Raw genomic sequence first — 65,925 nt, 5'->3', positions numbered from 1 at the left:
ATGTGGATCGTGGTGTGGATGATGCAAATCTACTGTCAAAAAAAAGCTGCAATGGCTCTTTCAAGGATGTCCGAGCCCAAAATTCCACCAATGTTGCTGAGTTTTGTTCTTGAAACAGGATAGCCGGCATGCAACACGCCTTGATCTCTGCGTACATTAGTCATGGATTTGCTTGTGTTAATTGCATCATCAGTTTCGCTCTTAAGAGATGTCTTATCCTGTGAGTTTTCTCATTCTTCTGAATTCCAAGTCTGTTGAAGAAATTCGGAATTAATTTCAAGAGATTTGAATCATGTAATAACTGATATTGTTCTGTAGACTTAATGTAGATTACATATTGCTTCGAGGTCCCTTGTTACTCTGGGCATTGAGTATATAGCGATGGTTGCATCCTGCTCCTATGTTGGCATGCTGTTTTTTCCAGTCATGCTGGTTCACAGTGGTCTACCGGAGATCGGGTGGGGCGGTGGGAGAACTACATGGCAGATGAGATCCATCAAGTATTCAACTTTCAATTTTCGTGGGACATGGCATGCAGGTATCCAGGTACTGGCCCTCAGAAATCAGGACTGATTTGCTTTGGTTCGATGTGGATCCGACTTGAAGGTTGGTGGGCAAACAGAAATCCAGCTGCGACTCGCGGATTGGAATAGTGAATAAAGCCGATAGAAACATTTCCAATGACATTAACAAACCTGGTGGGCATTAAGATTTACAGGAGTGCAAAAATTGCTTCGCGAGAAACTATGATTTTTATCAGGTTCCGACTTTGACCAGGCTAGTGATTAGTCTGGCTAATCATTCTGGAAAGATAGAGACCTGACCGCCAGCAGGATAGTTTCCCCTTGTTGGCAGAATCTGTTTTACAGGTGAATGTTCTAGGTAATTTAGCACGGCTTAGGATGGGTGTTTAGTTTAACATTAGAGGCTTTAGCATAATAGCAAATTCACAGTCTAGCAGCTTGCTGTCTCTGGTTGTGATTTTTGAATTCCCCGACAGTTCAAACTAAAACATCTGACTGGTATAAGTAGAGCACTGGATAACGTAAAACTAATCGTTTGCTCTCCTTGAAGTTCAAGCATTTCAAATTAGCTACTTGAATAAATCCCTTATGATGCGTAGCTGCATTCGAACTGGACGGCATCTGTATTGCTCAGTTTTGCTGCGTGATACTGTACCCAATAAAGAAAAAAAAAAAAGCTACAAGACTTTGTGGCTGGCATGGCAAGGAATGATTGTAGCATATCGGTTGGGTTTAAGATATGTTCGTACCAGGTCGAATTGGACAGTATGGAGAGTACCATATTGGTTCGCTATCGGAATCTAGTATGGATGGTGTATCGACGTTCGGTATGCCAAAATTTTTTTTCATTCAATATGTCAAAAAATTTGTATTATATTATACCGATATAGTGCTAGTATGACATCAGTATAAGATTTGTGCTAGTGTGACACCCTTACAAGATTCAGGGCATCCAGACGATGAACTCTAGTTAGTCCTTATCGTTTCTCACGCCAAAAAAGACTTGGGCCTCCTCGCTTACCATGCGGCAAACCGCTGTGAGAACCTCCCAAGTCAAATCTTCCACTAATATTCGAATATCTTTGACCTTTACGTCGTCTCGCTTTCGCAGAAGGTCTGTAAGTAAACAATCCACGCCTTCCTTTTGTCCTTTTTAGGGAACAATGACACCACTGATTTAGGAAGTTGGTGGCACGGAAGGTCTACCTCCGTATCCAAAGATTTGTTTTCAGACAAGATTTTTACCAGCACACAAAATCCCACGTCTAGAAGGGAGAAAGGAGAAGGAAATGCCCTCAGTGATCTTTTAGACCTTTTATATTTTTCTGCCATCCCAACCACCGAGTCCAAATTATGCAGCTCGACTTTGCCCGTATGACCCTTAGTCTTGTGTGCTTTATTTTGGGTGGATTCTCCCTGGGTTCCCTCTCTTTTCTCCATAACTTTACCTCAGTTGAAAAGCTCGGATACTTCTGTCTGGATGACAACTGCTGATGAAGTGAAAAACATCGGCTAGGTTTTTCAGGAGGAAGTGAAACAACTGCTGATGAAGCCAATACTAAAATGTTTCGCATGGCACGTAGGCACGTATCATTTGTATGCAAAAGCAGGTGCAATACGTGGCAATCTTGTATTCCTATCTGCAAAAATGTTTTGATTTCAATTCCAATGTACAATCTGATAGTTCAAGTCAATTTTATGATTCCATGTCGCAGCAACCAAGATCCAATCGCATCTTTTTGGAGATTAATTGTGGTCGCAAAGATTATCCCATACTATTTATAGAAGTCTACAAAACAACCTTTCCTTTATGGCACCCTCTCAAATCCTTGGCTCTGGGCATGCTTGCCCTTGTTTTTATTTCTTAATTTTTATCCAAACAAATATTCTAGTAAAAACCAAAAATAATAACAATAATAATATATATATATTCTAATATTATTGCTACCACAATTTTAATTGTTATCATATTGTTGCTGTCATCATCGCCGCCTCCGCCTCCATCACTACTACTATCAACATCATTCTAGCGCAATACTGCCGCTGCTTCATTGATACCTCTGCCACCATCATCATCATCATCTCCGCCACTGCCTTTTCCTACCTTAGTCCAGCCATCGACCCCATCACTACATTGACCATCTTTTCACAATCATTGTTTCACAAGAAGAAAAGTTTGGAACGCAATTACCATTGTTATTTTCTGTGACTTGGATTCGTTGCAAAAGAAATCACCTACTCCCGAACACTTGGTGGGCAGGAGAATATCGTGGTTACTTAAATTGGGCGGAGTCCAAAGCGTGGAGAGAAGCCCTCGTCAGGGAGTGCTAATTAATGATGACCTGCGCATTCTAGCGTTGAAAGGCTCACCGAACCCTTCCCCCCGCTTCAAAGTGCCGATTTATTAACGTGGCGTTATGGTGCAATCACTACTTCCATGCACATTCTAGGGCCGGGAATTAAAGAAGGACCAGTAGCTCCTCCAGGCTCCAGCCCCAGAGAAAGACTTTCTCACCTCTCTGCTTTTCCTTTGTTCATGTGCTTGCCACAAGCAGGAGTCTAGTTACAAGTTATTTTAAAGCAAAAACAAATAAAACATAAAATATTTTTTTAAAAAAACCAAAAATATATAATGAAAGTGTGGTTGGTTTGCGATCGAAATTAGAATTGGAATCGAATAATTATAGGTGAAATCAGATTCGGAATCGAAATAGAATTTGAGTACCGGAAAATAGATAAAATTAAATTTTAGAGAATTGGAATATTTTTATTTCTTTTTAGAATCAGAATCAAAATTAAAATTGAACTTTATTCGACCAAACGACTGTCACACCCAACTCCCTCCAACCAAATATATTCTAAATTATAACAAATTAGGTATGTTTTAATTTTAGTAATTATGTTATTATATAAAATACTATAATGCAAAAAGAATTACTTGTTTGGCATTGAAGGAGGAACTTGATTGCTGAATTTTCAATTATTGATTAGATGGATCATGGATCACCAGAAACTAATGAACTTGTGTATACCTGCGTTCATGGCCGTAGGTTCTCCATTGAGTCTTAGAAACTTTTAAAATAATAGGGCTGCATGCTTGGACTCTAGGAAGCTAGGTCGGTCATATTTTAGATGGGTTCTTGGTACATCTAACTAAAAGATACCAGTGACCTACCAGGAATTATCTATTTTGCTGCTGAACTAAAATTTCAAAGCGTGCATTATTTCATGTTTGTCTATTCTTTTAACAGCATGCTTTGAAATTGTTAAACGTGTAAATTAATTTTAAAAACATGAGAGAAATCAATAGGAGGCCATTATAATCTAATTTAGCTCTATTTTGACCCCTTTTTTAAAAAAATTGGCACTTCTATGACTTCCCTTGGTTGTTGCCTTCCATGTTGTCATAAATATGACATAAAGTTGCAGGTCATATCCATAGCAAAGTTTTTCACTCAGTCTAGGTGAGATGCATGATAGACTTTTAGATCATGTTCAAACTAGTAAGATGGCTCGCTAGCGCCCTTCAAAAATGGCTGCATTTATGACTACCTAAATCTCATATATATATATATCATCTCTTGCATGCCATATCTCAATAAATAGATTTTATAGAATATACACGTATAAGTAGACGAAGGCGGTCGGTCACACTTGCAACATGTACCACAGGTTAAATGCAGAGTTTAGAGGCATAGGAGATCTTTGTCTGCATACATGCAAGCAGCTCTAGGTTTTGGATAATAAATCAAGAGTTTCATTTCATCTTCATTTGTGATACTATTTTTATGAAATTTCTAGAGAGAATTTCTCCCATGAAAGAAACTAAGAGAAAAATATTATCATGCTAAATACAAAAAGTCATTACCAAGATCTATAATTTTGATATTAAATTGTATTGGTACCATGCTAATATAATATCAATATATCTTATAGAGGATCAGGTCGATACCAATATGGTATATAGAGCGATATGCATCGAAACAGTGAACTTTAGCCAGGAATAATTTTTAGTCCCTGATGACCAGTTTTATACTAACCGGCCCAGCGTTATGCCGACATTTAACCGGATATATTCTTGAGACCAAAATATTTTGGGAGGGTGGGAAACTAATTTCCGGTGTAAGAAATTGTTGGAGGAGCAAAAATAAGCCTGCGAGAAAGCTGGAGCCTAGCTGTTGAGGGAGGGCCTTGGAGGGAGGGGATCCATGGGCCCCCGTGGATCATGAAATCGGAGAGAATATTCCACTGGGAGATCCTCTTCTCACCGCCCGACGCTCCCGCGCCGCTATTTATATCCTCCTCGATCCCTACCTGGGCTTCCCATCGCCCCACCCTCGCCTCCTCTACCTCCACCCAATCGTCCCCTCGGCCGCTGCGCTCTCGTTCGATCGGCAGAGAAGAGGTATGGACCGAGATATCTTCCTGTTTCTCGCTCTGCGTTATGTTTTGATCTTCTTTGTTTGGGTTTTCTTTCTCGTCGTAAATCCAGACTCGTGATCGATTGAACGCCTGCGATCCGTTTGTGGTTTTGTTTTTGCTTGTTTCGTTATCTTCTGGAGAGCAATGAGAAATCTTTTGGATGGAGATCGAGGATTTCGATGCTTCTTGGATTGCAAAATAAGAATTGGTTTGTTCCTTCTTTGACGTTTGAATGCGCGCATCATCTTTCTCTTTCGGTATTATTTATTTAAATCTCTTTGTCGGTAATTGTTATTTGTATTGCTGAATGCATCGGTTATTGTTATATTTTTCCGCTGATTTTTTTTTTTTTGGTCTCTTTTTCCATGGATATAATAGACAAGTTTCTAGGGTTGGATTCTTGGTTCTTGATATCGTTCCTGAAATCGTGGAGTTCGGCTTTCTCAAATTATATGCCCTATTTTTCCTTTTCCTCTTCTAATTCTAATGCCGTTTCTTGCTGATTTATTAAATAAAAACAGATGTGCCTCTGTTACCGTATTTGTTGAATTTATGATCGATTTGTTTGTGGTGGGTTTTTCGTATTCGTATCTCTTTACGGAATCTCTGTCTAACGTTTCCTGTTCTTTTTTGTTTTAACGAACTCTTCATCCTCTGGAAAACGATAAGACTTTGAATCCAATATTGGATTTTTATGGCTTCATATCAGCCAAAAGATAGGCGTCTCTAGTGGCGGCAATGCCGGAACGATCTTTATCTCAAACTGCTCCTCTCTCTCTATCTTTCTATAAATAAAAGAGATTGAGATATAAATAAAAAGATCTCCTTTGTGTTTTAGGGTTCTTCTTCTAATCTAAAACAAGTCTAAAGAAGGGAGAGGAGAGGAGAGGAGGGAGGAAGAAGGGAAGCCGCCCGTCATGGCAGGGGAGCAGCTCCAGGTGCTGAACGCTTTGGATGTGGCCAAGACGCAATGGTACCACTTCACGGCCATCGTGATCGCCGGCATGGGCTTCTTCACCGACGCCTACGACCTCTTCTGCATCTCCCTCGTCACCAAGCTCCTCGGCCGCATCTACTACCACGTCGACGGCTCCCCGACCCCCGGATCCCTCCCCCCCAACGTCTCCGCTGCTGTCAACGGCGTCGCCTTCTGCGGCACCCTCTCAGGCCAGCTCTTCTTCGGCTGGCTCGGCGACAAGATGGGCCGGAAGCGCGTCTACGGCATGACCCTCATGCTCATGGTCCTCTGCTCGGTCGCGTCCGGCCTCTCCTTCGGCCACACTCCTAGGTCTGTCATGGCCACCCTCTGCTTCTTCCGCTTCTGGCTCGGCTTCGGCATCGGCGGCGACTACCCCCTCTCCGCCACCATCATGTCCGAGTACGCCAGCAAGAAGACCCGTGGTGCCTTCATCGCGGCCGTCTTCGCCATGCAGGGCATCGGCATCCTCGCCGGTGGCATGATCGCCATCACCGTCTCAGCCGCCTTCAAGAACTACTTCCCTGCCCCCACCTACGCCGTCGACCCCGTAGCCTCGACCGTCCCCGAGGCCGATTTCGTCTGGCGCATAATTCTCATGTTTGGCGCCATCCCGGCGGCGCTCACCTACTACTGGCGGATGAAGATGCCCGAGACTGCCCGCTACACTGCTCTCGTCGCCAAGAACGCCAAGCAGGCAGCTGCCGACATGTCCAAAGTCCTCCAGGTCGAGCTCGAGGAGGACCAGGCCAAGGTGGAGCAGATGACCGGCAAACAGGCGAACGCCTTTGGCCTCTTCTCGAAGAAATTCCTGGCTCGCCACGGCCTCCACCTCCTCGGCACCACCACCACCTGGTTCCTCCTCGACATCGCCTTCTACAGCCAGAACCTCTTCCAGAAAGACATCTTCAGCGCCATCGGATGGATCCCCAAGGCCGCCACCATGAACGCTCTCGAAGAAGTGTTCAGGATCGCCAGGGCCCAGACTCTGATCGCACTCTGCGGCACCGTCCCGGGGTACTGGTTCACCGTGGCCCTCATCGACATCATCGGCCGGTTCACGATCCAGGCGATCGGGTTCTTCATGATGACGGTGTTCATGCTCGGCCTCGCCATCCCCTACGACCACTGGACCACGCCGGGCAACCACATCGGCTTCATCGTCATGTATGCGTTCACCTTCTTCTTCGCCAACTTTGGTCCCAACAGCACCACCTTCATCGTGCCTGCAGAAATTTTTCCGGCCAGGCTGAGGTCGACGTGCCATGGGATCTCAGCAGCGTCGGGGAAGCTTGGTGCGATCGTCGGCTCGTTTGGGTTTCTGTACTTGGCCCAGAACAAGGACCCGGCCAAAACCGACCATGGGTACCATCCCGGCATTGGTGTCAGGAACTCCCTCTTCTTGCTCGCCGCCTGCAACCTCTTGGGGTTCTTCTTTACCTTCCTGGTGCCCGAGTCGAAGGGCAAGTCTCTGGAGGAGATGTCTCGGGAGAACGAGGACGAGGGCCCAACAGCAGAATCTGATGTCCCTGTCGGTTACTATAGGACTGCCCCTGAGGTCTAGTTGGCTGCTGCCGCTGCTGCTGCATTCTGTTTGTTTTCCTTCTTCTGCTTCCTTGTGCTATGGAATTTTAGCTCTCATGGATCCTATCAAGATAGATCCTAATCTAGTTTCAGGGCGTCAAAAACTTTGTTGCGGACTGTCTTTCTTGGTCATCGGAGAGCTTGTAGAACTGACGAATGTTTAAGAGCATCATCACAAGTATTGTGTGGGATGTTTGTTAAAAGGCACCTGTAATCTCTTTTGTTGCTCCAGCAAACAACCTGGCCTAATACTAAAGTTCTTCTTTTTAGTATTAACCTGTTAGTGGTTGGTTACTAGATAAACTGTGGTGCATGAGGAGTTCTTTTGTTGCAATTGTTGTCTAATTATCCGTTTTGCTGTGGAAGTTGGATCCATATACTGCAAGAAAGGTGTTCTACATGCTTCTGGCCCCTGCTTCTGAGAACTCGAGTGTGGTGTAGGTGAAAAATTGCACCAGGAGCTAGCACTCATATTTATTTCACTTGTTTGCATCTTTTCGCCTGTCTATTTTGCTGTGGAAGTTGGACACTTGCATATTGCAACCAAGGAATTCAACATATTAATGTCCTGCTACCGGCCCCTGCTTTTGAGAAATCTTTGTATGGGTGAAACATGGTACCAGGAACTACTATTAAACTTGTTTGTATCTTGTTACCTCTTTCAAGGTCGCAGAAATAACGGTCATGGAACTTTTTACAGTACAATCAAATGTTCGCTCATTTCAGCAATAAACTAATGAACCATTGATGATTTATGAATACTTGTTGATTCTACTAGGTTTGTTTTTTATCAGATAATTGAATCCTGATGCTCTGTGTGAAGGTGCTGCTTAAATTAGTGGAAGTATTAAAGAGATGGAAAAACAACATTGGAACGAAGATACCACACTCTGGCTTATATTCTCTGCTTGCCTCTTGTGGGTGTCTTTCAACTGTTTGTGTACCAAATAGAGCAAGAACAATCAGTCTACCAAAAAAAATTTTCATGGGGCAAGAAGTCGATTTTCTCTCATAATGAACTCCTTTTTATCTGATCCTACATTCAGACTTCAGAGATTTACTCATTTCTGATAAGGTCTGGGTAGATGGACCAAGGCTGTATCAAGCCACCAGCTCCAGGTCTGAGCTGAACTAAACCTAGCCCTTAAAAAAATTCACCAGAACCCTACCATGAAATAGGTTGCCCCAGGCCCATCTTAGCCGAGGCCTGGTGTTAAAGTGAAGCCAGAATAACGCCATATCCCCATCTGAGTGAACCTCTTGCAAAAGCCATCATGAATGGACTGCACCAGGCCCATTTAGAGAGAGTGGGATCAATTGAACCCACCGGGTGTGGATAGACAGACGAACGCATTGTTGTCGCTCTTGCGACAGTCATGATTTCTAAAGTTATGATACAAGGTATTAAGGATCCAGTCGGGCTATTAATTCGAACCCATTTTTTCTTTGGTTTTTTCACAAGAAACATGACACTCTGGGCTAGGGTATACAACCCATTACAGCACAATCCAACAATATGCTTGATATCACCACAAGCTGTCATTCTCTAACTCAAACCATGTCTCCAGTATCTAGCTATTTTCACCCACAAAGCACCTTTAAGTGCACCACATTTATTAATTTGTTGCCATCCTTTCTTTTCTTTTTAAAAAATATTATCCATTGGCATCAACATAAAATAAATATACAACAACTCAAAAAAGATATCTATCCCATCCATCCACAACAAAAATTTTATATGACTAGCAACACATATATATGTCATGCAATCTGCAGTTAGCCCCAACATTTCATTATAGAAGCTTTGAAAAGCTACCCACACCCCTAACAACAAAGGATTTGGTCAAATGATGTTGGAACTCAGGCGGACCAGGAAACCACCTAACAACCATTGAAGGAAATTCACCAAACCAACGTAAGACGAGTCTTCAATATATGTTAGTTTAAGAGCAAAAATACAGTAACTGCCGATTAGACTGATACAACATTGTGGCAACAGCACATTAATCAAAAGTCGTTTATAAACCACCAAAACTTTGGGTCCACTTACAAGATGCACCAAAGATAGTAGCATTACATATCGTACAACGGACATTTCCTTAACCTACAATACAATGAACTGGCCTTCGTATGTGCTCACCTCATCTACCACCACAGACATTGTGGACGCAGCGCTCTCGGCATCATCTCGATCCGACATTAGCAACAGAGTCAACCCAGCAAAGAAGACCCATCAACCACGAAGTCATGAAGCATCTGACTTCCAAAGTGCCTCATCTGCTGCTGTTGTTGCCCATCTCTGCCTGAGGCCCAACGTGAGCGAAACCGCTCCAAGCCCTCCAATGTCCCATCGCACTCTGGTAGTTCCAAAGCTAATCAAGTTCCCATCCATGCTCGTCGGAATTCCACACTCGTCCATCCTCGATCTCTTCTCACAGTGCCAGGGCTCCATACTCTGGTACCCTCATCGTTCAACACAGGCTCCATAGGAGGAACAACAATCCAATGGCTTGTTGCACTGCGCTTTCTGGCCTGGTCCGTTAGAAGGCCGCCCTACTTCATCCATGGGTGGCTTAGTAGTAGCACTGTTTCTGTTGTTGCCGGAGTTGAGGTCCATTCCCGTTCATCCCTTTGGTTTCAAGCATGTGGATCTCTTCCACCATAGGCTTCCATAGTCGCACCCGGGCATTAATGAACCAGTTGGAGACCTGCATGAAGGTGAAGCACCGGCGCAAGCAACATATTAGGCACTGAAAAATAAAAATCATTTGAAACACCATAAAAAAGAATCCTTCCATATCCTCCACCATGCAGCAGCGGTAGGGGATGCTGCATGGTTACTACGTATGCACGATGGTGCAAAACCGATAACTTAAAAATAATAAGCAAATTATATTATGCAAATTATATCAGTTGGATTAATAAATTTAAAGCTGCCAATCCTGCCAGGTGGACCAATCACCATTGCGGCCATGAGAAAGCCAAACGGCGAAGGCCTCAGAAATCCAGGCTCTATCAGATCACGAGTCACAGAGCTGGACAGTCTGCCAAGGTCTTCCCCCCTTGTAAAGTAGCAGTGCGTGTGGCATGAGTTCACATCGAAACAGTGTTCTACTATTTCGTGGGGAAATGGTGTGAGCACTGGGAACCAGAGCCCTGCTCTCACGCATGCAAGTCTCATCGTGTGTCAGCTTTATCACATGGAGTTAAATGAGTCAATTTTTGACGTGCGCCAAAGCAGACTGTCAGAGTCCACAAAGAGTCAAAATTTGACTCCTACAAGCTGACTCTTCACGATGCGATGTGAATTACACCAGCTTAACAACAGGTATGGGTCGGACTGACAGCAGTTCCCAGTTACAAACTAGGTCTTTTTTTTGACCCATTAAAGCTGCAGGCCAATCATTCTGGAAATCATGGAAAGAATGGCGTCCTCTACAAATTAGGTCATGGTCAAAAAGTGGCACATTTACTGCCATGAATAGAGGATAGGTCCTACAAGCTGTGCCAGGGTGACCCGCAATACCCAGGTCGATTCAAAAACCTAGTTCAGCATAGGGTGGATCAAAACCAAATACTATGCAGCTATGGCCAAATACTGTGGGTCAATGGTGGTTGGCCCACACAGTGGGGAGCAGCTAAGTTAGAATTCCATCAATACTGACAGAAAATAAGTATCTTAATTATTGGTCCCAAATGACCACTTGGGCCCTGCTGTACACAATCAGAGAGTCAGCTGCATGATAGAGGAAAACAGACATTTGACTCAGCCTGACTTCGATCCAAACTTCGAAAGTTCCAGGCCAAATTTACAAGATCCAACCTGTTTCCCATTGGATTAAAACTTAGATCTGCACTGAGAATAGACCACCCCTCCCAACTCAGGCCCATTCCAAGATTTGGTTGCAGGTGACATCATTGGAGGGATCCATTCATCTTTCCCCTCCTAATGGCATAATATCACACACAAGAGAATGAAAGATGGGGTCTGAGAAAGTTACCTGGTTCCGTGACAGGCCAGTTTGGGTCGCTAACATGTGCTTGTCCGTATCAGTCGGATACCTGGAGACACCAAACATGCATGAGTAGTCCCTTTCCCACCCAAAACACCATGCATGCATTGATTGACAGTAATAATATATGTACCAACAGAAGGCAGCAGTAGAAAAAAAAATTAAAGATTTACACAACTATGAGATACAAACATATGGAGTCAAAAAGTGCGGCTTGACTCACGGATGAAGGAAATGGTCGAACAACCAGGCCCTCAAAACAGCCACAGCACGCTCAGGTAGGCCTCTCTGAGGTCTCCACACCGGCTGGTTCCGATCCATAAAGCCTAAGCTGTTCTCACCTGCCTTTTGTTTCCGGAGGCTCTGGTCGACGTATTTTAGCTTCGGGGACATCGTTGCTTCACCTCTACTGGAACTCGGTGATTTGATGAACTCCTCTCCCAGCACTTTGCTGATGTGCCGGAGCTGATCAGATATAGCATTTTTTATGCACCTGAAGTGCTTCGAGACAGCCCTGAGGGCTAACGAAGTGTAGGGCGTAGCAGAGCTGAGGCCTGCTACAGATTCGAACGCGGAGACCACCATTTGCATTTGCTGGTGGTACTGCTTGTACCTTCTGCATACCTTCACAAATAAGTGAGCTTAGGCCGGTTAGAATTCTAAATAAATTGCATCAACTGATTGCGATACATAGGGCAGCTGAAGATAACAATAATGGTGGACATGAGAAAGAGAGGGAGGGAGAGAGATCAGCAACTCCACTAAATACGCAGGAACACTCGAAAATATAAATAACTGAAACACCATATTGGTTTACACCGGCGACATGAGATATGGATCTCATACTATCAAATAAAAACAACTAAAAATTCCAATCAACAACTATAGAGCTGTCATGAACTGAATGGCAACCATACATGACACAGTTTACCAGTAGAGCAAGATATTTTTAAACACATTTAGTCCTCTTGCATAAACTGCAACGGCCTGCTAGCTGATCAATCAAGAGTTCCTTTATTAGGAAGATTCAATCAAACTCCAATGCCTGATAGGCATCTTTAGATGGAAAGTTCGCTGGTTCTTCAAAGTATTGCATGCAATGTGTTCATGATACAATTAAAACCATATAATCACAAATATTATCACCTTAAAAAAAATCATAACTATGATAAGAAAGTCTATATTGATTAGCAATAGAAGCATTTGGGAGGCTTTATCACTGAAGAGTGATTAATATAAACAAACATGAATGCATAGAAATCTAACAATAACCAATAATCATTATGATTCATCATATATTAATTTTTTTAAACAAAACAGTAAAAGGCTACCTCACATTTAATCTCTACCATAAGTCATCAATGCTTTTCGCTCATTCATGACTCTTAGAGAGCAAATTTTCATTCACAGCTTGAATCAATATTCAGAACCTCCATCCAGCATAAATTCTCCTTCGAAGGACTTCCAAATACCTAATCTTCCTAATCTTCCACGACAAGTGTGTCTAGTCTACATTGCAGATGACCATATTCTGCCAATTAGTTCTACATCAATTTCACCTTCATTATGCAATTCATAAGCTTACATCACTAGGGTTTGCCTTTTTTTTCCTTTTTCAATTTTCAGTGTAAACAACAGCCACCCTCTATTACAATTCTCATGTCTATTTCTGTCTTTCCCTCTTCTCCATGCAACCAAATCATCATTCTGGTCACATTTAATCTCTACCATAAGTCATCAATGCTTTTCGCTCATTCATGACTCTTAGAGAGCAAATTTTCATTCACAGCTTGAATCAATATTCAGAACCTCCATCCAGCATAAATTCTCCTTCGAAGGACTTCCAAATACCTAATCTTCCTAATCTTCCACGACAAGTGTGTCTAGTCTACATTGCAGATGACCATATTCTGCCAATTAGTTCTACATCAATTTCACCTTCATTAATGCAATTCATAAGCTTACATCACTAGGGTTTGCCTTTTTTTTTCCTTTTTCAATTTTCAGTGTAAACAACAGCCACCCTCTATTACAATTCTCATGTCTATTTCTGTCTTTCCCTCTTCTCCATGCAACCAAATCATCATTCTGGACTCGGCCATGCCCACCTTAAAAACAAACAAAATTTCCAAGCATGCTCTACCAGAAACTTGTACTAACCATTCCATTTAAAATGCACAATGAATTTCTTAAGGCATGTAGTTAGAATAAATAAATAAACTAGGGAAAATTAACTAGAAGAAATACATATTATCATGAGAAGGGGAGAGTTGCTATACAGACGCATACTCTTCTATCCTTATCAGATTCATCGGTGCCTGAAAACAGACGGAAATCAATGTTTGAAATTCTCACCCTCTAATAAAAAGATATCACACAATAAAGAGTGTTACATATTACAAGCCTTTGGATCACAGGGTAAATCATCCTGATGATGCCAATCAACCTGACGCCATGGAAATTTAGCAACAACAAACAATATTGGTGAATAAAACTTACCATCTCAAATAACTGCATTTTATTTAAGAGAGCTTTACTACAAGACATCTTAAGAGATTTGAATTGGTAATTTAATTTTTCACTTCTACAAAAGAACCAGAATCAGTCATGAGATTGAAAACATTTATGAGACCAGTACATCAAGTAAAATGTTTCAAGAGCGCCCATAAAGAGTTATGCAAATCTGGTTTGACTACAATAGGAACAATCTACTTTATTGAATGATAGCCCTCCATAACAAGCTTTTTTTTAATGTGTTCAATTTTCACCACCCACCCACCCCCTTCTTCTTTTTTTTGCCCAAAAAAGCAGACACTATCATCCCTGGTAAATCTTCCATGAGTCATTCCATAACAAATATTAGATGATTGTGGATTCAATGTAATACATAATAAAACAAAATCTTAAATGTGATACATAGATAGCCAAACAAGCATGGCTTCATATTTTTCATTTTTGTTACCAGCTATACAAAGGAAAATACTCATTTAACCTGGAGTAAAAATCATTTACCAAACTCATTTAACACTTATTATAGCATATTCTTGCTGAAATATTTCTCACACCATAGGGGTAAAAAATTTGAACTCATAAAATATTAAACAAATTATCATTTCAATTACTAAACCATACAACAGAATATACCCAGCATTCACATGTTATTACATAGTATAGAATTCAAATCAGTGTTTCATTTTTGTGTGGTTTGACTGGTCTCAAGTGCAATTTCACCATATCAGAAGAATTTGTGCTTAGTTCATCAACTTGCATCAGATATGCTAGGTTATTTACTTATTTCTCTGGTTACTTCAAAGAGCAAGCATAAATGACAGAAACAGTAATCTGCCTTTATGCGGTCCCACAATTTACCACGTGAAATATTCTGTTAAATTTCATGAAAAGCCAATTTGAAAATCTATAATTCTTAGTCTATTATGATGCATTTTATATGGAGACACAAAATGGACGAACATAAAAACAAATTCCATCTGAAGATGGCATCTATGCTTGCTAGAAATGTCCTAAAATAGAGAATTTCCTTCACAAATTTTGCTTCAGAAGAGTGCCTTAGCCTGCAAATTCACTTCTCTTGAGTTAAACTCTTAAACTAATCAGTCCTAGTCCTAGAAAATCATTTCAGTCAGCAGTTTTGATCACTAAAGAACGTCAACTACTCTTTTAACCTTCTCTGGAAGCATGGACAATTTAACTGACACTGTCATAATCCTAAAAATGAAACGTCATGTTTCCAGTGATGTTTCCAATGAACAGGAAAGTCAGTGTGACTGTATGGTACCATAAATGCAGCTTTGACTTTGAACACTTCTTTTGATTTTCTAATATTGCCAAAGGTTATCCATACGGCCCAAAAAAAAAAGCCTAAAGATATTATTTAATAATCACGAAGATGCATTGACAGAATCCGATTTATTGTTTACAATACAGGAAAACTAGCATCTCATTTACTACAGTTGTAGTGCAAAATAAATTGTAAGCTCTCCAATTTTGTCAACTTTGGAAAACTTAGCTTCTGGTGATGATTTCCTTAGTTTCTACATTTAAAACTTGATTATTTTGCAGTTGCTACTCTGATTCAACATGAAGCATCGTAATTAATGATGAATTCACGCTTCTATCAATGCTCTTCGCTCAATCCTTTCAGTATGAATCATGTTCACTATGCTTAAGATAGGCTCCATGGATAAGAAGATATAAATCTACATGTGCCATTCTGCTCCATCTATAAGAACATCGTCTGTCTCAAAGAAGGCATGCTTATATATTTCCAAGCAACAATAACATGATGTGTCCTCTCGCCAAAAGGTCTTCATGACCAAGAAATTCCAGTCTAAAGTGATAATATTTTTTAAGAAAAGCCAATATCAAGGACAACATTACGTGTCACCACCTAACAAAATGCATGTGTGCATGCGTTAAGGTTGCATCACAATTTCTAGTTAGAGATATATTGAGTAATAATTGAAACACCAAAGCCATTTTCTTGACACAAAAAGTGGGCTGCATCAGTGACAAATTTGAAAAGGTTCACATATTATTATGGCGGATAAACATTGCAGCTTTGTTCTCTTTGAAAATGGAAATGCCACAAGTGTAGTGCTGAGCAATAACAGCCAACTGACCCGGAGTTGCACTACCATCCTTTTAATAATGGTATTACAGGAAGGTAAGGGCAACTTCATTTTCAAATCTGATGGAGCTCATGGATGAGAATGAGAAGGCAAAAATTTCTATTTGCTCGAATGCTTCTGAGTGCATATTTCTACTAACTTGAACACTGAAGATTGGAGCTAGTTGGGAAATTAATCCAAATAACTTTGAAACAGTTCTCTAAAAATTGTTTCAGAATTTGACTGAAGGGTTAAGGAGACTCGCATGTTTTCCAAAAAAAACTTTTGAAAAGCCTAATTCTAAAAATGAAGGTGGCGGTGCATAAGCAGATTGTATGCAGCATGAGAGAAGTTAATGATTATAAATCAAGGAGTTTGAGAGCTTGCAACAGACTAAAAGTTTTTAAGATAACAAGGAACACATATAAGATAGCAGCAAGAAAAACTAGAGGACTATGACCAGTAGATAGCACTAAAAACCAAATTAGCAAATTGCTGCTCTCTATTCATCAAACTGACAAATTAAAGCCAATAATGAATTAAGTGGGTTGTCAAGAACCTTATTGTCTGGGTGCACAAGACGTAACATATGAAAATCTTATTTTCCAGATGAAGGTAACTCGCATGCCCTTCTGAAAGTAAACCTTTATTTTCTAAAATTTTCATAACCCAACTTAGAAAAAAATTAGGGCATATGCATGCTTTAACACCTGTAGAAATCCAAACCCGTAGATTGTCAACATACATCCTACAGAAAATGCCCCAGCTCTCCATTAAAGTGGCCATGGTTTTAAATAAAATAAAAAGGGCATGTTGAAGAATTAAGAAAATTGCAGGAATCAAATAATTTAACAGCACATCATAGAATACAAATGGCCACTAGTAATGCATCTTACATTTATGGTTGTACTTGAAATCACCAAGTCCATATATCACTCACTAAAATTTAACATGATTTTCTATTCTTAATTTCTTTTCGTCTTCGTAAAATCAGGAGAGCCTGCCAACCAATTTAACACTGTATTCATCAAACATCATCAGACATTTCAAACTTCTGGGAAAGAATTGACTCAAAATTACAGGTCGTCTATTAGTTTACAAGAGATGGAAGAGAAGGAAAAAAAGTGCGTGTATCAATTAGTTTTGAAAAAGTTTTTGATCCCTAGTATTGCTACAAGATTGCTTGTGTCCTCTCCACAAAGACAACTTGCGTGTCAACTCAACCTTAAAGATCAAGTAAAAGATTGAAAGTGTAGTAGTGGTGGTCATCAAAGTGTGAACCAAAAAGGTTCAGATCAATCAACTATATGATGCTTTGTCAACTAAGGTATCCCAAAGATGACCATTTCAATTGAGCAACAGCAATCTGCCCACTCATATCCTTCTTCAAAAGAGAGAGACGAATAGATATAAGGAAAAAAAATCATCTGCCACAGCAGATCAATGGAATCGGAACGACCACTACAGAAAATGCTATGTGCAGTGCTACAAGGAATCGAATGATATCAAGGAGCATAAAAGTCACTGATTTGACATGCAAAAAAGTTGAGCTTACTTCTAAAAGACAATTCGACCAAGAAATTGACAAGCAGCAGCATGTAGCAGATATAAAAGACAATTTGACTAAGAAATTAACAGGAAGTAGCATGTAGCAGATAATAGCAATCGATACACATAATGCAAGCAATAATATCTGACATAAAACTAACCTCTTCGAGCATGTACAAGAGCTTCGCTTTCTTCTGCTGCATCTCGGGGCGATGAATTTGAGACGCCTCGCCGCTCACACCAGCTTCCGTCGAGGAACTATGAAAGGTGGACGACGACGCCGCCGAACACCCTCCCCTTGCGCTGTTCTCTTTCTCGCCGGCCACCACATCATCACAATTGGCACCCGCAGCCCCACAACACCTGCCACCCACATGACACTGCTTCACAGCGCTACAAAATTCATCCAGCAGCTGCTGAGCCGGCTTCAAGAACTTGGAGCTCTTCAGAATGGTCGCGTATCCCGTGAAAGGCCCGAGCGGCCCCGCGGCCCTACGAGCATCCGCCACCGGCGAGCTGACGGTACCTTGAAGCGAGTCCCCATAACCTCTATCACCGATCGAGAACCTGGGGTACGGGCAGGATTCCCCGGCTCCGCTCGCCCTCGAGCTCGGCAGTCCAAAACTCTCTTGCAGCTGAGCCACATGGAGCTCCGACGCCGGGTTCGACGAGAGGGTCAACGATAGACCTTGCGCCCCACCCTCACTCCCAACGGTAGCAAATCCCTCTTCAACTTTGCCCCGTGCAAACCCTCCTTGCCCATTCCACTGCGGAGGCTGGCGGCTCACCCACACCGTGTTCGGCTGCTCGCCGTAGCTCGGCAGAAGCAGCAATTCGTTTCCACTCTCGACCCACGAGCACGGCTGACCGGGCTCGCGAACGGAGGGCAGTTCCAGGCCATGGTCGCCCACGGAAGTGACCACCTCTTGGAGAGTGGAATGGTGAAATTGAGAAGAGGGAAAGTGCAAGTCCCCGCACTGCTGTTCGTGGTTCTCTTGGCTTGAAAGCTCCGTGGATGCCTCCTGGTAAAACCCGGAGAAGCCGGGCTTGAAGTGGCAAGCACCGGGCGAAGCCAAACTGCCTGTCATCGGAGCCGGGCTCGTAACAATCCACTCGGAGCTCGTCTGCTGCGCTCGCCAGACGCACGGGCCCCGGGGATCACCGGCACGGGCGAGATTGCCCGACGCTTCATGAAAGCTGGACGGCGACGGGTTGGTAATCGAGGTTTCGGCGCCGGCCAGCGGTAAATTTTGTATGTGGGCCGACGATGAGAACAAGGCCGGGTCGTAGACGTCCCGGACCTGGACGAGATCGGGGATCGGGTCGATGTGCTGGACCCGGAGCTTGTCCCGGCGGCTCTGCTGAGCGACGTGGGGTTCCGGTTCGGTCCTGAAGCTGTTCATCCCCAGAAGCGAATTTTGCGAGCCCTGCATCCTCCTCCGAGATTCTCTTCTCTCTACCACCACCACCAGCAGCAGCAGCAGCAGGTTTTCTGGTGCCTCGCGATAATTTTAGTTGATGGAGACATCATTTTCTTTCATTTCTTTCTCCTGTAAAAACCAGGATCGGATTGCTCAGCGAACATACAACGCGCATATGCAAACAAGCAGCAAACAAAGCAGTATAGCAAAGGAGCAAGAGGAGTTGCCAGGATTTTGAAGCAAGGAGAGAAGATGAATCACCGGAGAGAAAGAGAGAGAAAGAGAGAGAAGCGAAGAGCAAAGGCGTGAAAGCTATATCCCTTACTGAGACCTACCTCACGACACCGCTTAAAATGTACAAAATAACTCCCTTCTGGGGCCTTCACAGTCTCCATCCATTCCTCCCTGTCTATATTCTTCTATAATTAGCGAAAAAGTAAACTTGTCCCGTATTTCTCTTATTTATGTATATCATACCTGATGCATGCAAAAATATTTAGGAGGAAAGGTTTTCTTCCGATGGTTTCTTTTTATCTTTTTGGCTTTTGCTTCGGTAGAGGAAGGGGAATGCTACGAAATGGGTAAACAACACGAACCAGAGAACAAAGCGCGGAGAATAAACCGCTTTTTTGAAAGACGAAAAGGTATCCCAAAAGGAAAAATAAAGGAGCCCCAAAGTTTACGACCCACCGCACAAAAATATTCTCTCTCTTCCTCCCCAGCCCCAAATACTATTCACAAAACCGTTACTTAATGCCGTTAAGTCTCCGTTCAAAGACGCGGTAGGTTATTATTATTATTATTATCATTATTACTATTATTTCTCTCGAGAATCACAATATTGGACGAATCGACGGGCAAAGATTGCGATCTACGAAATCCGATCTCCGCATTTCGAGAAACTTAACGAAATAAATAAATAAATAAATAAATAAATCGGCGATCTTTTCCCCCTTACCTACTGAGCACATTCGTCGGGACGAGGGGTCCTCCGAATCGCCGCGGCAGCCGATTCCTCGGCCAGGTTTCGTCGGAGAGTTACGGCGTCCGTCGCCTCCGGCGTTATCTTAACGGCGCAAGAGGACGATCGCCCCACTAGGAACGGAGAGACAGCTCAAAGACGACCTGAGAAAACTTTCGCCCTCTTTTTTTTGGTACAGAAAAAATCTCGCACTCTTTCTCCGTCCTCGCTTATGAAGGCCGGGAGCAAAGCGGAAGCGCTTCCGAAAGGGACACGTCAGGATGGGTTAATTACGGCTCGTGCCACTGGCTGTTTACGGGAAGAAGGAAACGGAAGTCATCCCTCGGAGCTTGCTCAATTAACGGAACTGCCACCGTTCGGTGCCTTGGTGGCAGTTTGGACTGACGTGGCGTTCTTCGATTGGATGGTTCGAAGCGGTCCTCGGTGGGAGAGGGAGGGAGAGGAGGCCGTACTCTCCTTGGGAGAAGGTGACGTCAGACCTGGCGCCGGGATTACCGGGGCGGTCACCAGACCCCAGGCGGGGGGCGGACCTTGCTGTTTCCTCCGGCTACCGCCAGATCTTTTGCTTGGGGCGGGAATGGTTTTACCGATTACCGATAACCCCTCAGATGTCAGACCTGTTTGCACGTACGGCCCCGCTCGGATTTATCTCCCATCTTTTTTTTTTTTATTTTTATTTTTTATTAATATAATATTTATTAAAATCGGTAAAAATAAATAACTTAAATGACATGTCCGAAAGACCCAACTTCAGCGACGTAAGCAAATATTAATTTTTATTAAAAATAGTATTTTATTTAAATAAAAATATTTTGAGAAAATTAAGAAAAACCCAACGACGAGAGAGAGAATAAGTGGAATTTTATATGTACTTTGAAATAAAGAGTACATATATTCGCCCTTTAGAATGGGGCTTCATGTGATTCGGTTATAGGCGTACCCATTAAATTACAATAGATTAAAATTAAATTACAACATGATCTTGATCTACAAGTTGCTAGGTTTTTCTAAAGGTATTTCCAACCAGGTTTCAATGACATCAATTCCGTTACGTAGCATGAAGACTGGGCAAACAATTAACGGTCGTCAGTTTAGGCTGCAGGCCCGGTCTCTATTAGTACTTAAGAAATTAGGATCACCTGCAGATAAATTCAGAAATCTCCAGAAAGTAGGACGCTGGAATAGCTCGGAAATCGTGAAAAATTGGGGAATTAGAGTTAAATTGGGATGCTGTGGGATTGGGGGAAAGAAGGGGGAGAGATAATTGCATTAAATTGAGAGAGAGAGAGAGAGAGAGAGAGAGAGGGGGGGGTGCAATGATTAGGGTCTGGGCCTCGGAATGTGAGCCGTGTGATTTAAAGTTAAAGGGGGGAGATCCTGCTGCTACAGCAGAGTCTGTGATCTGACATCCAACTATGTCCGTGCATTGAATGAACCCATCACCATCACAAGTCGATTGGACGGTCGAGATTGGAGGCCTCCCTTTTAATGCGAGGTCGCTTGTCGCGACCCTTTTTGGTGCGGGGGTTCAACTTTGTCGCCGTCCAATCTTGATTTGACGGCTGTGATCTTATGCGTGCTGTCCGCTTGACCATCGGCGGTGGGGCACGGTCAGGTGGTCTTCTTGGGGTCGTATAGCGTTAAACGGTCCAGCGAATGGGGACGGGGTACGGTGGAGCAGCATTTAGTTCAGATTACTCGCATCCATTCTGCTCGCTCTCTCTCTCTCTCTCAATCCTGCTGCCGTGGGAGTCAGTTAAGATGGAAGGTTTTTTTTTTATTCTTCTTTTGCTGGGAATACCTGAACTCAGATCTGACCAAGTCTGTCTTGGTGTTTTGTTTTACTCGCTTGGAAAAGAATTGTGCTTGGCGAGCTCAGTGGAATCCGCAAAAGTGATTCAATCTCAGGTTTATAACTTCAACAGTGTCTAAACTCGGAATGTGGTCAGAAATTTTAGTCTACAACGAACAGAACAGTTAATCGGATCGTCGTTTTACTGTCTATCCTTTTAGAAAAAAATTTTAAACTCGGCCTGTATCAGTTCCTCCACTACTGTACCATCTTCTTTTTTTTTTTAACTCTAATAATAATGCTAATGCGAGATTAGCGCAAGCAGCCGATGAAATATATATATATATATATATTCTATATGCATTAAGATTTACCGTATAATTAGTTGATTTCCAAATTATGGCATCTAAAGCATCCCATCTTTTAAATAAGAATAGCAATAATGTGCGGATTATCTTTGCATTTTTGATTTGTTAATAGAAAAAATAGATTTAGATTGGCAGAATTTTGATCTATCGTATATCTGATCCAGGTCTTACAACTCGAGGATATTTTATAAAGTTAGAATCTAGCAGTAAATCGATGCTCCAAGGGCTTTATCACTGCAATTGAAGAGATTAACATTGGCCTGAGTACATTGCTGGTACGTTGTACATGTACTTATAAAACAAGATGTTGTGATACAGTCAAGTGTACCAATTTAATGAACGCATGCATGGTTAAAAAATTCTAGATCCGGCCATATCTTTAGGTTCCTACCCCCTTAATCCCCACCATATTTGATTCTCCTACCTGGTTATTATATTCACATTATCTAATCTATTCAGAGGACGAGTTCGGATGATGGGAATTTCGCCATTTAATTATTATAGAAAACTGAAGCTTTTTTAACTCCATCATGGTGGCCATTCATGCAGCTATTTTTAAAAGCAAAAAACAAACTCAGAACGGAAATGCCTTCAACTTTTGAAGTAGAATAGTAAAAGATTACTTCTCTAATGGAAAACTGATGACGTGGCCACGTGAACTGACCACTAATCTTCTAGCTTCGAGCCAACCTTCTGGGGTTCTCCTTTTGTTTACTTACTTCAATTGGGACTTATTAAAGAATTAAGACCTAATCCAACTCTATTGGTCCTCTTGATTCCTTTCCAAACAGAGCCTAGAAATGTATAAATGTCCTTCGGTGTATGGTTCTTGATATGCTTCGGAACTTACTATGGTAGATATGGCAAATCGACTAATAGAAGCTTGCCATAAAATCATAAGCCAATCAATAAAAGTCCGCTATATGGTTTTCCTTCAACTAGCGGCAACTAGTCATAATCGAGAACAATTTCTATAACCATGTGACGAGTGGGTGAGATGCACGGATGAAATGCTCGAGCATAATCTTCGGGCAAGGCACGATTTGTTATCAAAAACTTCTCGATGATAGGTACAAGTCCACGCCTATATCAACCACTCCCGAAGGATTCTCCAGGCAAATCTTTCTGAATTTTTTTGAGTGATATTTTGTTCCTCTCATACTGCTACTATCATAATATTTATGCTATTCTTTGAGAATTAAATCTGATTTAGCCATCAGAGAATCCCATCGTACACTCTCGATCAAGTGGACTTTCTCTGTCGGTAGTCGTTTAAGTCGGAACGTGGCATTAGAGCCACCATTTGAGCACAGTCTTCTTTATCCTTTTGCTTCGGAGACAGACCGCGACCTTCAATTTGAACTCTCGACCAGTCTAACAAACAGACCGACCTCTCCAATGACCTCGTCAATTTGACATTTAGGTCATGTCAGATCTCAACAGCAACAATTCTCATCATAGCCTCAAAAGATCGTCTATGGTTAAGGCCTATAATGTAGACTCCATATGGTTAGTCGCATAAGATACCAGGCAAAAGGTTCCGCTTTGCAAAATAATATTAGACAAGAATGCCCTATATATCCTAAAACCCTTGTTTTTCTTAATAAGAGACCAAGTGCATGACATTGCGTTGTATTTCTGTGATAAAACACAACAGCCATAGTCAGCGGATCTAGGCTCCTATTCAACTTAGATCAAGTACTACTTGTGGAAGGGTTTGTGCTTCCCAAGGGCCTTTGACTGCAACGTCAGGCATATTTTACTTTCTTGGATGCGTTTGATCTTTGACGACGGCCGTTCCAACTTCCAATATTCAAAAGCCTGTTTTAGGCATTGTGAACTGACGATGGCATTGGATCTTTTGTTTCTCCTTCTTTGTTCTCTTCCTCTGTGAATTCTTCGGTCTCCTCGTTGGACATATTTTTTTCCTCTCTAATGAGAGCTATAAATGCTCATTTAGATCTTGTTGTATATATTTACATACATACATACATATATAAAGAGAGAGAGAGAGATGGGGTTGCAATCGTGACCATGGTTCTATTAACGAAGGATTGTGGTTATAGAACTGGACCTTGTTTTCTAGACTCGAACAGGGGAAATTTGTGACTGTCAGACTATTTTACTTAAACAATGAATCATGCATGCATAAATTACTTCATCAAACGGCCAAATTAATGTCAACATTTAAGCTTGTTCGATGGACATGGACACCATCAATAAGGCTCATATAAACTAGTTTTGATCCTCCAACTTCTACTCTATTAGACTCGAAGAGTAGTGCTTGCAAATACCTGAATGATACCATATCAAAAGCTGCAAAAGCAACATATCAAATAGGGTCTACTTGCTAAAAGTTGAAGTCATATAAATGGTATACTTTTTAGATTTTTGATACATACAAGATAAATAATTTGTGTAACTTGCTCATATATACATACATGCATGCGGTGGAAGGGGCAGGGTATATCTCAAAACAAAATTTAAAACCATCCATCAAAAGTTCCAAGAACTGGTTTTTTGATTTTTTTTTTTTTTTTTTACTGCATTCGATGTTGCTTGATGCTTGACTTGTCTGCTTTGCAATAACACATACTAGTGCTTAATTTTGTGACTCCAAAATGAAAAAAAAAAAAAAAAGATTACCTTGCCTTTTGTTTTTGCACCAAAGCTAATAATAATCACTGTTCTTGGGCTAAATTCCCGTTCATCTTCCATGCATTGGTAGCCAGATTGCCATTACATCATCTATCGTGGAGGTAACGAGATTAAGAAGCAGACGTCCTGCCTTCCTATTTGCACATATATTATAATCGTGACAGCGCTGCAAGCTAGCTTGTATGCTTCTTGTGTAACTACCAGAGTTCGAAATATGAAAGGCAAGCGACACAACAATAATACTAGAATATGGGTCAAATTCTCGGTTCAAAGACCTAATCTGTGTCCCTCCCAATAACACATCACTCAAATAAGTCATCGAACATGCTTACCCCTGCTCGTACAAAAATTATACCCTACACGACATGCATCATACAGCCGTGCATCATGCCAATAATCTTGGCTCGTTTCTATGGGTTTCAATCATCATATGATTATCTCAGTGATTAGCCCATAAAAAAGAGCCGAGGTAATTGGTATGGTACACAGCTACATTAGTGCATATGTTGCAAGATATAATTTCTCCTACTAATGGTTCCTTATTACTTTCTTTTGGTTTTTCAAATGGCAGAGAAGGCCTGCGTGGGGGCTCCTTAATGGTTCCTGTTGGAGGGAATAAGATTTTTTTCCCAAATGACATAAATGCCCCTAAGAAGCCGTACAATTTCCGACCCCGGACGGCCGAAGTCGGCGTCCGACTTCGGAACGCCCGACCTCAAGACGACCGACCTCGAGACCTCCGACCTAAGAAAAACCCCGATGTTCGAGGTCTATTCTTGTCAGCCACCTACTACGGCCGTGCGCCTCTGAGGTCTGGCCGAGGACCATACCTTGACGCCTCTCTGGCATTTATTGCGCATGGTCGCTGTAACTCTCCGGCTTACTCCACAATAAATGCGGATCTCCGGCTCACTCCACAATAAATGCGGATCTCCGGCTCACTCCACAATAAATGCGGATCTCCGGCTTACTCCACAATAAATGCGCATGGCTCCTGTCATCTACGGACTCTCAGCTCTCCACGGCAAATCAGCCCAGCAGAGTCTAGTCAACTATGATAAGTCTCCGATCTCGGCCATACCTCCGACACCAATGCAATAATTCGCCTGATAGCGTGCTAGTTCGGGCTGTACGACGCCCTCACCGCCGACATCAGTGCAATGATCCGCCTGACCGTGCGCCGACCCGAACGACATGCCGAGCCGTACTACGGCTTCGCCTTGTTACATCGCAGGTAAACCGACCCCCGCCTATAAAAGGGAGCCTTGGCCTCTCAGGAGGGGGTTGGAAGATGGATGCACTCTACTGACACTGTTTATCTCCTTTCTACACTATTTGCCCCCTCCCTGACTTGAGCGTCGGAGGGCCGGCGCCGGAAAACCCGGCCACCGGCTCGTGTGCAGGCACCCAGACGGAGGACGCCGCCAGCTGACGGATCGTCGCCTCGCCGCGTGGACCAGCCGTCCGTTCTCTCCGACCGCCCCAGACGGAGGACGCCGCCCGCCGACGGACCGCCGCCCCGCCGTGAGAACTCGCCGCTCCCTCTCCTCGACCGAAGATTGCCCCCGGGTCCAATTTCCAGCAACAGTTCCGTATATATCCTTTACATATAGGGAAGGTTAGTCTACATTATATACCAATTTCAGGGCATATCCTATGTATACCTTGAAGACAAGTAGTTTTTTTGCAAAATTTATCCTTGAAGCGAAGTTTTCATCTTAATTAATTATTTTTTTCTTTTAAATAATACCTTGTCATCAAATTGGGATATTCTTTAGACCCATTATGTATCTGTTGTTCTTTAACTCAGTAGGCAATGCTCATGCGAAATTAGTATGAGCTGACGGTGTACTCAAAAAAATAATATTTTTGGATAGTTTTTTTTTTTTTTTTTGTTGCTGAATACCGAAAATAGAATTGTATCTTTGTAAAACGACCCATAGTCGATCGCCATCTTTGATCACGTAAAATTAAGTTTCAAAACCCGCAAGATATTTGTAACCCAGCCTTGAATAGTCCCCCCCTCCATCATTGGCACCAAAATTCCTTTTAACAAGTGGATAGGAGCGGTCCGTTCTTGATGTACTGCATGCAATAAGTTATATAGAGAGATTTTAGTAGGTGGGTAGGGTTACTGTAGTGACGTGAGGATGGAGAAGTTGGGCTGACGTCCAAGGGATCAGGTGCGGAAGGAGGAGGCCATCATGTCCTTTCTGCCGCCCTCCTCCCCTTTTCTGGGTGGCTTAATTAACCCATCAACTAAGTCTGCCTTCAGGGATATGGCCGAGGGCTGGAATTCGAGAACTGGAAATGGGAGAATATCTTTCTAGGATATCACGTCCCTATCTCGTCATCATCACCACTTACTCTTCCTTCCCAACTTTAAAATGCCCTAATGACACGCCCTCAATCCGAACAGCAACCTAATCAAGCCGACCAATAAAATTTTATCACATGGCTTCTACTAATATAATACCATAAAGTCATTTTTAAATATATATCCCACATGGTTAAGCGGGTTATTGCTATTCGAGCAGTTAACACATACATCCGTCTTTCAACTCCAAGGCGACCTATTTCACGTACGTAGCGTGCCATTCCATATAGTATCAGAGCGAGATTGGTCAAGCAATTTGCGGTTTAGATCCAATATATTTGAAGCATAATTTTTGGAGCAGCAACTTAATTATTGGTGGAGCATAGCTTTACTGCTGATTTTACAAGTGTGTAGATAACGATCAATACTTTGGTAAGCAGCGATTATAAATCGCAACCTGATATTTGCTCGAATAAACTTTCTAGTATTCAATTATTAGTTTGACAAGTTATTATATATTATTGTTACTGCAGCAATAATGGTAAAGGCTGTTGTGGTGTTTTGCAGCATTGACAAGTCCAATGTTGTTGGCACGGACTTTAAAATAAGGGATAGTATTGAGATTCATTGCCAAGTCCTAATCATATTAGGATTCCTATTTAGTTAGTCATTAATTTTAATAACTTTAGGATTCTATTCTACTTAGTTATTCCTTCTATAATAGTTATCTTTGTCCTTTAGTAGTTATCAAATCTTATCTTTTAGTGAGTATTGGTTTTTTGAATTTAAATAGTAATCGAACATCCTACCTATATGGTACTCTATTTAAAAGGGCCTTTGATGTCTTCTTTAGTATGGCGTGAGAAAAAAAAAAGAAGAAAAAAAGTAAGAGCTGCTCTTCAAAGTGAGGAGTGAGAGAAAGCCCTTTTGTGTGGCTCAATTTTTTAATTAAATATTTAGTATTTTTTTTGTTTTTTGTTTGGTGTTTGTTCTAAATCTTGGGCCGGTACGATCGATCTACTCTACATAACATGCCGTTCTACAAACATGGCTATGCATGCCTTTTATCATAAAGGTTATTTCCACAATTGCACATGTGCACACATACATAGTTTTATTTCCACAATTGCACATGTGCACACATACATAGTTTTTTCAGGAAGAGAAGAGGTGGTACCGAGCTTAAACTTGCAAGCACTCTTTGTTCAAGCCAAGTAAGCAGACTTAAGCTAGCTTGAGCCTAATCTAACACAGTCATGTCTCATGACGGAATGTCCAACCCCAGCTCCAGGCCTCCAGCTAGAGTATCTTGAAGTTTTAGCTGGCCTCGGAAAGCCTTGGCCTTAAAACAGACAAAAAGAGGGGAAAAGAAAAGTTCAGCTTGAGCCTTGCACCACTTATTAATCATATATTGGACTTATCAGTCATGAGGGTGGAAACCAATTGGGCAACCTTGGTGGGTGCTGATGGATCGGCCTCGTGCGATAGCGTGTACAGGCCAATTCGACCTTACTCTAGATTGGACAAGCTCGACTAAAATTCCAAGCTCTTCTAATGATTTCTCCTATAAACACAACTTAACCTTTATTATGTTCATGGATTTATCAGAGACCTGTGACTTCATAATTCTATTACTCAAATTTAAATGACAGGCAAAGGAAATTGATGCCATCTCGACCAAATAGTGGAGAAAGAAGCTGTCCGCTGTGTATACGTCTATCGATGCATGCACATTTGTCTACATGTGTGTATATGGATAGAAAGATTTAATTAAGAAAAAGATGCATGTAAACCATCCCAATGGAAACCCCAAATGGAGCCTGGTCTTTCAAGTGTAGTCTAGTGCAACTCAGGCCAAGTATTGATATCCTGGCTCAGGTCAGGACTCGAGTGGTTCCAATCCGGATTCGGGCCGCGTCTTGGTTCTGGGCTGGGTCCGATTGCGGCGGGCCTCACCCTGCGGCCTGCCAGGCTGGGGTTTGTGGGGGAAAATTTATAGCATGCTAACGATTAGGTGTTGTTGAGGGAAAATTTTATGGGATGCTAATGATTGATGGCTGATCACACGTAACTCATCAATTAATAGGAGAGGAAGGAGAGGAATCCTTCACTTATTACATGAGGACTTAGTAAATCTTATAGAACTTGCTTCACTGTTATTTTCGATGGTAAGACTTCGATCGGAACGCATCAATCATCATCATCATAAAGTTGGAGGATGATTATTTGGCTACCATATTTATGTTATACAAGCAGCTATTGTGAACAAATAAAATGGCTCCCTAGTTTCACCATATCATTCTATGGGCTTCAACTAAGTTGGTGTCAAAGGATAAGGTTACTTAATGGGGAGCCCCATAACAGGTTCAGCTTTATGAGGCTTTCTGAATTGCTGTTGTAGTTGCAAAACTTATTTTTTCAGCATAGCTGGGAGAATGTGCAGCGCTCGAGTCTAAAATAGTCAGAACAAACAAAATGCTTGTTCCTGAATTCCTTGCAAGAAGGAAAGCATCGGTCTTCACAATATTTTAGTTGATGTGCCATATGTCTCGTCATGCTGTTCAAAATTCTCTGGGGACAAGTGCTGTGGGAGAAGTCAAGCTATGGAAGGCATCTTGGCCCACAGGAGTACGCGGACAGGAGGCAAACTTCCATAAACGACCAACTTTTCAGTGGATTCCACGCAGCTAGATGACTCTGGCTATTTCCCAGTATTTGCTCCTTCTTTGTCCTTGGCGGCTTATGAAATATGTCTTTTTCCTTATACTGATTTATGTTTCGTTTTTGGAAGCCATACCCCAGAGCTCCAATGGCGAAGTTTTGATATGCCCTTCTCCAATTCGAAGGTAGAATAAAGTCATAAAAAATAATGGAGAGAAGGGGAAGAGAAAACTAGGAAAGGCAATAAACCAAAACTCCACGTCCCAGCCCTCCCTCTTTTTAATCAAAATCAAAATCAAAATAAATCCCGAATGAAGGAGATTTGTTTCACATTCATCCCAAATTCCTCGCAAATCCCTCCTATTTCTCTTTTCTACCATCCTTTATTAGAGAACAATATTTTTTTTATTATTCTTATTATTGCTGAAAATTATTTATTATATTATATATTTTTTCTCTTATTTTGTCTAATGTTATATGAAGCACTAAGATTATTTTTATATTTTTTATTTGATTTGAATGAAAAAATATTTTTTTATAATTTTACCCACCCCAATCCATTCCAACCTGCACCGATTCATCTGAACCTACCTTGAGCAAGTATAAGACGAATAATAGTCATGTGGTTCTTAATTGTGAGACGAGCATGGATAATAGTCTACCTAACCCGTACATGCTGTATTATGACCTCTATCAAGTAAATAAAAAAAAAAGTCTCTAAATGCTACCTATTGCGGCTGGGAATCGGTCTGACCAAGATGTCAAGTTGGTTGAGCAGTTGGAGTGCTCGGATGGTGGGGTTCAAACCGTAAATATAGGTTGAAGGTCGCAATATGCTTCTAAGGTGGCGAGGTGGTGGTCGCTATGGGCGATGGCTCCAATACTAGTCGCCTCTGAGATGGTGCTAGAAAGAGGAGACCATATTTGGACCTTCGCTCTGATGTCAGATCCGACCTGAAATAGTAAAGACGAAGAAGTCCTCTCGCTGAAAAGGGTCTGATGCCTAAGTCAAACGAACTCTCAGAGAGCAGCAGAGGTGTTGTGAGAGTGGCAGAGCGATGATAAAAGTACGTAAGAATGCTCAAGAGCACTTACTTGGAGAGTCTCTAAGAATGGTTTCTATAGGCGAGGGTCGGTACCTATTGCCAAAAAATTCGGACGTGTGGATCAGCCATTTTTAGTAGCCCATTGCATGTCCCAAAAGTCACGCACAGGCAAAATGACAGCGCATCTTGCTCATGTAGTTATGAAAATTCTTCACGACCGTGGATGAGATGCCGCCAACTAGGGAGAGAATTTGAAATTCGAACTCTCTATGCGCCTCTAGGTCGGCCACGTGGTAGGTTTTGATTGATTATCGAAGGTTTCGTGGTGAGCTTTGATTGGTTGGTTACGGTTAGTTCAGAGGCGTATCACTTGCCCTCATTTTCAATGTCTAGCTAACTTGTCGGCTCAAGTGATGGAAGTAAACTTGTTGATAAGGCCAACTAGCCAAGGTAGGCCATGAAGCTGAGCCATGAAATCAAGCCACAAAGCTGAGCCGCTGCAACCATCCCTTCAATTTTGCTGCAGAAATCTTTTGAATACTGCAATTATGAAGGACGTGCCAGCATCCACGCTTTTCCAAGCAGTATCATTCATGGCAAAAATATCAGCATAATAGTTAGATGTTTAGGCTGATGGCGATTTGAGTGATCGTTAGGAGGCGAATGTTCGAGTGATACATGGCGAAGATTGGCTAGAGTAGGTGAATCAATATGCTAATTCGAGCTATTTGAGGCTCTATATAAGGCAGGAGATTGGTGCATCTCCCTGATTTTGATCTCCTATGCTCTAGAGCTTAGAGAGAGAGAGAGAGAGGCAATGATCAAGCCTTTATGGCTATTTTCTTCCCAATGCTTCTATCGAAGTTTCACCACCTCACCTGAGTACACCCGACCTACAAGCTTGTATTTGAAAAGATCCAAGTCCTCAACCTTAGACGGGTAAGGAGGAGGAGAGGGGGGGGGGGGGGGGGGGGGGGGGGTGTGGAGCATCTAGCTGGCTGATCTATCTAGTGCTGATTTACAGTAGGCCAAAGAGCCGACCTTCCCAATTCTTAGCACAAAAGGCCGACCTCAGCGGCTTTTAAAACAAAGAAGGATGCAATAGCTGAGGTTTGGGCATTTGATAGTACTCTTGACCCATGACTTTAAATGATGAGTGAAATAAAATGAGCCGAAACCTACCTATAGTTGGCTAGCTTACTTCATTTTAGTTTATTAAATTTGATTATGATAACTGTTTTATACTTGATTAAACGGGTCATATATGTAATTGTTATAATAGTAATTATTTTAAATTATGTTATAAAATTTAAAAAATATAATTGAAAAAATTATGAAATTTATTTTATATGTATGAATTCTCAGCATGGCTGTGATTTGGCCCTGTCAATAGAAATTATTCATTGGTCTTGTCGACTTATAATATGAGAAACTGGTTTTGACGCCGAACCATCGGTGATTAGAATAGTGGTACTTGGCACTTTGTGCATGTTATATCTGACCCATGTCACAAGTTACATGGCCATAGCTTGATGTTAGGTTTCTAATATCAGTTTATGAAAATAATAATAGATTTCAAAAGAGATATATATATTATTCGAAAATTGATCTATTCTCAATTAGTATGATGCTCTTTAACTAATTATTTTTTTGGCATGCTTAGACCCTACTTTGGGATATTATGTTGCTTACTGGGCTAGTATAGCTCATTATTTCTTCTTTTTCTATTTTTTAAATTTTGAATCATAATTGTTCGGGACTTGGAGAAGTGCGCTAGATCTTATGAAGATATTCTCAATTATTGGAGTTCTAGTCTAGACTATTTTAGACTAATTTAGTTAGAACATGTTATTTGATTTGAATATTTCGACTTATGTCACTTTGGAGTAACTATGATGATTTATTTTAGATCACGATTAAATTAATTTACAAAGAATCGAAAAATTATTATTATTTTAAGATTATGATATATTTTGTGGACTTGCATGCTTACATAGTCCGCTTTGCAGATATACAGCATCTGTTATACTCTAAATTCAGAGTCTGATACATCACCATTCTTCATGCCTTCAGATCATCAAAATATGGCCCAGCAAAATTTTGCATCGACGCTACCACCAACGGCTCTTAGACACATAAAATAAGGTACAGAATGATGATCAAAGGAAATTCCGTTTCAGAGCACCTGAAACATGAACATGACCAACTACGAAGCCTGATAGAAGCTCCACTCAGTCAATACCCCGTTCTCCTTTTTTTTTTTTTTGGATACATCAAAAAAAAAATTTGACGCAGTGGCCCCAAAGATCCACAACCACGCCCTGCTCGAGTATAACCTAATTCTTTTATCAGTGTGATATTTCACCTGAACACGCGATCTCAGTCTCCATTCTGTCTTCCAGGGTATAATCAACTCCTTTGAATACGGTTACGGAAACGCCAACAGAAAAAATAAACAAGAAAAAAGAAACCGGGGGAACTCATCCAGTACAGTGACTCCCGTCAACATCCCCGCCTCCACGGTCACCGGCCACTTATTCTCACCGCGGAGCAAAGGACACCGAGAACTCCGTCGGAACGCTAAGCTTCTCCTCCCACGACTTGGAGTCCAAGAAAATTTTAGATATTTTACCGGCGACCCACGTCATGTCCGGGCGCGCCGCCGCCTCCGCCTCCACGCACCGGAGAGCTACCCGGATCAGATGCTCCGCCGCCTCCACCGGGTAGGAGTCCCGCAGCCTCCGGTCCACCCAATGCCGCACCCGCCCCCGGCGCTCCTTCTCGGCGGAGTACTCTGCCGGCCCGATCGCCTCCCTCGCCGTCTCGATGAGGGAGACCCTGTGGAAGTTATTGTGCCTCTCGTCGAACCGGTGCTTGATCGGCTCCTCGCCGGATAGGAGCTCCAGGAGCACCACGCCGAGGGCGTACACGTCCGACCGCCAAGAGATGTTCCCGCCGGCGAGCAGCTCCGGCGCCATGTACCCCCTCGTCCCCTCGATCTTCATCCGGCGGCTGTCCGATCTTTTTAGCTTGCGGGATGGAGAGGACAAGGGAGAGATCTCCGCGTCCGCCGCCGCCTCCTCCTTGTCGGCGTCGGCGTTGGTCTTGGCGAGGATATCGCCGGCGAGATCGGCGGCGCCGAAGTGGCAGATCTTGGCGCGGAAGTGGGGCTCGATGACGAGGATGTTGGAGGCCTTGATGCAGTTGTGGATGGTAGCGGAGTGGTGGTGGATGTAGTCGAGGCCCTGGGCGAGGTCGGCGGCTACTTGGATGCGGGACGTCCAGGAAGAGAGCGGGGTGAAGTTGGGGTTTCGGGGGTTGCGGAGGCAGTCGGCGAGGGGCGCGCCGGGGGAGTGCTCGTAGACGAGGTAGATGGTGCCGCCGGCGAGGGAGGCACCAAGAAGGCGGACGAGGCTGCTGTGGTGGCTCCTGCAGACGGCAACGAGGCGGGCAGGGAGGGCGGCGGGGTCGCCACGGAAGGGGCGCCGGAAGACGACGACGTCCTTGCCACGGAGGGAGCAGCGCCGGGAGGAGGAGGCGACGAACTTGTTGGTGACGGCGGAAATCTCGGAGAAGGGGTAGAGGGTGGGGGTCTCCTGGCGGGAGTTGCGGAGGGCGAGGAGGGAGTTGCGGAGGGCGACGAGGGAGGCGGAGGAGGAGGCGTTAGAGGCGACGGAGGAGGAGGAGGAGGAGGAGGAGTTGGAGGCGGTGTTGCCGGAGCAGGAACGGGAGGTGGGGCGGGATGCCATGACGGCGCGTCGAGACTTGCACATGGGAGGACGAGAAGAGGAAGAGAAGGGGAAGAGGCCTCGCAGGCATTATAGAGGAGTAAAGTTTTGGGGAATGGGAAAGAAGGAGACCGCGCGCGCGAGAGGTCGCGCCGGGCGACCGGCTTGGGTTGTTTTAAGTGTGAAAGGAAGTCCGAGGCTCTTGCTGACGTGGACCTCTGACGATGCTGACACGACAGAAGCCAAGTGCACTCGCCGGAGGAATCTTCTGCAACGGACGCACACTTTCTGTGTTCATAGAGGATTTCAAGATTGTGATGAGAAGATAAAAAGATAGCCGGTGGATCCGAGTAAAAAAAAAGTAGAAGTCTTACCTAATGTGAATGGATCTTGAAGGCAACTCTAGCCTTGCATATATCTGGAAGATCCTTCGTTAACAATTGGTGGATTGGACTGTTAAAAGTGAAAATGTTGTGCAAAGTGACTGTATAATGATGAAAAATCAATTGAAAGATTATAGTCATGTACGGTAAAAAAAAAGAATATGAAAGGCTCTACCAAGAGCAGTGGAATAGAGAGAAAAAAAAAAAGAAAAAAGAGTGAGAAACTTAATATAGTACAAATAAAATATTTTTTAAAAGAATTATTAAAAATGGTCGGACGAAAATGATCGATTAACATGGACTTATAAAGCCGACTTATGATTAAGCCAAGGGTTCCAAACTTTTTATAGATATAGCTCGAGTCAGTTATAAGTTTTGTAGAAAAACAAAATGAAAAACCAGATTGAGCCTGATTTGTTGCAGCATGGGAAGGAATGAAATGAATCTTTCTTGGTAATCGAGTCTGCAATCTCGCTGAAAGCCACTACTTTCTATGAATCTGCTCCTAAATTCAAAGCATCCTCACTCTGTTTCTAGAACTGAAAATAATATTATTTTTGGAGGGATCGATAGAAGAGGTTAATCTCCACCTTCTATCATATACAAACCCTGCTTTCTAGGAATTAGTTCTAATTATAATAAAAAATCTCCATCTCATTGCTCAGGTCACAAGAATGATACCATTAATTCCAAGCCAATGGCCCAATGCTTGGTGATAGAAACCAAAAAGCAAAAACATGATAAGAATAACTTTATCCCCGTTGGATCCCTACCACGACTTGCTTGTGTCTTGTGTCGACGCATGCAAGCCATCTTTATCGAAAGGACAGAGTCTTAAACTCCGGTGGGAGTACGTAGGGAACCGTGATTCCGGGAGGAGTGTCGGTTCCAGATTGAAAGGTGGTCTTGCTCCAGCCTCGGTCTCCACGGCTCTACATGGAATCCGGATACGTATGGCAGAACGCAACGCTTGCTCAATGCTCATAGAGTTATAGTCCTCAACCTCACACAAAAGAAGGTGACATCTTAATGACCAGGAAGGATGGCCTTACCACCTTTTTATTTTCCATTGACAAAATGGATGTGGCGGCTTGACTCCAGGGCCGCTGAAAAAATATTGGAGCAGGGCTGTGACATCACACTACGGATTGGATTTGGAGGCACATCATCCCTAATGAGGAAGTTCGTCTTCCTGATGGGCGGCTTTGGATGTGATGCGCCATTGACGGACACTTGGACAATTGTCAATTGAGTTGTTTTGGCTCTAATTGTTCAATTAATTGAGTTATTTTGGAATTGCTTCATTTGGCTCTAATCATTTGCATTGGATTGGAATTTGGCAAAAGCTAGCTGAATTGGCCATCAACAAAATTGATTCCGGGGGTGTATTTAAGTGCTCCTTGATCATCCTTATATGTGATATTAGCTCCTTGGAATGAACAAGTCAATTTGGAATAGAATGCTGTCATATGGTTCGGAGAGGAATTTGCTTCGAAATTCTAGCCAACCGTTGATCGACGAGGAATTGGCTTAAGTTAGTATTCAGTGAGTTAGTTTGATGGGTTGCTTGTTGTTTTCAAACTGTTACTTTTTTTTTATTTATATATAAATTTGAAATAATTCCTATCACACTCCAAAATCATCATTCGGGTCGGCCATGCAATATGGCTGTATGAACTCTAAAGCAGTATCTTAAAAATCATGCATGATCTAGGATGAACAATTTTTATTTTCAATTAACTTTAGGATTTAAAACTATAGATAATAGCCAAATAATCAACATGAATATGAAAACATCTCTCAGCAAATATATAGTTGATAATAAAATAGTAAAATTCATACATCAATAATCTGATGATTGAATAATGTTTGATGAATCCAGTGTATACATTTATAAAACACTCATATAAACCATATCAGCATACACATCAAGATTTAATCATATAGCAACTCAATTATATGTATATCAATAACTCTCGAGATACATGTCATATATCACCACAATTTTGTTAAACATATCATATATTACCAAATCATTAATTCTATTCAATAGTAATTCAGTAAGATTATTTTTCGCTAACTGGTTAACACAAGATGGATCTTGACGATATTATCATTCCGACATGCTATATAATATTGTCATTCCAGAAATGCCCTTAAACTTTTACATAGAATGGGATAAGATTTTTCTCTTTATTAAGGGCATAATAGATATTTTACATATTTTTTTAGAAAAATAGATGCTCAACTAAATAGAAGTCACTCTAAAATATACTATCTTTGTATGGTCAACTAAATATACAAAAATTATTTTTTTAGATATCAACTTTTTAGAAAAAATATATCAGTAAAGAGAAATTCTTTCTGCGAATAAAACGAGTCTTGGTAGGTCTCTTTCAAATTCAATCATGTATTAATGTTAGGCAGGCGGGGGAGGTAAGCTCAACGTAAGATGCACGGGTCAAATGCAATGAGAAGAATTTTCATTCATGATATTTGATTTTCTAGCATGCGAATATTTTATTGACAAGTGATAGATCTTTCTCCATAACCATGCTTGTAATATTGATGTGTGATTCTACCTACCATTAAGATTGTCCTCAGTTCAAAAGCTCCTCAAACCCACTTACATTTAGAATTCAAATGTGACCAGAGTACGTCATTACTTTTTCTTTAGTTACAGAATGGGGGGATCTAACTCCGCCCTCTCCACTAGCCCACTCCAATCCCATGCCTATGTAGCAGAGGATAGTATCATCCGAGCTAGAGTTTGGTGGTAACTTCTTCTTCTTCTTTTCGGTAAAATATTCTATAATTTTATAAGGGTTACAGAGATCGAGTTTCATATGACACCATTAGAGTGATGGACAATTTGAGAAGCAACCCAATCAACCGCACTGTTAGCCTCCCGGTATAGTTTGGTGGTAACTTTATTTCTGACGGATTTAAAAGTTAAGATAGTTGGCTTATTTCTGCCTCTCTTTGGCCTCGCATGAGAAACTGCTGCTGACCAGATTGAGAGGACGGCCTGCCATGTATTTATGTTCATCAACATCCATGACATAATACATGTGGAGACTTGCTTACCTTTATGGATGGTTGAAGGAATTAGAGCAAAGCAATGAAGTCAGGCGACTTTGAGGGAATTTGTTTGTTTTTATGGAGACATTATGCCCTACATTGCATGTACCATGCCATTCACCTCATTTCATTCTTGTGGATCTCATTCATCATGCGTTCGTCTCGATGATTGGCCCACAGAAACGAGACAAGATGATTTGAATGGTGCATGATCATGTTGGTGTATATGGTGTAAGGTATAATTTCTCATTTTTATGATCATCCAAGTTAGATTATTCTCGAAGCTCTTCATTCCTTGCATTTGTTTTCATGACCAGGACTTCTCAACTTATTATTGACGGAGTGTAGGCAGTAGATTTATTAGACTTGTTAGTTTAGCTATGATCATTTGCTTTGGGTTGGAATTGGTACGAGGTATTTTTTAATTGGCCCTAAACAAAAGTGATTAGAGGGTATATTTTCACGGTTATAGGACCACCAAATCTTGTCTCTGAGCTGCTTCATATGAATGGATCAGTCCAAGGCAACATCCGTCATCATTTGGAATTAGACTGGAGAGAATCTTGTTATAAAATTCTGGCCAATCTGAGAATAACTGAGAACCGTCTTCATTGGCGTCAAGTGAGATAGCTAGTTAGAGTCAAGTCTTCAGTAAGACCTGAATGGGTTTGGGTGGAGTGCCATCTGTGGGAGCCTTTTGAAGAGCACATCTGAATAAACTATGTCAAGGATTAGAGTAAAGATAAATATGTCGCTATTGTTTGATCTAGGAATATATTTATGATGCATCCAATGACATAAGGGCTATAGATACATAGGGTATTCTTTCTTTCTCTATTTCTTTTTTCGTTGGATATGTTACAGATTTTTTTGCATACATACCCTCCTTGTATTAGAATTTGCATAAATATCCTCGCAAAATTACTATTTACTTGTATATCCTCATAAAACGCTTGATATATATATATACACTTTTCCTATTTTTTGTATGTATACTCATGTTATATAATGCTGTTAAGAAATGAGAGGTTTAAAATATGAATGACCGAAATACCCTAATGGTAAAAGTAAAAAAAATTATAACGGCATATATGTAAATAACAATTTTATAAAGATATTTATTCATTTTTATATATTTAGGAAGGTATATACATTAAAAAAGTCCTATATATTATTTTACAACTCTTTTTACGCCTACATACAAGAAGAGTGTGTATACTTTTTGAAGCTTATCTATCATAATATGATAAAAGCATACTTGCTATGCTAATAGGCATGCTATCCTCACCAATGGCATCGTCCATATATATGCAATCTCATGAATATATGCTTATGCTTGTACATATTTACATCACCTCTTTATATGTAGTTGCTTGAGCATCTAACTTTCATAGCTTATTTCACTGCTTGTTTGGGCGAAGACCATTTTCTCGGCCTAGTCTAGCATTGAATGATTGTCATATTATGTTTTTATTTAAAATTATTATTCATCACCACTCTCTTCATCATCGTATTTAGTACTAAGACATGTCTAATGAATTATCTTCTAGTACATCTTGAATCGCACAAACTTCATACCATACCAATCCCCTCCTACCACACCATATCCTGAAGCTAAGACTGTGTTTAGATCTGCAAGAGGATTGGGTTGACCTGCTTCAGATCTGAAATTGATCCATTATCAATCCGATCTAACCGGAATTATGATCTTTTTTGGATATGACATGGATTAGGATGCTTAAATTCCCAATCTAAACTCGAATAGGTTCAAAGCTAGTGTACCATATATTTCAAAACCCTACTTGAATATTAAAAAAAGTCTTTTTTTTAAAGATATAAATTTGTCAATAATTTATGTTATTGATCATACTAATGTGTGCTTATCAACCAAATCTCATAATAGTAACATTAAATCCATTCTTATCCAATATGAGAAGAGCCACATTAGGTTTAGATTGTGCCTATTTAGAATCTAACTTGATTCACTCACAACCTAGTTATATTTGGATTCTGAATAGCTAACCGTCTCTTGAATAGATATAACCATACGTATACATTACCATTAGGATATTCGGTGTTTGGTTGGTGCTCTTATGGTTTGCTGGTAAGGTGAAAAAGCAAAAGGAAAGAGAGAAAGCACTGAATGGTTAACCTTATTTCACCCTTCTTCGAAATAAATTATCCAGGTTAAACATGGTAGAATAAAATTATTAATCATTTTTTCGGGGACATTTGACTGGTTCGATAAGCAACTTTTCTAACACGTCATTCCACCATCATCCGTACGTAAGAGTTTTAGAGTCTAAGTTGCATGGCCAATCCTTTTTAGATGAGTACAGTGGCAAATCATCTCTTCATTCATCACCGATTGTTTTTTAAATAAATCTCATTAGGCAGCCAGCCAGTGATAGATGCCTTCTGATTTCCACATTCGACCCGGCGTTCCCCCGCGATGACCGTAAGCTTTTTTATATATATATATATTTTTAAACGCCGGTTTATATCCAACGGATGTGAATACGGTCAATAAAATTAGAAAACAAAAGGCTACACAAGAGTTCTGACAATGACCTTCAGAATGGTGAGCCACAAAAGAGGCACCCAGTCTGCAACATCATTTGCCTTTTTATAAACATGCATAGTTTGGTAGAAAATGTACTTTTCGATAATCTGTGAATATCGTGGAGTAATGATCGGTCTCCAGCAACACATTTTCGATTCTGAACCCACTTAATTACTGTGTCTAAATTTTTTTTTTTAAGAAGAAGGCAACCCACACCTAGTACCTATTTTGCATAGAAAATATGCTTCCATGAGGCTCTAAGCTTAGCGCACACAATAGATGTATCAAAAGACCCACCAATCCCCTGCCGCCGCTGGTCTGACATTGTGGTGACGAATCCCATGCCTCTATTACCTCCAAGGACGCGACCAAGAAGCCACGTGTCCTCCGACTCTGGTCCATCGGCCTGAAGCAAAGAGGGGCCCAGGGTTCTGTCGGAGCTGTAGCTCCTTCCCTTGGGAACTCCGGCGAGGGCTCGCCTCCTCCACAGGCAGCATGCATCTCTTCTCTGCCGAGATCGTCCCCCAGCCCCTCGATTTCGAAGGTACTGCTATCGTCGGCGACCTGCCTTCCTTTCTTGCTCTATTCCTGGAGATCCTTCTTCTCTATTAAAGATATATTGTGACTGGAAATTTGGGGTCCCTTTTTGATTCGAAAAACAAGTTCTTTGGTGGATTCGTGAACAATTATAAGAATGCTAGAACAAAAGCATTTTATTTTGAGAAATTCATTGCTTTATGTTCAGGTTTCTTGTAGATTTTCAGTTTTTCATCACCTTGGATTTTTTTTTTTTTTTGCTTGCCCGTATCATTCAAAATTATGGCTTTCGTGGATGGAACTGGAGTTGAGGAGGATTTAGGCTTAATTCCAACAAGAATTAGATCGATGGGTACGCATATGACTTGAAGCCAAAAACACAAAACTTGCTGTTATTGCAGGGCTTGCTTGGTCTTCCTATGTAGCAAAAGGCGTAAGATCTGTCCAAACAAAGACAGAATCAATTGATATATTCGGTGAAGTTGCAATCTTGCTAGAATGATTCAAAACAGGCCTCTGACTTGGTTGAAAGTCTTAGCCCTATCGAAAAGGAGTCAAGGAGTCCAACATGAAGTATACAGCCTTCTCTAACTTAAAATTAGCCCTTTTGACATGGAGTCCAACGAGAAGCACACAGCCTCCTCTAGCTCAAAAACAATCCAAGAGACACGAATTTGCCATGATCTTTACATGCAAGGGTTGTGAGACCGCATCTGCGAAGGCACTCTGCGATGCATCATATGAAATGGGAGTGGTGGTGGTGGCTCGCTTTGGAGGGTGCAATTAATGATCTCCATCTCATTGCAGATCGAATTGGTTGGTTTGGGGAACCTGGGAGCTTGGAAGATGTGTTAGCAGCATGAGGAGGGAAGGTGAGGAAAGGTTCAGTTTGGACCACCCTGAATCTTACTTTAGAGAATCTGGCTCGAAGCAAATTTTGAAAGAAGAGGAAAACTAAGGATGGTTGGCTGTTGGTGCTTGTTGGCATTTGCGAAGTCATGGACACCAGAGCTGGTTGGACCTTAAACATGCTAATGCGCGAAGTTCTCAACTATTGTGTTTCTTCCTCGAGATAATTCTGACAGAAACCCAGAAACAGGTAGAAGCAAAAAAACTTATATAAAAAGGACCCAGTATATATTCATGTCTTACAGCCCTCCAGTTTCACCAATTCTTGTAGTCCCTAGGCTGATTTTTTGCTACTTTAAGAGGATAATACCTGGATAATTATCACTTCTTACCGGCATTTTTTGCTGCTTAATGCCTGGTTGTTTTCTGATTGCTTGCTTGCTGCTAGGCTGCTGAATTCAGTTTGATATGCATTACAGGTGTTGCCATGCATTGTCTCTTATAAACTTTGATGAAAGATTGTAGGATTCTTATAAATCGGTTGCATGTGCAATTTATATTTCATACATTTTGAGTAGCAGAGAGGGCCTTTGAGCTTGTGAAAATAAATCTAGTATCAAATAATGAAATAGAGAAGGATAATTTTAAATAGGATTGGATGAAGAAGGTTACTAAGAGAAAGAATAAGACTTTGTGAAAACAAGAGCAACTATATGGAGAGGCCTGAGGTAGGAATATGCTCTCATAGGATTGGAGTGGTTGAAGTAGAGATGGACCTTTCAAGTGTTATCCCATATTCTTCTAATACAGTTGAGCCAAATAAAAAATCAGAACATTCCGTATAAAATTATACTTCTAGATGGTGGGGTAGGTGCAGAAACATAAGATATATACACTATAGATGATGATGTTTTCATTGCATTGTAAAACTAAAGGGGATAGATATCCAAGTATATTATACAGAGAGGGACACCAACAGAAGATAAGGAGCAAATAATGGTTTTAGATAGTTTAAAATGAGGTCTTTAAAACATGGTGATGATGAATCAAAAAAGATAACCACAAGATAATTTGGATGGAGGATAATTATTTGAAGAGACTTTTGATTTTTGGACTCGACTTTCTGCGAGGAACTCGTCAAAAAGCAGACTTTAAAGAACCAGTCCCAATTTGAAATATGCTTCTTGCTGATGTTAACATGCACATACAAAATGAGTAGTCCAACTGTTTGACTGGCATATCATGCTCGGCATTGTAGGTCTAATGTAACCAAAAGATGAACCTTTTGTTCCTTTAAGTTCTTTTGAACCATGGTGGTTCTCCTACGTAATACTACAGTAATTTAAATAAAAAGCAAAAAGTATCGATCTTATTCAACGAGAAGGGAATGAAATAATTTCCATCTCTTCTATGACCAAATGTCCTGTGAAATTCAAATTAGCATCATTTGCTACAACACAGGTAAATGTTGATTCTTGAGAAAGCTCCGATAACCCACAAAATTCCCTCACATTTAAAACACATCCTGATATTGGTGCTTGTAAGATTTAATCTAATTAATAACTGCTGTTCTTTTTACATTCCCTATTACAGTAAAAGCATATCAAAACTGATTTTAGCTTTTGTACACAGGTACAATGAGAGAAAATGTAAATTTTCTGAGCGTCAATTCTTTTGGAAGGTCATCAGACAAAAGAAGGCAATGCAGCGGAAAACTATACCATTAACAACGAGAACAAATAAACAAAGATTCCAGTCACCAATGTCATATCCATATTGCACAACTGAACCGCACCGAGTAATTAGCCAGACTCCAGAATACCTGCAGAATGAATGCAAGAGCAAAATATCAAGCATACATAATTGCTTAGCACAAAGCAAGATGACATTTTTGCACAATATTTAATTAAAGGAAAGAAAATATGAGTAGGTCTGCATTAGTAAATGCTAATCAACGTCCATGTGCATGTACAGGGCATCCTACAGTTCAAATGCCCTTGCTGGCTTGCTCCTGAAAATTCATTACTTTTAAGCTGAAGAAGGAAAAGACTCCTTTACCTCATAGCCTATGATTTGATGCTTGAGCATGATCACAAGGTCAAACCTATGCTAATGCTAGCAAGATTTACTGATAGATCAATAAGAGAGTTATGAAAGTACTCAAGAGTGAATGCATTTAGATATCTGCAATAAAAATATGTTTAATGATAGATGTATTGATCCTTTGTGCCGTGTTACAAGGAACTCTTGACAGGTATTCTTCTTCTTGTTGGTTGTCGTCCTTTTCTTCTTCTTCTTTTTTTTTTTTTTTTTCCAATTGCTGCTGCTAAGAATTTTTATGGTGCAAATTGAGTCCTCGTAGGTATATATGAAAACAATACTAAATTAAGCATTGTTTCAAGACTCTGAATTCCAGTAAATTTGAGTGCATGGTAACTTAGAAGAGGAGATGGCTAGTGAACCACACCTTTCAGCATTTGCAATCACGAATGCTTCAAGTGCCCACTTTGTGTAGCATAAGTTAGATATGACTTTTGAAACTTTCTCCTGAGTTGCTATGAGAGTTAAAACAACGGGAAGCAATGCAGACCACTGAATGGAAAATAATAGCTTAAAATTAGCAAAAGAAAGATAAATATGGCCAACTCCATTTTGATGGTATAAGGTCTGTTGTGTAATGATAAATTAAGAAAAGAAGGCAATGATCTCTGAAACTATACACACCAGTTGGGCAGTCCCTGGTTGGAAGAAGATAGCAAAAGTATAACCGATACCAGTCACACAGTAAACAAGTGCGACCAAGATGACGTAGTTGTCCAGAATTGATGACCTGGGATTGTTAAAGAAATAGAACATAGAAAGATAAACTATTGGCTTGATTATTGTATTAAAATGGTCAATGGTATCTCTTGCTAGAAAATAAGCCAGTGAGCTCATGCCAGATGCTCTCTCCCTCCAATACTGCAACTTTTCAAGTGAAAACGATCTCAAAGCTCCGATCTTACACAAGAGAGCTGCAATTCAACAAATAGTTTCAACTAAGGAAACAAATATAGACTGTGATCTATAAATGTAATTGTTATGTAGTTTTATAATAAAATGGGCGGCAATGCCTCCCTTATGTCAAAAAAGAAAAGAAATAGACGTGTGCTTGTTGTGTCTTCCACGTATATCAAAAGCAAGAAGAGATTGAGAAGAAAACAGATCAAATTATCAGTTTGATATTAGACGACACTAGAAAAACATTTAAGGTAACCAAGAGTTTATTGAGAGCCTGAATCCTGTTAGATTTGAAATCCAGAATTGGCTAGCAAGGAAGGCAAACACAAGGTCTTCTGAGATGCAGTATATAGTAGAGTCTGAGTACTGTGCTGGATACAATAAAAACTAGTTCTTAATGAAGAAAACTGCAACTTACATATTCCTCTTGCTGTGAAATTTATTGGAATAAGTTTAGCAAGCACATATATTATTTTGTGCCTTGTCTAGATGTGAATATAATTAATTCTCACATTTCAAATGTCGAAATCATATTGTAATTTCAATGGACTATCTTCTCCCCATGCCGTCTTTGGTTTGGTTATATGCATTGCTACACACTATAACAATAGGACTGAAAACGGGTCAAATTATATTCAATCGTATCTGTTTTCATATTTGATTCAAATCGGATTTAGATACTATTTTTTTGGTCCGATCGGATTCGGATACGGATTCAGATAGTCAGTTCAAAACTCTCCAGGATACGGATGCGAATGTGGATACACCTGATTTTTTTCAGATTTGGATTTGGATTCGGATATCCGAATGACAAGAGTAAGTGAAAAAAAGAAGTTTAAGTTGAGTTAAATCAGGGAATCAATTAAGTGATTAACCAATTTTAAACTAAAAAAAACCTAGATATCGGATGACGGTTACTTAAAGACAGTAACCCGAAAACAAATACCGGATTTGAATAAAATTCTTTAAATCACCCCACACCCCTGTAAGGCTCAAACCTCTAGCTCATTCATCCGTTTTGTCTCTCTTTCCTCTTCGTTGTCTTCAAGCAACTAGGGTTTTGAAGGTTCCGTCCATTTTCTAGTTTCCACCTGGCGATTATAACCGATGACAACCGTGAGATGCCATGGAGGCACCATATATCCTATCTACTTCGGGACGAGCAACCTTAAGCGGTATATTCTTTATGAAATTATTAGTTTTTATTATTGACAAATATTTGTTAAAATTATATTTTTTAATTGAATTTTTTCTTTATGATCATGTCTTTGTTGCTAGTTTTTATTATTGAATTTTGCCTAAATTTGATTAATATCTAGAAAGTATCCGATTTATATCCGTATTCGGATGGAAAATATACATATATTTAATATCTGATTCATATCTATGTCCATTTATAACAAATATGGATATATTTAATATCCGATTCGTATCCGTATCTATTTAGAACAAATATGGATATTAATTTGAATACCCATTTAATATTCGTATCCGCATCCGTATTTGTTCAAAAATATGGATACAAATATGGATATATCAATATTCGATCCATATCTGATCCGTTTTCAGCCCTACATAATCATCATGCCCTTTTCCAACTATTTGTTTTAGCAAGTGCATACCTCCAAGCATCAACACTGTTAGTAGCATGAATAATGTTCGTTTTAGTGCATATTTGTGCAAATGCAGACATTAACATTATGCAGACTACGTACAGGTTGTATAAATGAAAAAAAAAATGATTATTCATGTTGCTAAAAATCTACGACTTGCATGCATGTCACTCCTAGGTATACACTCAAAAATACATGCATATATGCATGAACGCACTTCAAAATAAATAACTCCTTCCATCATCAATTTGAAGTTTTCATATTGATACAAAAACAGAACCCTGCCTTGCATAAGGAAATCAGCATTACAGGAGTCTATTAAGCTTGCTGAAATCTTTGATTACCTTGGGACGTCATGAATTTTTGAAACTTTCAACTAGTTGCCATTTAATTTAGAATAAAGCTTGCAAATAAGCACTTGAGCTATAATTGCATGACATTCTTGTCACTTACTTGGTTTTATATTTCATCCTTACAACAGTTACAATAGTGCATATAATGATTTTGGCCCATCTCTGTCATGTGGCATGTAAATTACTGCCACCGGTTAGGAGTTTTAACTAATATTATGAGTGTTACAGAGCAATCATAATGGTTTCTAGTAAAGGATTAACTGTGGAAGGATAAGTTAGTATGGTAAGATCTCCAACTTACAGACGGCAATTACTGTGTAGGTGTAACCAAGTGACCCAAATGTCTCGTCGCTCAATTTAGCAAGTGTTCCTAAGCAAACTCCAGCAAGACACAGAATAAGAAAATCAACTCCCTGTATTCTAGCTTCTCGAAGGCGTTGCTTACCAACCCTGAACATGAAAAAAAAAAAGAAAAAAAAGAGCTCCAAACATTAAAAGGATGATTCAGCAAAACATGAGACCCAAGCTCTCTAACATTCTGAATGTGCAAGTTGCTTTCACAGAGACTATAGAAGTGAAATCAACAGGTTGAGAAAGCTGAGCTGCAAAACTTACCTTCCCAAAAAATACTTATACTGCTGGAGCACACCAGGAGTTCTGCGATTAGATAAGTCTTTGGATTTCGAGAAATTGTACTCATATTCATCTCGCTTCTGCCCTACAATATCCTTTACATTATCCCATACTTCTCCAGCAATAGACTGTCCATCAGATCCAGCCCCAGCAGCATTTGTTTCACCTCCCCTTACTGATGAGTCAAGGTCAGAAGCATTCTGTAGCATATCTCGTGGTACATCATAACCATTGTGAAGCATCCATCGGAGGGGCAGCTCTTTATAGTTTATTGCTGTACTCGTGTTTGGCTTCACTATACCCTCTAAGATGTCGATGTAGTAATCCGGAGGATTCATACGCTCAGGGACATTGATCCCAAGGCTCGAAAAGTACTCCTCAACTTTCTTCACTGACCCATGATACACAGTAAGACCTCCCTTTGCTAGAAGTATCAAATCGTCGAACATCTTGTACAAGGTATAACTGAAGCAGAAAAATATTCACCATTAGTGACCGAGAATGATGACATACATTCAGTGTATATCACTAGGAGCAATAAGATCTCAATAATTCTTTAGATGTTTTTTCAGAAAAGCAAGAAAAGAAAAATCATGCATTTATGGTTTAGCATTATAATCTGTCAAGAACCATTTTAGTTGCATGAGAGTTATCCTGCAAGACAATAGAGATTCTAAAGTTCTTTCTTTTCGCAGGTTAAACTTGCAAAATTCAGCTGCTGCAGTTAACAGCAGACTGGGTCAACAAGGGGGAGATCGTCAGTTCAACTGGCAGATGGAGGCCTGTCAGAAATTATAAGAGTAATGCTAATATTTAGTAATTTATGCATGTTGATGCCGAAGAAAATTGCCACTACAAAGTGATCTCAACATCTAATAAGTAAGCAACTTATGTGCATGTCTAGAAAATGCTATCGCATTAATCTAAAATTTATACTGCCACATCATTCATACAACTTACATATTGGCTACGTCTTTGCAGGAAGGAAGTCCACTTCCTAGTCATATAGACTAGTATTTTCTTATATGCTATCTACCCTAGATGACTTCATGTTACAACTATTGGAAATATGTATGAGGATGTCATCATATTTGAAGATAAATGGAATCAGAAAAAGACCATATTTCAAAACACACAGAGAGAGAGAGAGAGAGAGAGAGATCCAGAATCTCATGAATATTGAAACAACCTGGGTTGGTGAACCACCATGCAGATGTTTACCCCTTCAAGAGCCTCACGACGAAGAGCTCGAAGTAGCAGATGAGATGAAGAACTGTCCAAACCAGATGTAGGTTCATCCAAGATCAACAAAGAGGGTTCCATAACCATTTCTAGACCAACATTTACTCGTTTCCTCTGTCCTCCAGAGATTCCACGTTTCTCTACGGTGCCAACTAATGAATCCCGTACTGCTTGTAACCCTAAAGACTCGATAACTCTTTCTACAACTAGAACTTTGTCGGCTTTGGACATGTCTGCTGAAAGCCTGCAAGACAAACAAGGGATAGATAGAGGTAACATAATGGTGAAGGTAGGGATATATAAAAGCTCCAACAAATAAAGGAGATCCAGAGAATACGAAGAGAATGTGATATCTTAAACGGTAGACAGTCAATTCGCAGCACAAAAAATAGACTGTGTCCTTCCAACAGACATCAAAAAAAAAATAGAATGAATGCAATGGGAAAGTTCGGAAAAAAATACTATATGCGTAGTATAAATATTATGCAATTACGTGATATGATACAATATAGATTCATGTACGTGGAGTAGTCAACCAAGGAAAGCATACAAATTTTCACCCTTTTTCTTGTGCACTGCTAATCCATGATTTCAAGACAAACTAGAATTGTAGTTGATTTCATTTAGAGGGTGAACTTGTGAAACAAATTTTTGCTTCTGGCTACTTGAATCGGACCTAGACTAGGGTGAATCTGTTGTAAAGGTATTTTCCTCGCATGAGCAAAGAGCAAGCAGCTTACTTACAAGGAAAACTGGAAACGAAAAGTGCATGAAGAAAGATAGGACTCATTTTCGTACCTGCACCTTGCACTGAACCAAAGATTCTCCTCTACTGTCAAGTTTCCATGAACAATGTCATCTTGTGGTACAAATCCTATGATCCTCTTATATGAACGAATAGGTTCTACCTTTCCATTTATGAGCACTAAACCTGTCACAGAACATCCAGTTGCCTTTCCAGCTAGAGCACTTAGAAATGTGGTCTTCCCAGCCCCAGATGGACCCATGACTGCAGTTACACGGCCAGGCATAAGTTTTCCTGTCACACACCTCAGTAATTTTTTCTTACTCCCTTTGAGAGTTAAAGTTAGGTCCTTGAAGGCAACCTCAATTACAGGCCTTGTTCTAACCTCAGTGTCAGTGGCCATAGAAATCACTCCCGAGAAGGTCAAGTTCTTATTTTGTTGCTGCATGGCCTTTTCCTTCTCAATTTGCCCATATGCATACTTGAATATTTGACTACGAGTATGCATCTGTTTTCCTTTAGGCATATTCCTTTTCAAGTTTTTATCTCCGATCTCCAGATTGAAGCCTTCATCACTTTCGGGATTGTCTTCAATCGATTGCATCATTTTAGAAAGTTTACTTGGTTCCTTGTTCTTTGGTGGCAATGCTGTTGGTAATTTTGATGTATTCTCATCAGATCCATGACCAAGACCCCTTAATGGCCCTGATTGTGCTGCAGTTTTTTTGCGCGAGAATGTACGAGATAACTGTGTCTGCAGTCCGATTGCATGTTTCTTTGCAACATCTTTAGCTGTTTTCCACCTCTCACGAGCTTGTGCAGTTTCTCTTACATGTCTTGCAGCTGCTTCCCTGGATTTGGCTTGTCTTCTTTCACGATTAGTGAGAATTTGACCAGAGAAATTGTATATGATCAATAGAACTAAACTCAATGCCACCTACAGGAATAAAAAGAACAAGTTAGTTATTGCTTGGCTTAGATTCAAACTGTGCATATCCATTGGAGCTTATTTCCAAAATATATTGCACTACAAACAAGAATGGCGCAATAATTATGTGCTATTGCATCGAGCAATATATTGCAAAGGAGATTATTCTTGATGCCTGCAGACAATATGTACGCCATCTTATCAGTTGCATAGTTATGTGCTGGTAGGTATATGATTGTAATGATATCAAGGTACTTTGCTTTCTTAGCGAATGTAAATTTTATTTTAGAAAAGGGTGATGCAAGAAAATTTTAAAGCAGTGGCAGAAGGAATAGTTGGACAACAATGTTGGATTCTCAGAAGTTCCTAAGGTATATGAGAAGGCTACAGACTTAAGGGCAAAAATATAGCAACAGAAAACCTCCATGTCGTCAAGATACATAGTTTCCTAAAAAGATGCTATGTTTAGGCAAAAACATGTATTAAGTCATACTGTAATTTAAGTTTTTGAATTTGCAAGCTGTAAAGTTGATTGGTAACTAAAGCTGATCTTAAGATCATATAAGATTAATGCTGTGCTTAGTATGCACATATATATGTTAATGGTCTCTGATTCCATTCCAGCACAATAGAAGTACTTCGTAAAATATGAGCTATCGAGCAAGCAAGCATCAGAGGGCATGCTTGTTAACTAAGGCAGAAAGAATATGCTATCATCGCACTTTCTTTCGAGTTTGGATGTTTTCACTTTTCACTTTTGTTTTTTTAATATATTTTGGATATCTTGCAGATTTCTTGTCATTCCTTCCCTGAGGTTCGGTGCAGGGGACTTGTCTGATGATATCCCTTTGTTTTGCACCTCTGTGTTTCATAGCAATGAAAACAGAGTTGTTGTAGTGTGGTTAAGATAATTTATACCGCCATCACCCTTTTAGCCTTTTTTAGATCAACAAAAATTGGGGTAAAAAACTGAGGAAATGCTATCCATCTACACTCAAAAAGTTGAAGAATTCATGAATAGGTGAAGAATCATTCTGTTCGAGTCATATTATTAACAAGGTTGCCAGTACTTTCATCACAAGAACTTAAGATAGTCTGGGGTCGAATTTTACATAATTATAAACTTAAGGAGCGAGTGTTGGACCAAAATAAGCAAATGCCATTCTTATTGTAAACTAATATCAACGGGCAAAAAATCCTGAATAATCACAATTGTGCACTAATTCTCAAAAATTAATTGCACTTTATAACCTGATCATGATAGTGATTTGATTTTTTATTAAAAATGAAAAAGAAGGTATCTAAAAAAATGCTTACCACTAGTAAGGCACCAAAAATAGTAATATCTTGATTTACAGAATTTGGCTTGCAAGAACTCTTCTTAAAGCACCCTGCAAGTTCATTATAGACTTCGATCAAGCTACAATTAAAACCACAAAACATATATAGAAACAACTCCTCAGAAGACAGAGGCAATCAAATTATTTTTTCTTCAAAAAAAAATGAAAATTGAGAATTTGCCAATTGAACGAAATTCACCCACGAAACACAAAAAATATACCGTCGACTAGATTTACTGCTTTAGCTCTTTGGAGTTGAAGAGAAGTATCCAAATAACATGTCCTATTTTTTCAATAATACATATTTGTAGCAATGAATCCATATTTGTAGCAAGGAAAAGGGCTGATTTTATAGGACCAATATCAAAGTAATCGCATCAATTGCGTCATTTTTTTTTCTGATTTTGTATACTTATTATCTTTTAACCATCAACTTCTTTTTTGATGTCGCACAAAGGCGAGCACATCCTCTATTCACTCAGAGGGTGTAAAGCTTCAGAGTGGTTTCTTCATTTTTCACTTATGGAAATCAAAGCTGTGAGCATCTAGCTCAATGGCACTCCACTTCCTTTTGCAGGCCTTGATGACATTGAGGTGAACGCAAGGTTGTCAAAAAAAGAAGAAGAAAAAAATCACAGCAAGGTTTTTTAGTTTCTTTCAATGCGCTGTTAGATATGAAAGACATCTAGGGTTTTCACACATAGAACTATGAACTGCAATTTAATTATGAAACAATATACATTGCATATGGGAGTCAGATATGCAGTGAACCAGACCATTTTTGCTAATGAGCATGAAGATATGCCGAGTGATTTGTGACTTCAAAGGTGGAAGAGATGTGAAATTGTGGAAAAAATCTTCATATGGGAATTGTGGTGAACAAAATGAATATAGTAATATGATTGTATGCTCATTGAGAACCAACTTGGAAGAATAACTATTAGTTAGCACTTCAGCTATTGAAATAAACTAAGGGGTGTGCATGTTTGTGGCAACAATATCGGTAAGAGGGCTTCAGAATTGAAATGACCTTAGAAGGGTTACCTATGGATTAGTACATCCATTTAGTATATGAGCATGAGATAACACATCAAATGCCTAATCTATGAACAGTTTGAAGGCTGGAACCTCAGAAAAACACAACCTTGCCAGCAAGAAAAAAAAAAATTATAGGAACAGACTGCCATGCCACAATGGACAGGTGACACCAGTGAGGAAGCAGAAAGGACAGATGCTTACAAAGAACTCCTAGATGTGATAGAAAATTCTACCTTTGATTGGGTTTCTTTATCTGATCATAACGATTTAGGAAGGTTACACAAAACAAAATGTTCTTCAATAACTGAGAAATGGCTCCATCATATTACCGGGGAAAAAAGAAGAAGGAAATGGCCATACAACTAGGTGAATAGATAGGAACTTACTTGATTCTTGAGTAGAACCCTTCCTGCAGTAATGTCTGCAAATTGGAATATAATGTGAATTAGTAAATACCCATTTCAAACCCCAAAAGTGCTGGTTATCATCAAGATTTGACTTGAAAATACAACAATATCATACATGATGCTCTTGAAATAGTTTAAAAACCACTGGATAGGTAGGATAAAGAAACAATACCCACTACTGCAAGAAATTTTCTTTGTAGTGCTTGGACAATAATATCCTGCTGGGCAGAAGATTTCATCATTACTTAAAACATCGGTCCATGTATCTGCGGCACCGCAGGTATGGTTTGGCTGTCCTGGAGGTATTTGGTAAGTGTATCTGCGTATTTTTATAATTTTTTTTTGAACTTAAATAATCAGACACGCCATGCTTTTGAAAACAGAAGGAACTCAAATAAGAATATGTCAACTTACGGCTCGCAGACGCCCGTAGTTGTATTTAGTTTTGCAACCGGGCAGTATGCACCTAAGGGACAAGCTTCATATCATGAAAAACAGCAATTACAGAAGGAGGTCAGAAGTTCTTCTCATAAAATTAAAACATAAGTGGAAAAGGTCTTGCCAGGTCAAATAAGCCATTTGGTAATTGGTACAAGCAAAACTTCATCAGTATGCAATGTTGTTGCCCCAAACAAAGTAGATCCTCATTCACATATATCATTAGCGGAACAACATTCATCTGATTTGGGTTTTGGTTCGTCCCGAAGACACACCTCACTCGAAGAGAGAAACAAAGGAATTAGATGCTTACGTATCATGCAAGTGAGACCACGAGGACAGAAGAAGCCTGCGCAGCATGGACGGCAGTCGAGATTTCTAAGATGCATGACCTTGGTATCTCTCATATTAACTTTCACATCCTTGCTAACACTGCATGCCCATCCTGGCTCACATCCACTCAACCATGTTGTCAAGTTGCAGTTCTTGTTGGGTTTTAAGTAATTCTTTTTTGTGTTGCTCTGCTCCCTGTTCTCATCATTGCCGCCATATAAACTGCTGAAGTAGAACTTAATATCTGCAGCTGTACATATGCGCCTCGAAAGATCTGTCATTTCCAGTTTGAGTCCAAAATAAGAATGCTAGGCACGGAGGTGATTTTGTAAGCCAGGGTAAATGTTCTCCTATTTTATTAGAAACAAGTATTTAAGCAAATACATTGCAGAAAAATATGCTGAAGTACAGGATCAAGCTGGAACGTATGTGAAGAAAGTAGCACATTGGTCATTTGTTTGTCTACACCCTTATGATCCTTTATTTTCAAATATTTATAATGTTGAAGTCCTTAATATAAACCTTTCCACCATTTTACAAGGGATCCATCCGTTAGTAATCGATGAACATTTCTTCTTCTTCCCCCTTCCATAAGCATAATATCATATCCAATCACCATGTAGGAAAGAGCAAAAAACATGAAAGAGAAGGAGCGGTAGCTGGTACCATTTCTTTCCCTGAGGCAATTATTCACAAAACTCATATCCTTGGAGAAATTGAACGCCTCGTTCCAATCCTTATCACTGAAACAGAGTAACAAGAACTCATGATCAAAAACACCATTTTGGATCAAGAAACATTCAACGCATTCAACAGATCAAGAGATTCTGACAGACATACGAGTCCTTGATGCAGTATCCTAGGTTCTGGCTGATGTCGCTTGCAAAAACTTTGGTGAAGTTCAAGAAGTAGCTGGAGAATGCACCCTGCAAGAATGGGCTGTCGTTGTCGCTGTCCTGGCATTGCCCGAGGTGCGGGCCACCAAGAAGGACGGTCGCGAGGATGGCGAGAGTGGCGCAGGAGGTCCATCTCGGTCCCTGGCCGGACCTTGCGGTCAGCATCTCAGTTCTTTTCAATGGGGGGGCACTGGTTGCATCGCAAGGGGTTGAATTGGAGAATGGATGGGGCGATTTCTGGGCGTGAGGAAGGTGGGGATCCAGGAGGAGCTTCGGAGGTGGTGGTGGTGTGGGTTGTGGAGAGGGGAGAGGAGACGGGGAAGGGGAAAGGAGAAAGGGAGAAGGAGTGGAAAGGAGACAGATGCGGCGAGGTTGGGGGAGGAAGGGATGATGGAGATATTGAGGGAGAAAACGGAGAGACGTTGGTCTCGGAGTTTTCAAACGGCGCGGGGGAGTCAGCGGAACTAACGGTCGAGTGGGTTACGCGCATGCCTCGCGTGGTTACCCTTCCGTACCAGCTCTAGACTCTTTAAGTCTAGCTTGAGGGTGCAAATTCATCTTTCCATGCGATGGGTGATTGAAATTTTATAGATATGGATTGAGCTTAAGCTAAAAATTTTCAACTTTAGATCAACTTGATCTCAAATAGGATTACGATAGGATTGACCTTCAAATCAACCTGAACTCCGCTCTCACATCTCTTTGAAATTGATCTAACTCAACTCAATCCATTTGACCTGACCTAATTCGATATATAAATAAATCAATAAGCTATATTAATATTTCATACAAGCCACCTATATATTTATATAATTATTTTTAGTCTCCTTAAATTATGTGTTTTATTAAGTTTTACGTATGGGTACTATTAAAGTTTGTATATGTTTGTGGCCTAAATTCAACAAAGATGAATTTAATAAAAATATCTCAAATATTTTTTTCTAACTCAAAATTCTTATTCATTCCGATCTAATCTAATTAACATAGCACAACCTAACTGAATCTAACCCAGCCCTTCCTAGCTAATTCGACACAATCCAACTTTAGAATGTAATAAGGTTGGGTCGAGTTGGATGAGAAAAATACAGGTTGGCTTAGGTTAAGGGATTTAGAGAAGGGTTTGCCTTCAATCCGGCCCAACCCACCTTAGTTGCAGTTCTAGTTTAGGTTAGCTATGAAGTTGGTGTCTCTCTTTCTCTCTCTCTCAGACTATAAAGTGGAAACTCGTTGATCCTCATATCATGCCCAAAAGAATGAGATTTAGAATGGCATCATATATTTAAATACTGCACCAAAAAATTGCCAAGGAGCAACTCTTGCTTCGCAGAACCCACATTGTATATGACATGCTGGTTCCAAGTAGGAACCATCCACTTAGCACTGGTCCATTATGACGTTTTGATGTGTAGGTAAAGTCCAAGAGAAAAACAATGTTGGAGGCCCACGCCATTCTAGTGGTGTTGTGCAAGAGTGAAAATAATTTGATATAAACAAAGGATTCGTGCGATGCATGGAAATAAATTGTGAATAAAAAATAGCAAATTTATAAATAATTAATCTTAGCTGAATATAAAATATTATATTTATAAGTTATTCTATGCCGTAAGGGTTGCAAATGGGTTGGGCTAATATGGGATTTGACGTGACCTCGAGGTAATTAGACATGGACCGGTCCATTTTTTATGGCCTATGGGTCAAGTTGAGCTCACAAAGTCTTCCAATTTTGAGTCGGATCTAGGTTTTATAATTTTCAATCCGGCTCAACTCAGCTCATTAGTTTTACAAGTCTAATCTATATTGCCAAAAAACCCGGCTCATAAGAACTCCCCACTCACTTGAAACATCCATTTTATGCTGATGGTTAAGACTCTAGGCAAGGTAGTCATCCAAGGATTTAGATCTTATTTGGAGAAGCTTTTGGAGAGCCAAAAAGTACTTTTAGATAAAATAGAAGTGTTTGGTAAATTTTTCGGAAAGCTGTTTTAGCTTTCTGATTTTGGAGCTTCTCCAAAAAAATAATGTTAGAAATTGTCGGAAAGTTGTTTTGAGTTATAATATTTTTTTCTTTTTGGACCAAAATACCCATAATAAAATATAATAATTACACAAATATCTTTTTTATAATAATATTTTATACCTTTATTATTATATTATACTATAAATATAATATAATATAATATAATATCATAATACATTAATATGTTATGTTAAATAATTTAATATTATGTTATATTATACCACAATTATCGAGAGGATGGAAAATTAATTTACGCTAGTAATTATAATATTTTATATCTTCATTATTGTATTATACTATAAATATAATATTATATTATATTATATCATAATATATTGATATGTTATGCTAAATAAGTTAATGTTATATTAACTTATTATGCTATAGTATACAATATTATATTACTATATTATAATAATAATATATTATATTCCATTAATATTATACTATATCATATATTTATGTATTAATACATATTATATTTTATTATGCTCTGTTGTATAATACTATGTAATGTCTTTTATGGTTATTTTGCCATACCAAAAATATTTTCTCAATTTATTTATTAAATACATGTTAAAGTTTTACAGACTTTAAAAATATGGTTACCAAACAGCAAATAACTTTTTATACAGGCTTTATTTTCAAAAACTCCACTGCCAACAGTTGCAACTAGCATTAAAACCAAACTAAATGCATCTTGGAAGCAACAAGCATAAAAACCAACTAATGGGTCTTAGTATATTTCCAGAACCACAAAAAAGATGGTGCCGCTTCGATGTACTTTTTTTTTTCAGACTTTATAAGCTGTACTTACACCCGGTGTGTGTGAGGCATCGATGTATATATATATATATATATATATATATATATATATATATATATATATATATATATATATATATATATATATATATATATATATATATATATATATATATAAAAGGAGGAGGAAAGAAAAGAAAGGCTACCCTTTTTAGTATACCAATTTGTATTTGGGAAATGTGCAGATTGAGTATTTGTGATAGCACAGCACTGTCACAATCTGTCGCAGATGCCTACGTTGTGAGAAGATAATAATACTTGCAAAAAATATATTTGCGACAGCTCCGTACACCTGCAAAAACATTCAGAGTCCGCTTCAACAGACCTTTACATCATGGCAAAGAGGGAGTACTTGCGAGGACTTGTTCATGATGTTATCATGTAAAAGGCGTGCCTTATAGGGTTTAAAATATTTTTATCTTTCATAATGGTGATTCCTGAGTTGACTTGATCTTCGAGAGAGATTGAGATCATGAACACACGCAGCTCCCTAAGATTGGCCATTTCAATCCACAAGTTTTATGTTTGAAAAGCTCAGCTAAGCCTTTCATCTCTAGCAATTGCAGGCCGATAAGATGTTCTATAAGAAGAACTTATTCTATAGCATTAGAGTAAATCTTTTTTTCTTTTCTTTTCTTCTTCTCTCAGCGCTATCGGGCCACCGTTTTTTTATTGCACCTCCTCTAGGTTTTCTGGGGCCCTTCCTCTTAGCCACTAAGAGTCCCACTAAGAATCTAATAAAAGAAAAGAAGGGAGAGGCCCTCACTTGGATGCCTTCTCCCATACAACAAAGAGTTATGGATGGGAAAGGAAAAGGAAAAGGGGGGCTGCCTGCTGCTTGGACCAGTTCAAGATAGCCAGCCTATAGGATGGCCTGACCGAGTCTATAATTGGGCTATATCTTTAGCCTAATTAGAACTTAATTAATTCTCCAATCAATTACGAACCTTTTTGGACCCAATCAAATATTATTTATCTTAACAAAGAGTCATTAGCATGCTTTGCATGAAGTAGTGACAAGCTTCTCGAGAAAGGGAACATCACACGAGCAATTATGATTAAACAACAATTTTGTACAATAATTTTTGAATATAATAGCCGTTCCACTTTTGGCTCCTTATTAATCAGGGCGTTGCAAATGGATTTCTATTCCCGCTCTAATCTTCAAGCAATTGCCACATTCAAAGACACAATAGCGTAAGGAGACTAGATTTTTTTGGAGCAGCACATAAGACAGCAGATCAGGATTCAGGGAGACCATCGGAATGGATGGCCTTGATGATCCTATTGATGGAGTGCAATGCCGAAAGTACCCAAAACCTTATCCCGGCACCAGAAATGCCGGAAAGTAGAAGGAGCTGCTCGGCGAACGCCAACTCAAGCCATCGCTCTTTCCGTGAGTCTCGAGACCGCCGTCCAGTAAATAATATAATATATTAATGATTAATTAATTAATTAAATCTCATTCCTAAATTAAATTCCCTTTGGAATGTCCGTCCTTCACGAGCATCTTAAATACGGGATGATGCATATAAAATGCATGCGGGTAAATATCCGTGACGCAGAGATTCGTGCTTGTGAATCTCGCGCCTGAGTGAATGGTAGATGGCCGGGATCCGCATAGGAATTCTCTAAGCATCCGACTATTCAAAGTTATCAGGAATGGAGATCTTTCATTCTGTGTCTTCTATTTTTGGGCATCGTTTTTCCTACCATGAACCATCCTCCCTTTCTTCGAAGGCGCCCTTCTCACGGCACTCTGCGAGGGGAAGTCTGAGAGAGAGCTCTCTCTCACCTCTCTCTCTCTCTCTCTCTCTCTCTCTCTCTCTCTTCTCTCTCTCTCTCTCTATCTTCTCTCTAGGGTCCTCGTGCCTTTAGTGGGTGAGCTGAAGCCATCTGCCTTGGTTTGACTTAGTCTTCGGTCTTGATTACAACATGGATGCCCGTCGCTCGTCGATCCCAGAGGATTCTGAGCTTTGAGAATTGTGGAAGATCCTAAGGGAAGTGGAATTTGCAGGTCTTCGCTAGAATAATTGAAGCAGGTAAGTTTGAATTTGGAGGACCTCTTCTTTTTTTAAGTCAAAATTGGTTCTTTGATTTCTTTTTTAGTGGGTTCGTTTCGTACTGCTAGAAAGTTTTGTTCTTGAATAAAAAAGAACTGAATTTTAGGGTTTCTCGAAGGAAGGGGAAACTCATGGTAGTTTACGTGTTTTTTTTTTTTGGAAGTTTTTCTTCAAGGACCATATCTATGTTGCATCCTAGTATTCAGTGTGAGAGATTTGGTGGGACAAAAGGGAATGGGCTTTTCTTGAGAAAAGAAAAAAAAAAAGAGCGACCTTGAGTTGGGTTGGAGGGAAAAGGGTACGTTTTTTGGCTAATTTTGCTTGAGCTATGGGGTTATATGGTTTGATTATGCACAGACGCACGCAACCTAGAATTTAGGTTGAAGGACAATTGTTTTTGTAAGTAAGTAGCTTGCGTTTTCTTTCTGTGATAATTTGACTGGGAGAGCTGGATATGTTCTACGGACTGTGGCATAGAGTAGTACGTTTTGGTTCTTTACTTTTTAACCTCTTCCTTTCTGGGGAGTCTGGAATAAGCTGGCAGAATGGTGAGTTATCTGAAGAACCAATCATTCAGTTTTTAGAATTAAAATTAGTCCTGAGAAGATGACCTCCATAAAAGAATTTGATTTGCCCTTGAGGAAGCCTAAGGACTGGGTTTGAATTCAGTATCGGATGTGAATTGTGAAGCAAGTTTTGGATTCAATTTTCTTCTGCAATTTGTTGTGTCTTTGCAAAATCCTTTTTGTAGTTAAATTTGAATTTTCTGGTTTTTTGTAGTTAAATTTGGATTTTCTGGTTTTATGTCATTAATATTTTGAACCAGATCATTTAGGGTTCTTATTCACACATTCTAGCTCTAAGTACCCTTTTTGCTCCCTTCATTAAAGTCAATATCTACAGAAGGAATATCAGGGGACCTTTATACTGCTGCCATGAAGTGTTTTCTTTTCCGAATGGACTGAAGAAGAGTGAGCTCCTTTCCACATTCTCCTGCGTCAGCACGGTCCAGCAGTAACCACGTCGACTGACCGTGATATGAGGAGATCGGCATCTGAAGTTCAACTCTCAGAATGTTTCAGACATGAGCGCTGACTCCCTTGGGAGGTGTCAGTACCCTAGCTTCTCCCAGAGGCCAAGCGATCTCAGGGTGTTCACACTTTCAGATTTAAGGACTGCTACAAGGAATTTCAGCCGTTCGATGATGGTTGGTGAAGGTGGATTTGGATGTGGTTTACAGGGGCACAATCAAGAGCTCTGAAGATCCAAGTATGAAGCTCGAGATTGCTGTTAAACAACTAAATCGCAAAGGGCTGCAGGGCAAGGTTCCTTTGGCATAAACCTATTGCTTTATAATATGGTACCATTACGTATTTAAATTAGTTATTGCTTGGCTGAACGCTGGAAATTTCTTTTTTTTTTTAAAAAAAAGAGAATATTTGCTAGTTATCCTCGAACTGATGTGCACAAGTTATTCATTACATATGTGTATTCTCTTTCTATCTAAACAAGTACAACTTAAATTTCCTTTCCTTACCATTAGGATTGGATAAGTTTGCCTAAACACTAATTTCTCCGGCTCCATTTGTTTCATAGGTGTATTCTCATGCATCATAGATTTATGATAATTAAATTTGGTTTGTCATTGTAGATATTAGAAATTATAATACATGGCTATAAACTAAGCAAACTTAGATAGACCCTCCTCAAGTACATGGTTATAATCCATGCAATTCATTATGTGGATGAGTTTTCTCAGGTGTTTAATTGGGATTTCAGAATCATAAACTGTTGCAGCACTAGGAACAGATGCATGAGGCAAGTGCTCAACACTATGTTGTCCAAAATTGAGTCACACTTTTGTTCTATATCCAATATTTAAATTAATGCCCATATAATTGTTTGATGCAACATATATATCACCTCCATGTGATAACACTCCCAGTTTGCTTTATCATGATACATTCCAAGAAAGGGTGGTTTTGTGATCACCATGAAAATCACCATTAATGATGTGTTACTAACTGGCCAATATAACAATATAATATGGAGTGGAAAAAGATAAAAGCAAGTGGAAAGATTTTACATGGTAGGCTCTAACCGTGGCACATGTTTCTCATTTCATTCTCCAAAGCTACATCTAGGGTTGTTTTGAGCAGACTTGTTTTAGTTTTAATAATAACTTTCATGGAAAAGAGTTTCTTCCACCCCTATCTCTCTTGTCATGCTTCTTCTTTCTCTTCAACTTTCAGTCTCGTTTTGCAGCTGCATCAGATGGTCTGATGGGAATAGCTGTTAATATCCATTTTTGCTTTCGTACAATTGTGGTTTCTGTTCCTTGAGGACAATCAAGATTCTTTTTCAGATCTGGTTGTAAGTTAATTTATGAATCCGGATGTTACTCCAATAAGATTTGAAGTGCTGGTTTTGCATTCTTCTTCATTGGTCTCCTGCAGAAACTTGGGTTAAAATTAGTTTCAACTCAAGGACAGGATGCTTAGTGTATAGCCCTTTTTAAGGTATCTGGTGTAATTATATTAAAAGTACCGATAATCCAGTTTAGCTGAAAGTATATTGGCTAAATTGGGTGTCTCCCATTTGACAGCATCTCATGGACCATGGAGATCAATTGAAGTAGCCATATCATGAAATATCGTCAGATGAGATGTTAGCACGATGTGGATGCTTCCTAGGCGCTTTTGCTATTATTTTGCATGCTATATGTTAGTTTTATTTGGTTTAATACGAGCAAGAACTATCCCATCCTTATCATTGGAGAAAGAATAACAAATTTCTGCTTTCTCCGTAGTTCAAATCCTTAAATTACAGGAAACTTCTTCAAATTTGTTGTTAATATGGAAGTAGTCATCAACTGTATGACTCATTTGGTTCGTTTTTCTTTATTCCTTCGTAATGGTAAATGTTTTTAGACTGGCCAATGACACTAGGGGGAAAATATTCATCCTAAAAGCATTGCTCAGAGACCATATATTTCTTTCTTGTCAACACTCAGAGGAATTAGAAAAAACATACGTAGGAGTTGCAAATCTAAATTGGGTACTAGTGTTTATTAGTGAAAATCAGCAGACACCATTCTAGCTGCAGTGCTAACTCTTATGGCTTTTTTTTTTTTTGAGTAAATGATGTATTCTCTTAGCTTCAGAATGCATTTCAAACTCTATTGTATTGGATACAGACTAACTGCTACTCACCTTTATGATCCTACATTTTCTCTCAGGGGCACAAAGAATGGTTGACAGAAGTAAATGTTCTGGGGATAGTTGAACATCCAAATCTTGTCAAATTAGTAGGCTATTGTGCTGATGATGATGAAAGAGGAATACAAAGACTTCTTGTATATGAATATATGCCTAACAGAAGTGTAGAGGATCACTTGTCAACCTCGATCAACTACAACTCTTACATGGCCCATGAGGTTAAAAGTAGCTATTGATGCTGCTCGTGGCTTGAAGTACCTGCATGAAGATATGGATTTTCAGGTACTTAGTTTTTCTATCAGTCCTTGACAAGTTAGAATCTATCATAAGTGACTTTTGTTGCTTTACTATTACGCATCTATGTTTGCAAATGCATGCATGTGGCATGTAATGTAAATTTCCTTAACAATATATTTACTATATCATTTCTTTTTGGTAGCTCAGTTATTTGTTGTTGTCATAAGATGTAATATCAGTTGTGTAAAATTTGTTAGAGAAGCATCACTTGAATTTACAAAGAAGATGTTAATGGTGCATCTAAGTTATAATGTATATACTACTGAACTATTCAAAGAATAGCACTATCTTCCACACATGCTCACTATCCATATTACATTGCTGAAAGGTCAAGAATCTTACATGATGGCTTTGCTTCACCATATATTTGAGATATTTTATGACATAGAAGTGTTTTTAAGAGAATAATTTGGACATTTGGAGGTCTATGACCTGTTGTCCAAAATCCTGCATGTATCTTGTATTGTTCTTTGCTTTTGTTTATTACCTGCTCTTATATTAGGTCACATTATTGGCACACCTATGAAGATGTGTAGCTACAGTTCCATCTTATGTAATCATGTGCAGGGTTAAACAGTTGCATAAAGACTGTGCTGGTCTCTAAATGAAAATTTGACTATGCTTTCCATCTAGGTAAAATTCAATGTCAATGATGATGGTAGAGATTGATCAATAGGCCTCTTCGCTTTAGGGGCAGCTGCAATAATTCTACATGAAATGATGGTTTTTTTATAAGAAGTGGATACATGAAGAGATAAGCATACGCCATTTGTAAATTTCTTGGCCTCATGTTTATTCTCCTTGTGGGAACATGTAAATTGTATCCTCTTGACATATTACCCTCTTCATGGTGGCCTGATAATGTCATATTTGAATCATCTCATTATTAGAAGCTTCCTTCTGTTTTGCATGGCTATTCAACCACACCTCGTGCTAGTTGCTGCAAACAATATTCAACACATGCATTCAGATAGTGCTTCATATACAGGAGATTGCAGTCTGATAATGGGCATTGAGGACAAAGTCTTCCTTTGATTTTTTTTCCTCCAAATCCTCACAATCCAATTATTATTTATTACAGATTCTTATTATCTTTTTTGTTTTTTCTGTTGTTGTAAGCTTTCAAAAATTTGTCAGTCATATTTCAAAAAAAAGAATAAATGCAAGTTTGTTCTCTGATGGACATGTCCTAACCTACCATTACTTCTAGAAGTTAATCTTGATGACTCAGATGGATTTTTCTTCCTGACATTTTAATTATATATATACAGATCATTTTTCGGAGATTTCAAAACGTCAACATTCTCTTTGAACTGAGCACTGACAATGCCAAAATTGCTGACTTTGGGCCTTGGCTAGACATGACAGCAGGAAGATTAAGTCATGTTTCAACAGCGGGTATGTATGGTTAGGTGGGTATCTTATCAATTTGTTAGGTCTCCTGGCAATATTTTTTGGTATTGCCATGTGTAAAAAGCATCTGTGGCATTGTTTCTTGCTAATTCTAGGAAAGTGTATGTGCGATGCTTGGAAGGTTCAAGGAAGCTTTAGTTTCGATTTAAATCTCGGTTGTTAAGGCAACTAGAAGGTCAATAGTTCCCATCTACATTTATGGTTCTGCTGCCAATTGATTGTAGAAGCCTGCGAACCAATAAATATGGTATTCTTTACAATTAATTGCTCATATAGGCCTGTAGATTGAGGACAAACAAGTAAGCGGGTTAATATGAAGTACATGCATATACCTTATTGGAATGTCAAAGTAACTACATGTAGGAAATGCTGTTTTTAGATTATCAGCAATTATCACGTCAAGCACATTATGCAAATAGTTTTTAGTACTACAAACCAGAAAGAAGATGCAAGTGATGATTTAGGAAATGTCAAGAAACTGTTGAGAGAAGTTAAGCAACCAAGGTGGGGGGATGGTGGATGAATGGACAGCTTACTAGGTGACAAAATTTGGTAAGTGATCAAGGAAATTTGGAAATAAGCTGAGCATCATCTCAGAGACAAGTATTAGGTAAAATCTATATTCATTTTAGAAATTTGTTTGGGTATTGACATCAACAAGGTTTCTATCATATATATCCTAGCTGGGCTAATTTTTCTTATTATTTGCTGTATTTCAGGTTTAATTTTTTACTGCAAATTCTTGACAAGATTAATTGTGGATAGGGAGGTATGAATTTTTCTAAGTTGGTTAAAGAATGGTTGGCATTACTATATAAGAGAAGAAATGCTGATCGAATTATATATATCAGGTTTTTATTAAATTTGGAGTCTAATTGTAACTTGGGGTTAGCACGGCAGTCATTGAAATAGAAATATTCTTGAATCCAGGTGTTGATAATACTTGGAATGGAAGAAAATAATTCTCCTACACATAATCAATTTTTTGTGAAAATGTTGTAGTTAAATCGTATGATGCGTCACTGACAATGAATGTATGCGACAG

The 65,925-nt window shown here is 39.8% G+C and overlaps 4 protein-coding genes and 1 long non-coding RNA gene across 5 annotated transcripts; 2 read left to right on the top strand and 3 right to left on the bottom strand.

Annotated features, from left to right (window-relative positions):
• The first annotated feature begins 6 nt into the window (after window positions 1–6).
• LOC120104871 lies at window positions 7–957 on the top strand. The gene is made up of 2 exons (XR_005507225.1): window positions 7–220; window positions 319–957. It is a non-coding gene; the product is annotated as an uncharacterized LOC120104871 (long non-coding RNA).
• A 3,686-nt stretch (window positions 958–4,643) lies between these two features.
• Window positions 4,644–7,782, top strand: LOC120104870 (inorganic phosphate transporter 1-4-like). The gene is made up of 2 exons (XM_039116756.1): window positions 4,644–4,929; window positions 5,785–7,782. Exon 2 carries the CDS (start codon window positions 5,864–5,866, stop codon window positions 7,484–7,486), a length of 1,623 nt encoding a protein of 540 aa, XP_038972684.1. The 5' UTR covers window positions 4,644–4,929; window positions 5,785–5,863; the 3' UTR covers window positions 7,487–7,782.
• A 2,265-nt stretch (window positions 7,783–10,047) lies between these two features.
• On the bottom strand, window positions 10,048–19,441 carry LOC120104869 (BEL1-like homeodomain protein 4). The gene is made up of 4 exons (XM_039116755.1): window positions 17,857–19,441; window positions 11,743–12,143; window positions 11,508–11,568; window positions 10,048–10,214 (listed from the first exon to the last, which is right to left on the bottom strand). The coding sequence occupies exons 1-4, from the start codon at window positions 19,126–19,128 to the stop codon at window positions 10,080–10,082; spliced, it is 1,869 nt and encodes a 622-aa protein (XP_038972683.1). The 5' UTR covers window positions 19,129–19,441; the 3' UTR covers window positions 10,048–10,079.
• A 13,640-nt stretch (window positions 19,442–33,081) lies between these two features.
• LOC103705449 (lysM domain receptor-like kinase 3) lies at window positions 33,082–35,149 on the bottom strand. The gene has a single exon (XM_008789156.4). It carries the CDS (start codon window positions 34,711–34,713, stop codon window positions 33,481–33,483), a length of 1,233 nt encoding a protein of 410 aa, XP_008787378.1. The 5' UTR covers window positions 34,714–35,149; the 3' UTR covers window positions 33,082–33,480.
• Window positions 35,150–43,583: 8,434 nt separating this feature from the next.
• Window positions 43,584–55,270, bottom strand: LOC103705560 (ABC transporter G family member 28-like). The gene is made up of 14 exons (XM_008789324.3): window positions 54,992–55,270; window positions 54,818–54,894; window positions 54,132–54,425; window positions 53,795–53,858; window positions 53,553–53,699; window positions 53,360–53,394; window positions 51,913–51,986; window positions 49,721–50,604; window positions 48,870–49,166; window positions 47,663–48,145; window positions 47,349–47,497; window positions 44,806–45,095; window positions 44,549–44,673; window positions 43,584–43,903 (listed from the first exon to the last, which is right to left on the bottom strand). The coding sequence occupies exons 1-14, from the start codon at window positions 55,210–55,212 to the stop codon at window positions 43,747–43,749; spliced, it is 3,297 nt and encodes a 1,098-aa protein (XP_008787546.1). The 5' UTR covers window positions 55,213–55,270; the 3' UTR covers window positions 43,584–43,746.
• Between the last annotated feature and the right edge of the window lie 10,655 nt (window positions 55,271–65,925).

The sequence above is a fragment of the Phoenix dactylifera genome, unplaced genomic scaffold (assembly GCF_009389715.1).
Source record: "Phoenix dactylifera cultivar Barhee BC4 unplaced genomic scaffold, palm_55x_up_171113_PBpolish2nd_filt_p 000133F, whole genome shotgun sequence".
Classification (NCBI taxonomy): domain Eukaryota; kingdom Viridiplantae; phylum Streptophyta; class Magnoliopsida; order Arecales; family Arecaceae; genus Phoenix; species Phoenix dactylifera.
This window is presented reverse-complemented; position numbering and strand designations above follow the sequence as displayed.

Bases quoted from the DNA above. Each gene is read 5' to 3' on its own strand.
- LOC103705449 (XM_008789156.4), bottom strand. From the start codon at position 34,713: ATGTGCAAGTCTCGACGCGCCGTCATGGCATCCCGCCCCACCTCCCGT.
- LOC120104870 (XM_039116756.1), top strand. From the start codon at position 5,864: ATGGCAGGGGAGCAGCTCCAGGTGCTGAACGCTTTGGATGTGGCCAAG.
- LOC120104869 (XM_039116755.1), bottom strand. From the start codon at position 19,128: ATGCAGGGCTCGCAAAATTCGCTTCTGGGGATGAACAGCTTCAGGACC. The intron at 12,144-17,856 runs GTTAGTTTTATG...TTATTTGTGAAG, and splicing joins TCTTGTACATGCTCGAAGAG to GTATGCAGAAGGTACAAGCA. The intron at 10,215-11,507 runs GTAACTTTCTCA...ACCTTCATGCAG, and splicing joins CTGGCCTGTCACGGAACCAG to GTCTCCAACTGGTTCATTAA.
- LOC103705560 (XM_008789324.3), bottom strand. From the start codon at position 55,212: ATGCTGACCGCAAGGTCCGGCCAGGGACCGAGATGGACCTCCTGCGCC. The intron at 51,987-53,359 runs GTAAGTTCCTAT...ATGAACTTGCAG, and splicing joins GGGTTCTACTCAAGAATCAA to GGTGCTTTAAGAAGAGTTCT. The intron at 48,146-48,869 runs GTTGTTTCAATA...TTTCTGCTTCAG, and splicing joins ATGGTGGTTCACCAACCCAG to TTATACCTTGTACAAGATGT.